The sequence below is a fragment of the Bufo bufo genome, chromosome 2, assembly GCF_905171765.1.
Source record: "Bufo bufo chromosome 2, aBufBuf1.1, whole genome shotgun sequence".
Taxonomy (NCBI): domain Eukaryota; kingdom Metazoa; phylum Chordata; class Amphibia; order Anura; family Bufonidae; genus Bufo; species Bufo bufo.
This window is the reverse complement of record NC_053390.1, coordinates 581,444,941-581,517,029: the sequence shown is the minus strand read 5'-3', so window position 1 is coordinate 581,517,029 and position 72,089 is coordinate 581,444,941.

Here is a 72,089-nt window from a genome sequence, read left to right as displayed (position 1 = left end):
ACTATTTTACAGCCATTTTATGGAGTTTGTGTTCAGGGTTAAGTTCGGGTACCCAAACCAAACTTTGAACTGAAATTTGGCCGAACCGATTCAACGCAAGCATCCATGGAACCCATGGATGCTTGCGTTGAATCGGTTCGGCCAAATTTGGGTTTGCTCATCCCTACGCAAGATGGTAAATGAGAGGTGTAATAGATTAAGCCCTGCCACAACTGAATTCCACCAAGATCTTGTGAAGGAAGACCATTTGGTCACTGGGACCAATTGACCATGGCATCTTATGGGTTAAAAGTTAATGTTCAAAGTTGTCTCTGATCACAGACTGTCAAAAATGGCAACAGTGTTGCAAGAAGGACAAATGACACAAATATTGTTGCAAACTAGGACTTAGGCTAGCATTTATAACTTTTCTACACCAGAAAAAATGACATTTTGTACAAAGCAAAAATAGGATGACGAATTACCTTTATTAATGATTTTATTTTACTATTAGAGGTATAAAAAGTTGACCGGTATAAACATATAAGGCATTAATGGATTTTCAGTCAGTTAAGTGTTAGTGAAATGATCTTCAAGACTATAAATGTACTCTATAAACAGTAACACCATGACTGATTGCAATTTAATGTACTCATTTAGATGTGCTCTGTAACTGAGAGTTCCATTTTTATCTATATCATCAAAGCATATTTATGCCATCTGCTTCCTAAATTAATAGGATTTTATAACCAACTGTCATTGTCATGTATGTCACTTTTTCCAAATGAAAGTTGTCTGTGAAAATATATGCCCTGCATAAATAGAAGTGAGGATTTTATGTCACTTGCTAATCCTGATCATTGTTAAAATAGTCAGTATTATAGGATGTAGTTTATTAAACACAGTACTGTGTTTAATATCTTCAATTTTTCCATACTGGCAATACTGGTGCAGTCTGCAGCAGAATGTATGACTGGTACTAGATTCATCCAAAAATGGTTCCATCACAATAGTCGTGACTTTTAGACGGATGTCATTGCGCTAGTAGAAACAGAGATAAAAGCTCCCCGAGACAGATGGTACATATAATACAATGTCACTTCATCTTTTTCCCCTTACTTTTTATCTTGATGTTGCATAAATTCTTTTTTAATCTTATCATATTTTCTGTTACATAATGGGAAGACCCAGGGGCATAGCTAAAGGCTCATGGGCCCTGGTGCGAGAGTTCAGCTTGGGCCTCCCTTTCCTCAGAGCTTTGTGGCAAGGGGCAGGGGAGCACATAGCCTCTTCCCAAACCTGCAAAATTCTTGACCTAACCCCTTCACCCCTAACCCCTTTCATACTGTGAGGCCATGCAGTGTAATACATCAAACACTGTTAGAAAATAACTAAAAATACTGGGGGTTATTTATCAAACCGGTGTAAAGTAGAACTGGCTTAGTTGCCCATAGCAACCAATCAGATTCCACCTTTCATTTTGGACAGCTCCTTTGGAAAATGAAAGGAGGAATCTGATTGGTTGCTATGGCAACTACACCAGTTCTACTTTACACTAGTTTGATAAATGACCCCCAGTATTTTTAGTTATTTTCTAACAGTGTTTGATGTATTCCACTGCATGGCCTCACAGTGTGAAAATGGATGTTGATGTTTTATTAATAACAGTATGGAGCGAACCACATGTGCATAACTTGAGGGGAGCCATGATGACATGGCAACCTCCAAGTTATGGTATTCATTATAACATTTCTTACCTGATTATAAGCGTTTGGATTGATCCCAGGCACCAGCTTGATCTCGGGGTCTTCTTGACTGCTGATTGGTGATTCTCCCAACCGACATCCAGAACCTATAAAAGAAGGAAACATCGTCACTGGCGCATTCACGGAAGTAAAATATTCTGATAAGGACCTGCTCTGCTACTCATCATGGAGGATCTCCTTAAACAGCTGATTTTGAAGGCCGAACATCAAGGAGGTGAAGCCTGGCTACGTCGCTGTCTTCAACTTCCCCCTGGACATGAAGAAGTTATTCCTCCTACTCCTTCCTCTGATCTCGTCTGCCCAGGACGCAGCGCGAGCCCTCATCTAATCGATGTAATCTCCGTCACTGGTGCGAGCATGCGCAGGGAACCTGAGGTTACATCTCCAGTCAGGAAGCGCAATAGGAAGGAAAAGAGGGCATATTCTCCATCCCAATATGCACCTCCTTCTATCAAGAAAGTCAACCTGCAGCCATCTTCCATTAACAAAGGGGCCAGTAAATCTCATCGTAGACGCAATATCTCTTCAACTGCCACTCTACAGTCCGTGGTGCAGCACCTACCAACCGCCTACCTGATCAACAACTTAGTGGTGAGATACCTATTGATCTCTTGATAAGTGACTGCTCTCCGCAGGGCACTTTTTCTCAGGACAATTCTATTCCTGTCATTGACTCTTCTATAAAGCTTCAATTATTTAATGAATTTATTCAATTTTTAAGTAAGCAATCTGTTACACCTGGCAATGTTTGGTCTGAATACAGAGAGAAGGACGGCTCACCCCTGATTCAAGATGGCAAGGTGCACCAATCAGATGTCGTACCCCGACCACCAAAAGGACAATTGTAATATAAAAAGAATGGGCACTCTTATACCTGGACCACACAGTTGGTAAAGCGACACTAATTTATTGATAACAATAATCACCATACATAAAAGTTCATAGCAATGAATAAACAATGATCACCATACAAAAAGTTCACCATACAGAAAGTTATATGCCCTATCTAAAATTTGACTCCTACAATAATAAAATTTATAATTGACAATACAATATAATCATCAATCCGCTGATATAGCTGATGAAATAAGAAGGTCAGGAGGCCTATTATCCCGGCCAAAATAGAGAAGAAAATGTGGAACCTAGGTCTGTTCCAACTGCCTACGTATACTCAATCAGCTGCAACAATGGTTGATACCGAGTATATCCCCAAGAGAAAATAAATAGATATATAAACTGTGATAAAAAAGAGAATACATTTTTTAAATATAGAATACACTCCAAAGAGTATATACAACAGTGCACCAATCAAAATATAAATACCAAGTGCTGGCAAATAAATATGGCAAAGAAATAGTAGTGAAATAACAATCAATAATGGTCCCAATATAGAAATCCAGTGCAAATGTGTGCAAATAGCTGAAAATGTAAAAATAAGGAGTATTTGAAGACTAACAGCATTCAAATCTTCAGACACCCGTGTAAAATCAAAAGTGTCTCTGGAGACTCTGTAATAGCAGTAGGCAGTCCGTCTCCCTGATTAGTAATGTCTCTAGAGCTCAGACTTTCTTCTATACTAGAGCACCTTTCTTAGAGGGCATTTAGGAATTTTAGTATTAGGTCCACACAGTTCCTAGAAGTGCGTGAAATACCATAGGGTTATAGTCCAACAGGTTTCAACGGAGACTGTGCAGTATCAATGCGGTAAGGTGGTTTGTCAGTACAAATATAGCAGTATTAATTGTAGATTCTTACTTACATTCAATCCTGCTGTCCACCGTGGCGTCCCACATGGTGTAGGTTTTAGGGTAAGTGAGCCTTACTGCCAAATGGAAAGACTGTATGATCCAGTCTTATTATCTTTAAGACTTCAGCTATGGATCCAAGCGCTGGCTCTATTGCGCTGTGAATGCACTCTGAGTTACCTTGATTAGAGTGGGTGTTCCACCTGTGATTCAGTCACACCCGTAGGTAGCTGCACAATATCCAAAGGCCGCGGTTCCTTTTTCTTTTCCTTATAAGCGCTTACTTGGTCCAGACAAAAATAGCAGGTTAATGTAATTTAAAGTTGTCCGGTTTTAGTCAGCTCCAATTTCTCCACGCCAGACGTTTTTCGAAGGTTATCCTCCTTCTTCCTTGGTCTGAGCCTGCAACTTTTAGCCAGTCCAACATTGACATTAATGTAACAGATGTCAATCCAGTTTTACCTATCTCTCCTGCTGTTAACTCATCTGAGCTCTTTGTCCCGGAGCTAGAACACAGTTCTGGGATCAGAGAGACAGTAGTAAAAGAAGTTATGGCTTGTCAAGTTTCCCCTTTAGGTTTTCACCTCTCTCAATCTGTTAAGGAAAAAATTTGGAGGAGAGATTATATCGAAATTTTTTCCTTATTACCTTCTTCCAATGAAATTGTTAAAAACGAAGCTCCTAAAGACAAAAAATTTGAGTCTGATGATAAGAAGAAACCGCTTCAAAAAACATTTCTTAATTGGATTCAGGCATTTTGTATTTATGCCGCTGTTTTAGGGGAAAAGCACCCCTCTTTGTGTACCGGTCTCTTCTATCACATTGACATTGACTGTAGAGTCAATGTGATAGAAGAGATCGGAACACAAAGAGTCATTTCCGACATATTAATTGTAAAGAGCAATTTAAACTATTCATTAAAATATCAAAGACTGATCAAATGGGAAAAGGTGTTTGGCTTACTCTGAATAAATTTCCTTCTACGTCTATCTGTCCCTTTGAACATATGTCAAAGTGGATAAATATAAGAGAGAAAAAAAAATCGGCTTTATTCACTCATGCCGGTGGTTCCTATTTAACAAAATATAAATTGAACTTTGTTCTTCGTAATGGTCTACAAAGGTTAGGTTATATAAACCAAAAAATTTCTGCGCATTCTTTTCGTATATGCGCAGCAACATTTGCAGCAATAATAGGTTTAGATAATTCTATTATAAAACGCTTAGGTAGATGGAAGTCCAATTGTTTCAAATTGTATATTAGACCTAACCTTCTTATTCATTAATTTCCGGAACAAAACGGAGCATATGGATTTTAGGTGACGACCTCATTAGATGTGTAATGGAAAGATCCAATATCAGGAAATCCACAAAAAATTTCTGTTTTTCCGAGGAATTTTCTATTGAGTGGAGAGCAATTTCTAACCTCAGAATCTCCAATATTCATTGTGAAGTTGATTTTTTGTTTTCTAAATTTCACATTCCTGATTTAGTCATTCTGCACAATGGGTCTTACGATGTAGGAAAAATAAAAACTAATTTGTTGGTCTACGAACTCCAGGAATTGAGACACTTACTCCATAACTCTGTTCTTGTATTTTCGGACATTGTTCCCAAATTTGCATGGTCCCGTTCGGAATTGTCCTTCTTGGAAAAAATAAGAAAAAGAATCAATAAGAACATGGAACTTTTTATGCAAAACATTGGTCATTTTTCTTACAGGCACATTGAACTTGAAAGTTTCTTAAGGGGGCTTTATCGTCCTGAGCTCAACCAACTCTCTGAAATAGGATGTGATATTTTTATTTCTGATCTTCAAAATATGATTGAGAGATATGTTACTTAATTGGTTGCGATGCTTTGTTGGCTACTTCGCTCGCGATTTGGCGCTTTGGGGGTTAAGTCACTCTCTGAGTGGACTGACGGTTATTGTTTTGATTAATTTGGTCGGTAAAAGGTTATTGTTTATTTGTTTGGTTAATACCTCAATAATTAATTTAAAATCGTAATAAGCATCGCGGCAATTTAAGTACCAAAAATAAATAAAGTTAAATTGGTTTATTCTAGCTATGTGTGATGGTCTTCTTATATTGATTAATGGTTGCTTATGACATCATTTATATGCATTTATATTTTCGTGTATATACAGTGTGTGTGTGTGTGTGTGTATATATACACTCACCTAAAGAATTATTAGGAACACCATACTAATACGGTGTTGGACCCCCTTTTGCCTTCAGAACTGCCTTAATTCTACGTGGCATTGATTCAACAAGGTGCTGATAGCATTCTTTAGAAATGTTGGCCCATATTGATAGGATAGCATCTTGCAGTTGATGGAGATTTGAGGGATGCACATCCAGGGCACGAAGCTCCCGTTCCACCACATCCCAAAGATGCTCTATTGGGTTGAGATCTGGTGACTGTGGGGGCCATTTTAGTACAGTGAACTCATTGTCATGTTCAAGAAACCAATTTGAAATGATTCGAGCTTTGTGACATGGTGCATTATCCTGCTGGAAGTAGCCATCAAAGGATGGATACATGTTCTCATTCTGTTTACGCCAAATTCGGACTCTACCATTTGAATGTCTCAACAGAAATCGAGACTCATCAGACCAGGCAACATTTTTCCAGTCTTCAACAGTCCAATTTTGGTGAGCTTGTGCAAATTGTAGCCTCTTTTTCCTATTTGTAGTGGAGATGAGTGGTACCCGGTGGGGTCTTCTGCTGTTGTAGCCCATCCGCCTCAAGGTTGTGCGTGTTGTGGCTTCACAAATGCTTTGCTGCATACCTCGGTTGTAACGAGTGGTTATTTCAGTCAACGTTGCTCTTCTATCAGCTTGAATCAGTTGGCCCATTCTCCTCTGACCTCTAGCATCCACAAGGCATTTTTGCTCATAGGACTGCCGCATACTGGATGTTTTTCCCTTTTCACACCATTCTTTGTAAACCCTAGAAATGGTTGTGCGTGAAAATCCCAGTAACTGAGCAGATTGTGAAATACTCAGACCGGCCCGTCTGGCACCAACAACCATGCCACTCTCAAAATTGCTTAAATCACCTTTCTTTCCCATTCTGACATTCAGTTTGGAGTTCAGGAGATTGTCTTGACCAGGACCACACCCCTAAATGCATTGAAGCAACTGCCATGTGATTGGTTGACTAGATAATTGCATTAATGAGAAATAGAACAGGTGTTCCTAATAATTCTTTAGGTGAGTGTATATATATTTTACACACACATTGTCTATACACACATTAATATATTCACACACGTGTGTATATCATATACATATATATACACACAAATAAATATATAGTGGGAATTAGCTCTGGTAGAGGCAGGATTGACCGGCTTGCGGACAGTTAGAGACAGTGACACACAGGATGAAGTCCAAACAAAGTTCCGCTTTATTGTGGTTTTAACAGCAAAAATAAAGGGCCTTTACTTCAGGCAAAACACAAAACAAATCCTGCTCGTCTGAGCACTACCTAAACAGTGTTTCACTAACTATCCTATACACGGTACTGTCAGCCCTAAAGTTCTTCTCACAGCAAGTTACTCACAAGCACCAGCATATCGGTCCCAGCTCTTTTCCAGCTCTCAGCCCAGACTCTTTTATGAAAGTACTGCAGTTGTAATCAGAGACAGCAGGCTAGAACTCTTGCCAGAAATGGACTGCAGATTGGGGAACCCACCCAACTCTTCCGCAATCCAAAACTCCAGGCCCTATGTTGGCTTTTTACAAAGCCACCTCAGGGAAGCTTGGGTTTTCCACTACATACTGGGCACTTCCTGTAGCTTAAGCTGGATATGACAGGATTCTGGGGGAAAAATACCTGCCATCAATCACTCTACCTGTCACTGTCTCACATACCCTCCCCCTCTGTTCAAACCTGTGGGGTCGGACACTTTTATCTATCAGACAATGTGTCCTAGACAGAGCATCTGCATCTTCTTGCAGCTTCCCTGCTCTGTGCTCAACAAAAAAATTAACATTTTGTAAAGTGAGAAACCACCTTGTCACTCGTGCATTTCTCTCTTTTTGCTGGCACATCCACGTAAGTGGAGAGTGGTCAGCGACCAACCTAAAGTGGTGTCCCAACAGGTAGTACTTAAGTGATTCCAGGGCCCACCTAATTGCTAAGTAGTGTTGATATAGCACCATAGTGCTTGGGTGCTCAGGCCGAACACATCGGTATACTCGGGTGCTCTACTGAGCACCTGAGCACAATGGAAGTCAATGGGAGAACCCGAGCATTAAACCAGGCACCCCCTGCTCTGAAGGGGGGAGGGTCCCTGGTTCATAGGAAAAGGTCAGAAATTCATGGAAACATCACCGAAATGGTTCTGAGGCTTTGTTGACTCTAGAGAACTTCTGGCTGATCGCACGTCCCCGTGACATTGATGATCCATTTAGATGTCTGCCCTACCAACTTTTGATGGTACTTTCTGCGCCTACCATGGTGACCACGGGTAACAGGGAATCAGGGTTTGATTCCGGAGAGGGAGCCTGAGAAACGGCTACCACATCCAAGGAAGGCAGCAGGCGCGCCAATTACCCACTCCGGACTCGGGGAGAAACTGACGATAAATAACAATACAGGACTCTTAAGAGGCCCTGTTATTGGAATGAGTACCCTATTAAATCCTTTAACAGTGTTGGTCAGGGCACAAGTGATGTTATGGAACAGATTTTGGTGTAAGGCGGGCACACATTACATTGGAGATGTGGCACTGGTAATGTCACAGTCAGAAGCAGACACCGTCTATTGAAAAAGTACACTGTATGTAACAGATACATTTGTTAAACGCACACGTTACACTTTAGATGTGGCTCTGGTAATGTCACTGTCAGAAGCGGACACCTTCTTTTGAAAGAGTACACTGTATGTCACAGATAAATTTTTTAAACGCACATGTTACACTTTAGATGTGGCCCTGGTAATGTCACTGTCAGAAGCGGACACCGTCTATTCAAAAAGTACACTGGATGTCACTGATATTTTAGGGATCCGCACACTTTAAACAGGAGATGTGGCGTGGATAATTTAACTGTCCACAGCGGACACCGTCTATGGAAAAAGTGCACTGGATGTCACAGATATTTTAGAGATGCACACACTTTAAACAGGAGATGTGGTGCGGATAATTTAACTGTCCGAAGCGGACACCGTCTACAGAAAAAATGCACTGGATGTCCCTGATATTTTAGGGATGCGCACACTTTAAACAGGAGAAGTGACGCGGGTAATTTAACTGTCCGCAGTGGACACCGTCTGACACTGATATTTTAGAGAAGCGCACACTTTAAACAGTAGACGTGGCGCAGATAATTTAACTGTCTACAGCGGCCTATTACACGGTATTTAGCACAGGATGCGCTAAAAATATACAGTCATGGCCAAAAGTTTTGAGAATTACATAAATATTGGAAATTGGAAAAGTTGCTGCTTAAGTTTTTATAATAGCAATTTGCATATACTCCAGAATGTTATGAAGAGTGATCAGATGAATTGCATAGTCCTTCTTTGCCATGAAAATTTACTTAATCCCAAAAAAACTTTCCACTGCATTTCATTGCTGTCATTAAAGGACCTGCTGAGATCATTTCAGTAATCGTCTTGTTAACTCAGGTGAGAATGTTGACGAGCACAAGGCTGGAGATCATTATGTCAGGCTGATTGGGTTAAAATGGCAGACTTGACATGTTAAAAGGAGGGTGATGCTTGAAATCATTTTGTAATGACCGGCGTCACACACAGGGAGGGAAAAGGGAAAACCCTGCCCAAGGGAGAGGGTAAGGTGGTGACCCCTGACTCACCTCTTGCGGCTGGCACCTGACTGCCCTGATGTCCCTAGACGGGTTCCTCACCCGTGCGGCGATCACGTGCCTTCACCCTGGCTTTCCCTAAAATGAGCCCTAGATAGTGAACGGGCCGGTGGGATCGCTAGTCCGCACCACTGACACTAAGAGGGAAACACCAGGGAGAGGACAGACAATACAGACAAACACATACACCCAGGTGGGCGACCACAGCAGACCACAAAGGTCCAACAGGGATCCGGAGGGTAGCGTTCTGGACCAACAACCAGAGAACGCAGCAACACAGCTCCAGAGGGTCAGAATAGATGTCCAGGCAGGAAGCTCTATATCTGGCAACCAGAGAAGTGTGAGAGGGGAATATAAGGAGGTTGGGAGTGCTGGACAAGGAACAGCTGAGGAGAAGGAGCTACGGATCCCTGAGTGAGCCAAAAGGGTTTGCAAAGCAAACCCAGAAAGCTACCATAAGGAAACAGCCCTATCTTACATAGAGCGCGCAGCCAACCGCTGCGACTTCCTGACCCGGGGTATAACGGAGTCAGGCGTGGTTCTTGACACCATCGTGACAGGACCCCCCTCTCTACGAGGGGCCTCCGGACACTCAGGACCAGGTCTCTCAGGATGAGAGGCATGAAAAACCCGACGTGAATTAACAATTTTGGATATCTGAAATTCTAGATTACCATCCACAACAACAGGAGGGGGTGGCAGCGGTGACGGTTCTAGAGGTGGAACATATTTTTTGAGTAATGACTTATGAAAGACATTACGGATTTTAAAAGTCTGTGGTAACTCCAGGCGAAAAGCCACGGGGTTGATGATGGCTACAATTTTGTAAGGACCAATAAACCTAGGACCCAGTTTCCAAGAGGGAACCTTCAATTTAATATTCCTAGTAGACAACCACACATAGTCATTCACTCCTAGGTCCGGACCTGGAGACCGTCTCTTATCAGCCATGCATTTGTATTTACCTCCCATATTTTTCAAGTTAGCTTGCACCTTCTGCCATACCGATGAAAGAGATGACGAAAACCGTTCCTCTTCGGGAACCCCAGAAGACCCCCCCTCTTTGAAAGTACAGAATTGGGGATGAAAACCATATGCACCAAGAAATGGTGACTTGCCAGTGGATTCCTGACGACGATTATTTATGGCAAACTCAGCTAACGGTAAATATGATGACCACAACTCTTGGTTTTCAGACACAAAACATCTTAGATATGTCTCCAGGTTTTGGTTGGTACGCTCAGTCTGTCCATTCGACTGAGGATGGAAAGCTGAAGAAAAGGACAATTGTACCCCCAAACGGGAACAAAAAGCTTTCCAAAATTTAGAAATAAACTGGGTACCCCGATCCGAAACAACATCGGAGGGGACCCCGTGAAGCTTCACGATTTCACATAACGAATACCTGAGCAAGAGTCTTAGCATTAGGTAGTGCGGGTTAACGCAATGAAGTGTACCATTTTGCCCTAAACCTGTCCACTATTACAAAATATACTGTTTTACCTGCAGACAAAGGTAAGTCAGTGATAAAATCCATTGACAGATGTGTCCATGGTATATTGGGAATGACGAGTGGTAATACAGACCCTGCAGGACGTTGTATGTGAAACTTTTTGCGTAGCGCCACAGGTAGAACAAGAAGACACAAAATCCAATACATCCTGACGCAACCTTGGCCACCCAAAACGACGAGCAAATAGCTCCAAGGTTGCTTTACTATCCCGGGTGCCCAGCAAGTGCCCGAATTATGATGTTCCTTTAATAATTCAAAACGTAGGTTCAACGGTACAAACAATTTCTCTGAGGGGCACAAGAGACCGGGGCGTCCCCCCTGGGCCTCTAACACCTTCCCCTCCAGAACAGAGTGTACCGCAGACAGATAACAACCACTCCTCTTTGAAGATTGGGCACCCGGATCACTTACATTACCCCTCCAGGGAAACAACGAGATAGTGCATCAGCCCTTGGTATTCTTTGCCCCCAGGACGATAGGTAATCACAAAGTTAACCTGGTAAAAAAAATAGCGACCACATAGCCTGTCTAGGGGTGAGACGCTTAGCTGATTCGAGGTACAGAAGATTTTTGTGGTCCGTAATCACAGTTGACGGGTGGACTGCCCCCCTCTAAAAAGTGACCGTCACTCCCTCAAACGCAAGTATTAATAGCTAATAGTTCCATATTGCCAATATCGTAGTTCTTTTCTGCTGACAGATAGTTTTTTAGAAAAGAAAGCACAAGGACGCTATTTGCCAGGAGACGGACCCTGAGACAGCACCGCCCCCCCACTCCACTCCCACCTCTGACGCATCAACTTCAACAATAAAAGGGCTGAGAGACATTCAGGTTGGACTAGTACAGGTGCTGAGCGTAAACCTCTCTTTTAGAGAGGAAAAAGCAACTTTAGCGGCGTTCAGACCATTTAGAAAAAATCAGTCCCCTTCCTAGTTATGTCAGTGAGGGGTTTTACAATAAGTGAATAATTTTTTGATGAAATTTCCTATAGAAATTTGCGAAGCCCAAGAACCGTTGTAGTGCTTTGAGGTTCTCAGGAAGATCCCTATCTAAAATTGCCCTGGACCTTCTAGGAGCCATACGGAAACATGAAGCAGATAAAAATAACCTAGGAATTGTATCTCCTGAACGGCGAAGACACATTTTTCAATTTTAGCATATCATTTATTCGTCCGTAGGACCTGCAGTACTTGTCTGACATGCACCTCATGTGTTCTCAGATCCGACCGAAATAATTAAAATATCATCTAGGTATATTACCACAAACCTGCGATTTGATGACTAAAAATGTCATTAACGAAATGTTGAAAGACGGCAGGAGCATTGGTCAGACCGAAAGGCATAACTAGATTTTCATAATGCCCCCTCAGGGGTGTTAAAAGCTGTCTTCCACTCATCCCCCTCCTTGATACGAATCAGATTGTAGGCCCCCCTAAGATCAAGTTGGTTAAACAGGTCAGGAATGAGAGGAAGAGGGTATGGGTCTCGGATGGTTATCCGATATAATTTGTGAAAGTCTAGGCAAGGACGCAGGCCCCCATCTTTCTTTTTAACGAAGAAAAACCCTGCAGCCACGGGTGAAGAAGAGGGTCTGATGTGTCCCTTAGCCAAGCTCTCGGAGATATAATCTTTCATGGCTTGTCTCTCTGGACCTGAAAGATTATATAACCTGGTCTTGGGTAATTTTGCTCAGGAATAAGGTTAACCGGGCAATCATAAGGACGATGAGGTGGTAAACTTCTGACAACCCTTTTCAGAAAAACGTCCTCAAAATCCGAAATAAATGTAGGTAGGGTAGTTATGGAGGCGACTAAGCAATTGCTATTTAAGCAATTTTCTCTACACTGCTCACTCACTCCAATATCTCCCTGGCCTGCCAATCCACCACTGGAATTGTGCGCTACCAACCAGGGAAGACCCCAGCACTACCGGAGTGGGAAGCCCCTCCAGAACATAACATGAAAGTATCTCATTATGGTGGTCCCCTACCCGCAGGGTAAATTATGAACAATGTGGATGAGGTTTCTCTGAGACAGAGGAGCAGTATCAATAGCGAATATGGGAATAGGTCTCTGTAGCGTACAGAGAGACAAACCCATAGTGCGGGCAAAATGGGCATCTATCAAATTTACCCCTGCTCCACTGTTTAGAAAGAAAGAAATAGTCTCCGTCTTATCACCAAAAACAATAACCGCTGGCAACATAAATTGCGATGTACGTCATGGAGGAAACGTATACCCCCCCGGCTGACATCCTCCACACAGCCAGGGGTTAGTAGTTTTCCGACGGTCTTTTGTTTCTGAGGAAAGAAGCACAGACATTAATGAAATGACCCCTCTCCCCACAAAAAAAACAAACCCCACGCCTACGGCGAGCCTCAGGAGGACGGGCCCCCTGACGAGTAGTTCCTCCTAGCTGCATAGGCTCGTCTAAGTCCCGTACAGACTAACTGCCTGCTTGGGAGGGGTTACCCAGAGCAGAACTGACTCCTGAGAGCCGGGTCGTTCCATTGGGTATCCGTAGCCCACCTACGGAAGTCAGAGCAATATTCCTCTACCGGCCCCGCTCTCCTTGTAGGAGTCTCCGTAATCTTGATTCAGCCAGTGCGACTCGGTCAGGGTCGTCATATATGAGACCCAAGGCCCCGAAAAAACTCATCCACTGACCGAAGAGCCTGGGAATCAGTAGGTTAAGAGAACGCCCAGGACTGCGGGTCCCCTGCAGCAGGAAAATAACAACCCCCACCCGCTGTTCTTCATTACCAGAGAAGTAAGGGCGCAGTTTAAAGTATAATTTACAGGCCTCACGGAATGTCAAAAACTTATCCCTTCCCCAGAAAATCTGTCAGGGAGAGGGACCTTGGGTTCCGCAACAACCTGGTTACCAGTAGCAACCGCTGGGCTTGCGGTCTGTTGTAATTGCTGCTGTTGCTGGAGGACCGACGCCTTCAATCCTGCCACCTCCAAAGACAGGCCATGAAATTGTTTTGGACAGAGCAGCAATTTGATCCATACTGGATTCTAAGTAGGTAAAAAAAATTTTTTTTTTTTTTTTTTTACCTACACAAAATAAGGGCCAGATATCATGTAATGACCGGCGTCACGCACAGGGAGGAAAAAGGGAAACCCTGCCCAAGGGAGAGGGTAAGGTGGTGACCCCTGACTCACCTTGCCGCTGGCACCTGACTGCCTGACGTCCCTAGACGGGTTCCTCACCATGCGGCGATCACGTGCCTAAACCCTGGCTTTCCCTAAAATGAGCCCTAGATAGTGAACGGGCCGGTGGGATCGCTAGTCCGCACCACTGACACTAAGAGGGAAACACCAGGGAGAGGACAGACAATACAGACAAACATATACACCCAGGTGGGCGACCACAGCAGACCACAAAGGCTCCAACAGGGATAAGGAGGGTAGCGTTCTGGACCAACAACCAGAGAACGCAGCAACACAGCTCCAGAGGGTCAGAATAGATGTCCAGGCAGGAAGCTCTATATCTGGCAACCAGAGAAGTGTGAGAGGGGAATATAAGGAGGTTGGAGTGCTGGACAAGGAACAGCTGAGGAGAAGGAGCTACGGATCCCTGAGTGAGCCAAAAGGGTTTGCAAAGCAAACCCAGAAAGCTACCATAAGGAAACAGCCCTATCTTACATAGAGCGCGCAGCCAACCGCTGCGACTTCCTGACCCCGGGTATAATGGAGTCAGGCGTGGTTCTTGACACCCTCGTGACACATTGTTCTTCCATTGTTAACCATGGTGACCTGCAAAGAATGAAACGCGTGAAGCCATCATTGCGTTGCATAAAAATGGCTTCACAGGCAAGGATATTGTGGCTACTAAGATTGCACCCTCAATCAACAATTTATATGATCATCAAAGAACTTCAAGGAAAGAGGTTCAATCTTGTTAAGAAGGCTTCAGGGCATCCAAGAAGTCCAGCAAGCGCCAGGATCGTCTCCTTAAAGAGGATTCAGCTGCGGGGATCGGAGTGCCACCAGTGCAGAGCTTGTTCAGGAATGGCAGCAGGCAGGTGTGAGCGCATCTTCAAGCACAGTGAGGCGAAAGACTTTTGGAAGATGGCCCTGGTGTCAAGAAGGGCAGCCAAAGATGCCACTTCTCTCTAAAAAAAAACATCAGGGACAGATTGATCTTCTGCAGAAAGTATGGTGATGGATTTCTTGAGGACTGGGGCAAAGTAATATTCTCCGATGAAGCCTCTTTCCGATTGTTTGGGACATCTGGAAAATGGCTTGTCCGGCGAAGAAAGGTGAGCGCTACTATCAGTCCTGTGTCATGCCAACAGTAAAGCATCCTGAGACCATTCATGTGTGGGGTTGCTTCTCATCCAAAGGGAGAGGGCCTCACTCACAATTTTGCCCCAAAACTCAGCCATGAATAAAGAATGGTACCAAAACACCCTCCAACAGCAACTTCTTCCAACAATCCAACAACAGTTTGGTGAAGAACAATGCATTTTCCAGCACGATGGAGCCACGTTGCCATAAGGCAAAAGTGAAACCTAAGTGGCTCGGGACCAAAACGTTGACATTTTGGGTCCATGGCCTGGAAACTCCCCAGATCTTAATCCCATTGAGAACTTGTAGTCAATCCTCAAGAGGCGGGTGGACAAACAAAAACCCACTAATTCTGACAAACTCCAAGAAGTGATTATGAAAGAATGGTTGCTATCAGTCAGGAATTGGCCCAGAAGTTGATTGAGAGCATGCCCAGTCGAATTGCAGAGGTCCTGAAAAAGAAGGGCCAACACTGCAAATACTGACTCTTTGCATAAATGTCATGTACCCTCACCTAAAGAATTATAGGAACACCATACTAATACGGTAGTTGGACCCCCTTTTGCCTTCAGAACTGCCTTAATTCTACGTGGCATTGATTCAACAAGGTGCTGATAGCATTCTTTAGAAATGTTGGCCCATATTGATAGGATAGCATCTTGCAGTTGATGGAGATTTGAGGGATGCACATCCAGGGCACGAAGCTCCTGTTCCACCACATCCCAAAGATGCTCTATTGGGTTGAGATCTGGTGACTGTGGGGGCCATTTTAGTACAGTGAACTCATTGTCATGTTCAAGAAACCAATTTGAAATGATTCGAGCTTTATCCTGCTGGAAGTAGCCATCAGAGGATGGATATTTGTTTTTCATTCTGTTTACGCCAAATTCGGACTCTACCATTTGAATGTCTCAACAGAAATCGAGACCCATCAGACCAGGCAACATTTTTCCAGTCCAATTTTGGTGAGCTCGTGCAAATTGTAGCCTCTTTTTCCTATTTGTAGTGGAGATGAGTAGTACCCGGTGGGATCTTCTGCTGTTGTAGCCCATCCACCTTAAGGTTGTGCGTGTTGTGGCTTCACAAATGCTTTGCTGCATTCCTCGGTTGTAACAAGTGGTTATTTCAGTCAACGTTGCTCTTCTAATCAGCTTGAATCAGTCGGCCCAATTCCTCTGACCTCTAGCATCCACATAGCATTTTTGCCCACAGGACTGCCGCATAACTGGATGTTTTTCCCCTTTTCACACCATTGTTTGTAAACCCTAGAAATGGTTGTGCATGAAAATCCCAGTAACTGAGCAGATTGTGAAATACTCAGACCGGCCCGTCTGGCACCAACAACCATGCCACGCTAAAAATTGCTTAAATCACCTTTCTTTCCCATTCTGACATTCAGTTTGGAGTTCAGGAGATTGTCTTGACAAGGACCACCCCCCTAAATGCATTGAAGCAACTGCCATGTGATTGGTTGACTAGATAATTGCATTAATGAGAAATAGAACAGGTGTTCCTAGTAATTCTTTAGGTGAGTGTAATTGTCGATAAAAGACTTTGAAAGTATGAAGTGCGTGTAATTTATATTTCACTACATCACAGAAACAACTGAAACAAAGATCTAAAGCAGTTTTAGCAGCAAACTTTGTGAAAACTAATATTTATATCATTCTCAAAACTAGAGATGAGCGAACCCGAACTGTATAGTTCGGGTTCGTACCGAATTTTGGGGTGTCCGTGACACGGACCCGAACCCGAACATTTTCGTAAAAGTCCGGGTTCGGGTTCAGTGTTCGGCGCCTTTCTTGCCGCTTTTTGAAAGGCTGCAAAGCAGCAATCAATAAGCAATCATACTACTTGCCCCAAGAGGCCATCACAGCCTTGCCTTACTATTGGCATGGCTGTGATTGGGCCAGTGCAGCATGTGACCCAGCCTCTATATAAGCTTGGGTCACGTAGCGCTGCACGTCACTCTGCTGATACAAGCGTAGGGAGAGGTTGCAGCTGCGACGTTAGGGCGAGATTAGGCAGATTAACTCCTCCAAAAGACTTCATTCAGTGATCGATCTCACAGCTGTGGATCATTGAAGTGCTGATATTCAATTGCTCACTTTTTTTAGGCTGCCCAGAGCGTTTTTATATCACTTTTTTCTGGGGTGATCGGCGGCCATTTTGTGGCTTGTGGTGCGCAAGCACAAGCTACCACCAAGTGCATTTAACCATCAATAGTGTGGCTATTTTTTGCTATATCCTACATCAGGGTCAAGCTTTCATCAAGTGCATTTAACCATCAATAGTGTGGTTATTTTTTGGCCATATACTACATCAGGTGCAGGCTGAGCCTGTCCCCCAAGTGCATTTAACCATCAATAGTGTGGTTATTTTTTGCTATATCCTACATCAGGGTCAAGCTTTCATCAAGTGCATTTAACCATCAATAGTGTGGTTATTTTTTGCCCATATACTACATCAGGTGCAGGCTGAGCCTAGTGTCACCCAAGTGCATTTAACCATCAATAGTGTAGTTATTTTTTGCTATATCCTACATCAGGGTCAAGCTTTCATCAAGTGCATTTAACATCAATAGTGTGGTTATTTTTTGGCTATATCTACTAATCAGGTGCAGGCTGAGCCTGTGTCACCCAAGTGCATTTAACCATCATTAGTGTGGTTATTTTTTAGCCATATACTACATCAGGGGCAGTTGAGCCTGTCACCCAGCGCCTAAAAAATAGGCCTGACATTTATATTCCTCCAAATCAGTACGGTTTTAGCTGCGTCAAGTTATTTTTAGTGACCGTAAAGCACAGTTTTTTGTTCTGGGTTGAAAAAACAATTCCCAAATTGCCATTCTCAAAATTAGTGGTTTCTGCTGTATCAGGCCTACTTTAAATCTATCCCTAAAAGGGTATATTAGATTCAAGGTGCTGATAGTGTCATTCTGAAAAACTTGACACACACGCTACAGTGCAGATACAAGTCTAATTCTGTGATTAAACGTATACCTGTCACCCAGCGCCTAAAAAATAGGCCTGACATTTATATTCCTCCAATCAGTACTGTTTTAGCTGGTCAAGTTATTTTTAGTGACCGTAAAAGCACAGTTTTTGTTTGGGTTGAAAAACAATTCCCAAATTTGCCATTACTCAAAATGAGTGGTTTTCTGCTGTATCAGGCCTAATTTAAATCTATCCCTAAAAGGGTATATTAGATTCAAGGTGCTGATAGGATAATCTGAAAAACTTGACACACACGCTACAGTGCAGATACAAGTCTAATTCTGTGATTAAACGTATACCTGTCACACAGCGCCTAAAAAATAGGCCTCTCATTTATATTCCTCCAAATCAGTACTGTTTTAGCTGGTCAAGTTATTTTTAGTGACCCGTAAAAGCACAGTTTTTGTTCTGGGTTGAAAAACAATTCCCAATTTGCCATTCTCTAAAATGAGTGGTTTCTGCTGTATCAGGCCTAATTTAAATCTATCCCTAAAAAGGGTATATTGATTCAAGGTGTGATAGGGTCATCTGAAAACTTGACACACACGCTAACAGTGCACGATACAAGTCTAATTCTGTGATTAAACGTATACCTGTCACCCAGCGCCTAAAAAAAGGCCTCACATTTTTATTCTCCAAATCTGTACTGTTTTAGCTGGTCAAGTTATTTTTAGTGACCGTAAAAGCACAGTTTTTGTTCTGGGTTGAAAAACAATTCCCAATTTGCCGTCTCAAAATTAGTCGTTTCTGCTGTATCAGTCCTAATTTAAATCTATCCCTAAAAGGGTATATTAGATTCAAGGTGCTGATAGAGGTCATTCTGAAAACTTAACACACACGCTACAGTGCAGATACAAGTCTAATCTGTGATTAAACGTATACCTGGTCACACAGCGCCTAAAAAATAGGCCTCACATTTATATTCAGCTAAATCTGTCATTACTGGTGTGCCTGTATTAGAGTAATACGGTACCTAATAGATAGGCCAGACAGTGTTAGGTGTCTGTAACAAAAGGCCTGAATTTTAATTCAATACATTGGCCCGAATAATATTGTTCTTATTGTGCGTGAACGGTAACAATGAGGAAAACATCTAGTAAGGGACACGGTCGCGGACATGGTCGTGGTGGTGTTAGTGGACCCTCTGGTGCTGGGAGAGGACGTGGCCAGTTCTGCCACTGCCACACGTCCGTAGTGTACCAACTACCTCAGGTCCCAGTAGCATCCAGAATTTACACGGATATTTGGTGGGGCCCAATGCCGTTCTAAGGATGGTAAGGCCTGAGCAGGTACAGGCATTAGTCAATTGGGTGGCCGACAGTGCATCCAGCACGTTCACATTATCTCCCACCCAGTCTTCTGCAGAAAGCGCACAGATGGCGCATGAAAACCAAGCCCATCAGTCTGTCACATCACCCCCATGCATATCAGGGAAACTGTCTGAGCCTCAAGTTATGCAGCAGTCTCTTATGCTGTTTGAAGACTCTGCTGCCAGGGTTTCCCAAGGGCATCCACCTAGCCCTTCCCCAGGGGTGGAAGAGATAGAATGCACTAACGCACAACACTTATGTTTAATAATGATGAGGACATGGGAATACCACCTCAGCACGTCTCTGATGATGACGAAACACAGGTGCCAACTGCTGCGTCTTTCTGCAGTGTGCAGACTGAACAGGAGGTCAGGGATCAAGACTGGGTGGAAGACGATGCAGGGGAGATGAGGTCCTAGACCCCACATGGAATGAAGGTCGTGCCACTGACTTTCACAGTTCGGAGGGAAGAGGCAGTGGTGAGATCGGAGCCCAATAGCGTAGCAAAAGACAAAGAGGAGCAGTGGGCAAAATCAGAACACCCCGCCACCAAGAGACTCGCCTGCTACTGACCGCCTCCATCTGGGACCGAGCACCCCAAAGGCAGCTTCAAGGAGTTCCCTGGCATGGCACTTCTTCAACAAATGTGCTGACGACAAGACCGAGTAGTTTGCACACTGTGCCATCAGAGCCTGAAGCGAGGCATTAACGTTCTGAAACCTTAGCACAACCTGCATGACAGGCACCTGCATGCAAAGCATGAACTGCAGTGGAGTAAACATCTTAAAAACAAGGAAGTCACTCAGGCTCCCCCTGCTACCTCTTCTGCTGCTGCCACCTCGGCCTCTTCTGCTGCTGCCGCCGCCTCGGCCTCTTCCTCCGCCTCTGGAGGGACGTTGGCACTTGCTGCCCAGCAAACATGGGATGTACCACCAACACCACCACCTGCGTCACCAAGCATCTCAACCATGTCACACGGCAGCGTTCAGCTCTCCATCTCACAAACATTTGAGAGAAAGTGTAAATTCCCACCTAGCCACCCTCGATCCCTGGCCCTCAATGCCAGCATTTCTAAACTACTGGCCTATGAAATGCTGTAATTTAGGCTGGTGGAGACAGACAGCTTCAAACAGCTCATGTCGCTTGCTGTCCCACAGTATGTTGTTCCCAGCCAGCACTACTTCTCCAAGAGAGCCGTGCTTCCCTGCACAACCAAGTATCCGATAAAATCAAGTGTGCACTGCGCAACGCCATCTGTGGCAAGGTCCACCTAACCACAGATACGTGGACCAGTAAGCACGGCCAGGGACGATATATCTCCATAACTGCACACTGGGAAAATGTAGTGGCGGCTGGGCCCCAGGTGGAGAGCTGTTTGGCGCACGTCCTTCCGCCGCCAAGGATCGCAGGGCAACATTCTTTGCCTCCTGTCTCCTCCTCCTCCTACTCAGCTTCCTCCTCCTCTTCTTCCACCTGCTCATCCAGTCAGCCACACACCTTCACCACCAACTTCAGCACAGCCCGGGGTAAACGTCAGCAGGCCGTTCTGAAACTCATATGTTTGGGGGACAGGCCCCACACCGCACAGGAGTTGTGGCGGGGTATAGAACAACAGACCGACGAGTGGTTGCTGCCGGTGAGCCTCAAGCCCGGCCTGGTGGTGTGCGATAATGGGCGAAATCTCGTTGCAGCTCTGGGACTAGACGGTTTGACGCACATCCCTTGCCTGGCGCATGTGCTGAATTTGGTGGTGCAGAAGTTCATTCGCAACTACCCCGACATGTCAGAACTGCTGCATAAAGTGCGGGCCGTCTGTTCGCGCTTTCGGCGGTTCACTCCCTGCCGTTGCTCGCTGTCTGCGCTTACAGCGTAACTTCGGCCTTCCCGCTCACCGCCCTCATATGCGACGTGGCCCACCAGGTGGACTCCACCTTGCACATGCTGGACAAACTGTGCGAGCAGCAGCAGGCCATAGTGGAGTTTCAGCTGCAGCATGCACGGGTCAGTCTCACTGCGGAACAGCACCACTTCACACCAATGACTGGGCCTCCATGCGAGACCTGTGTGCCCCTGTTGCGCTGTTTCGAGTACTCCACCAACATGGCCAGTGGCGATGACGCGTTATCAGCGTTACAATACCACTTCTATGTCTCCTTGAGAAAACACTTAGGGCGATGATGGAAGAGGAGGTGGCCAGGAGGAGGAGAAGGAAGAGGGGTAATTCATTAGTACTTTCAGGCCAGTCTCTTAGAAGTGACTCAGAGGGAGGTTTTTTGCAACAGCAGAGGCCAGGTACAAATGTGGCCAGACAGGGCCCACTACTGGAGGACGGGGACGAGGAGGAGGTGGAGGAAGATGAGGATGATGCATGTTCACAGCGGCGGGTGGCACCCAACGCAGCTGGGGCCCATCACTGGTGCGTGGCTGGGGGGAAAACACAGGACGATGACGATACGCCTCCCACAGAGGACAGCTTGTCCTTACCTCTGGGCAGCCTGGCACAATGAGCGACTACATGCTGCAGTGCCTGCGCAACGACAGCAGAGTTGCCCACATTTTTAACGTGTGCGGACTACTGGGTTGCCACCCTGCTGGATCCACGGTACAAAGACAATGTGCCCACCTTACTTCCTACACTGGAGCGTGATAGGAAGCTGTGCGAGTACAAGCGCACGTTGGTAGACGCGCTACTGAGAGCATTCCCAAATGTCACAGGGGAACCAGTGGAAGCCCAAAGGCGAAGGCAGAGGAGGAGCAAGAGGTCGCCCAACGCAGCTGTGTCACGGCCAGCTCCTCTGAGGGCAGGGTTAGCATGGCAGAGATGTGGAAAAGTTTTGTCACCACGCCACAGCTAACTGCACCCACCACCTGATACGGATTTGTGTTAGCAGGAGGCAACATTTCAATAACATGGTGGAACAGTACCTGTGCACACCCCTCCACGTACTGACTGATGGTTCGGCCCCATTCAACTTCTGGGTCTCCAAATTGTCCACGTGGCCAGAGCTAGCCTTTTATGCATTGGAGTGCTGGCCTGTCCGGCGGCCAGCGTTTTGTCTGAACGTGTATTCAGCACGGCAGGGGGCGTCATTACAGACAAACGCAGCTGCCTGTCTACAGCTAATGTGGACAAGCTGACGTCATAAAAATGAACCAGGCCATGGATCCCACAGGACCTGTCCATCCTTGTGCAGATTAGACATTAACTACCTCCCTTAACATATTTTATTGTACTCCAGGGCACTTCCTATTCAATCCTATTTTTATTTTCATTTTACCATTATATTGCGGGGGCAACCCAAAGTTGAATGAACCTCTCCCTCTGCCTGGGTGCCTGGGCCTAATATGTGACAGTGGCATGTTCCAGTGGTGGGTGACGTGAAGCCTGATTCTCGCTATGACATGAAGACTGATTCTCTGCTGACATGAAGCCAGATTCTCTGTTACGGGACCTCTCTCCTCTGTCTGGGTGCCGGGGCCTAAATATGTGACAGTGGCCTGTTCAAGTTGGTGGGTGACGTGAAGCCTGATTCTCTGCTATGACATGAAGACTGTATTCTCTGCTGACATGAAGCCAGATTCTCTGTTACGGGGCCTCTCTCCTCTGCCTGGGTGCCTGGGCCTAAATATGTGACAGTGGCCTGTTCCAGTGGTGGGTGACGGTGAAGCCTGATTTCTCTGCTATGACATGAAGACTGATTCTGTGCTGACATGAAGCCAGATTCTCTGTTACGGGACCTCTCTCCTCTGTCTGGGTGCCGGGGCCTAAATGTGTGACAGTGGCCTGTTCCAGTGGGTGGGTGACGTGAAGCCTGATTCTCTGCTATGACATGAAGACTGATTCTCTGCTGACATGAAGCCAGATTCTCTGCTATGCATGAAAGAGACTGATTCTCTGCTGACGTGCAGCCAGATTCTCTGCTATGGGACCTCTGTACAATGATATTTGGTTAATTTTTATTTTTTTTATTTTTATTTTTATTAATTTCCCTATCCACATTGTTTGCAGGGGATTTACCTACATGTTGCTGCCTTTTGCAGACCTCTAGCTCTTTCCTGGGCTGTTTTACAGCCTTTTTTAGTGCCGAAAAGTTCGGGTCCCCATTGACTTCAAGGGGGTTCGGGTTCGGGACGAAGTTCTGGTCGGTTCGGATCCCGAACACGAACATTTCCGGGAAGTTCGGCCGAACTTCTCGATCACCGAACATCCAAGGTGTTCGCATCAACTCTACTCAAAACTTTTTGCCACGACGGTATATTGCTGCTTTCACACACAATAGTCCTTAAAAGTACTTTTGGGTCTCTGAAAAGTTTTTTGTATAAAAATGTTCCTATTACACTCCCTACACTGTCTGTCCCTTCCTATGCACAGCTCTCCCGAACACTGAGAGCAATTTAGCACAGGTTGCGCTACAAACATATACATTCAGGTCTCCTCTATACACCACCACTATGGATTTGAAATGAACACAAACAAGATGTGCTTTAATTGCAGACCTGTCAGCTTTAATTGAGGGTATTACATCCAAATTCACGTGAACGGTGTAGGAATTACCAACAGTTTGCATATGGCCTCCCACTTGTTAAGGAACCCAAAGTAATGGGACAATTGGCTTCTCAGCTGTTCCATGGCCAGGTATGTGTTATTTCCTCATTATCTCAATTACAATGAGCAGATAAAAGGTCCAGAGTCCACAAGTGTGCTATTTGCATTTGGATCTGTTGCTGTTAACTCTCAAGATGAGATCCAAAGAGCTGTCACTATCAGTGAAGAAAGCCATTATTAGGCTGAAAAAAACAAAATAAACACCATCAGGAGACATAGCAAAAAACATTAGTGTGGCCTAAAACAACTGTTTGGAACATTCTTAAAAGGAAGGAACGCGCTGATGAGCTCAGCAACACCAAAAGACCCAGAAGACCACGGAAAACAACTGTGGTGGATAACCGAAGAATTATTTTCCCCTGGTGAAGAAAACACCCTTCACAACAGTTTGGCCAGATCAAGAACACTCTCCAGGAGGTAGGTGTATGTGTAGTCAAAGTTCAACAATCAAGAGAAGACTTCACCAGAGTGAATACAGAGGGTTCACCACAAGATGTAAACCATTGGTGAGCCCTCAAAAAACAGGAAGGCCAGATTAGAGTTTGCCAAACGACATCTAAAAAAAGCCTTCACAGTTCTGGAACACATCCTATGGACAGATGAGACCAAGATCAACTAGTACCAGAGTGATGGGAAGATAAGAGTGTGGAGAACGAAAGGAACTGCTCCATGATCCTAAGCATACCACCTCATCAGTTAAAGCATGGTGGTGGTAGTGTTATGGCGTGGGCATGTATGGCTGCCAATGGAACTGGTTCTCTTGTATTTATTGATGATGTGACTGCTGACAAAAGCAGCAGGATGAATTCTGAAGTTTTTCGGGCAAAATTATCTGCTCATATTCAGCCAAATGCTTCAGAACTCATTGGACGGCGCTTCACAGTGCAGATGGACAATGATCAAAAGCATACTGCAAAAGCAACCAAAGAGTTTTTTAAGGGGAAAGAAGTGGAAATGTTATGCAATTGGCCAAGTCAATCACCTGACCTGAATCCGATTGAGCATGCATTTCACCTTGCTGAAGACAAAACTGAAGGGAAAATGCCCCAAGAACAAAAAGGAAACTTAAGACAGTTGCAGTAGAGGCCTGGCAGAACATCACCAGGGATGAAACCCAGAGTCCTGGTGATGTCTATGTGTTCCAGACTTCACGCGGTAATTGACTGCAAAGGATTTGAAACCAAGTATTAATATGTGAAAGTTTGATTTATGATTATTATTATGTCCCATTACATTTGGTTCCTTAACAAGTGGGAGGCACATATACAAACTGTTGTAATTCCTACACCATTCACCTGATTTGGATGTAAATACCCACAAATTTAAAGGCCGACATTCTGCAGTTAAACGCACATCTTGTTCGTTTCATCTCAAATCCATTGTGGTGGTGTCTAGAGCAAAAATGTTTAGAACTGTGACGATGCTCCCAATTTTATGGACCTGACTGTATTGACTGCTCTGTCACACATAATAATCCTTACAAGGACTTTTGGGTCTCTGAAACGTTTTCGGTCCCAAAAAAATATTTAATTTCCACTCCCTACACCTCCTCGGTCCCTTCCTCATGCTCAGCTCTTCCTGACTACGAATGAAGCGAACATGAGTCATCGGGTGCTATATAGACCCATGACGCGTGCCAGCCAAGCCATCACTGTAATACGCACAGTAGCCAACATGGCTACTGGCATTACAGTGAGGGCAGTACTAACCTGCATGTTTATTGGCTGCAATAGAACGTTCAGTGTTCGGCCGAGCCATGCTCGATCATCCTAACTAATTTTGCTAAGCCATTCCCGTTCAACAAATGCTCTAATTTTTCTCAGCGGGAGTAAGCTTCCTGCTCAGATATGTCACAGGATGTCCACCCCGTCCACCTCCTGTGCCAACCACTGCACCTAGCCGTGCATCGACGCATCAGTCTGGATGTCAACTGCTTTCTGAATTCTGGTGTGACTAGGATCGGCTGTTGTACATAGAGCCACTTTAAAATTCTTGGAATGCCTCTTCAGCTTCGGAATTCCACTTGACCATGACAGACTTACTTCCCTTGGTAAGGTCTGTTATTGGGGCTGCTGTAGTAAGAAAGTGAGGAATAAACCTGCGGTAGTACCCCACAATTCCTAAAAAAAGCTTTCACCTACTTTTTGGTGACAGGATGTGGCCACTGTTGGATAGCTTCAACTTTATTTATTTGAGGCTTTACCACTCCCCTGCCAATTATGTACCCCAGGTAACGTGCTTCCTCCAGGCCAAAAGTACACTTTTTGGGGTTGGCTGTTAAGGCTGGGTTCACACGGGTGTTGTGGAGGCGTTGCGGGAAAAGATGCTGGTGCGTTGAAAGAACATGCGCAAGTTTTCCCCCGCAAGTGCAAAGCGTTTTAATGCGTTTTGTGCGCGTGTGAGAAAAATCGGCATGTTTGGTACCCAGACCTGAACCCGGACTTCTTTACAGAAGTTCGGGTTTGGGTTCGGTATTCTGTAAATTGTTTTATTTTCCCCTTATACATGGTTATAAGGGGAAATAATATAAATTTTTTAACACAGAATGCTTAGTAGAAGGTCAATTGTGGGTTAAAAAAAAAAAAAAAATATTAACTCACCTCCTCCAATTGATCGCGTAGCAGCCGATCTCCTGTTCTTTCTCAGGACCTGTCAAAAGGATCTGTGGTGACGTCACTGAGCTCATCACATGGTCCATCACCATGGTGATAGATCATGTAATGTATCATGTGATGAGTACAGTGATGTCACCACAGGTCCTTTGACAGGTCCTGAAAAAAGAACAGGAGACTGGCAGCTACCCGATCAATTGGAGGAGGTGAGTTAATAAAAAAATAATAATTTAACCCTCAATTGACCTTCTACTAAGCATTCTGTATTAAAGAATGCTATTATTTCCCTTATAACCATGTTATAAGGGAAAATAATACAGTGAATAGACTTTCATCTTAGCAACCATGCGTGAAAATCGCACCGCATCCGCACTTGCTTGCTGATGCTTGCGATTTTCACGCAGCCCGATTCACTTCTATTGGGCCTGAAAAACGCACAATATAGAGCATGCTGCTATTTTCACGCAACGCACAAGTAATGCGTGAAAATCCCCGCTCATGTGCACAGCCCCATAGAAATAAATGGGTCCAGATTTAGTGCGGGTGCAATGCGTTCACCTCACGCATTACACCCGCGCGTAAAACTCGCCCATGTGAAAGGGGCCTAACCCTGCCGCTCTGAATGAATCTACTACAGCTTGTAGTTTTGGTAAGTGACTCTCCCAATTGTCACTAAAAATAATGATGTCATCCAAATAAGCTGAAGCCGACTATGGGGTTTGAGGACAATGTCCATTAATATTTGAAAAGTTGCTGGAGACCCATGTAACCCAAAGGGTAAGCAGACATATTGGAAGAGCCCATCTGGGGTAACAAACACAGTTTTTTCTTTTGTGTTGTCAGTAAGAGGAACTGGCCAGTAGCCTTTGAAAGACTCTCCATCAATGGCTGGTGCATGCTATGATTGAAAAAGCTCTGTTTTTCCATCAAGATTCATTCATTCGAGTTAGTGGAAATGTAAGAAAAACAGATAGGCCACTGACATCATCTGTGAGTGGTCTGTATAACAATGCGTCTACATTAACAAGCCAGAACACAAACTAGTTTAACCTCACTTATCAGAACGAGCCCTTATTCTTGCTAGGTGTATAGCCACCTTTAACCCCTTAGTGACCAGCCTGTTTTAGGACTTACTGACCAAGCGTTTTTCTTCCTTTTTTCATCGTCGCGTTCCAAGAGCTATAACTTTTTTATATTTCCGTCTATATAGCTTTGTGAGGGCTTGTTTTTTGCGGGGCAAGTTGTAGTTTTTAATGGCGCCATTTTAGGGTACACATAGCTTTCTGATTAACTTTTATTAACTCTTTCTGGGAGGGATATGGGAAAAACAGCATTACTGCTACAGCTTTTTTACGTTATAAATTTTATGGCATTCATTTTTCAGTATAAATATTATAATATATTTATCCTATGGGTCAGTACGATTATAATGATACCAAATACATATTTTTTTTTTTACATTTTTACCACTTTTTTGCAATAAAACCCTTTTTTTTTAATGAAAAAAAAGTATTTGCATTGCCGCATTCCAAGACCCATAACTTTTTATTTTTATTTCTATGGAGTTGTGTGAGGGCTTGATTTTTGCGGGATGACTTGTATTTTTCATTGGTATCATTTTGGAGTAAATGGCGCTTTTTGAACGCTTGTAATTAAGTTTTTTTCGGTGACAACTAAGAATAAATAAGCCATTATGTCTTATTTTTTTATTTTTTGTTTACGGCATTCACCGTAGGGGATAATTTACATGATATTTATGTAGCCTGGGTCATTATAGACATGGAAATACCAAACATATGGGGAAGATTTTTTTTTGCAATTTTTTTCATTGAAAAGCGTATTTTCAATGGATAAATAAAGCTTAATTTTTTAATGGAATTTTTTCTATTGAATAAATTAGTTTTTTTTACCACTTAATAGTCCCACAAGGGGACTATAACAGACAGCTTTTTGATTGCTTTTAAAATGCAATGCACTATTCCTATAGTGCATTGCATTTTAATGGCAATGCTATTCTAACATTGACCAGCAGGCTGCGCCAGAGACCCGTGCAGCGCTTAGACAGGGGCCGCTGTAAAAAAGTGGCGGCCCCAGTCTAAGGCCCCTTAGTGACCACCATAAAAACACGTATGGGTGGTCACTAAGGGGTTAAACTGTGGCCACTGTTTGTATGCATAGGGGATGTCCATGCAACTGGAATATGTGCTCTACAAATAATTTAGCAAGTTTTGCGACTGAGAGCAATCCAGATAAAGGAAAAACACAGAAAATAATGCACAATGGATGCAATTATAATATATAGACTAAGTCCTCATTCAGATATGATAACATTTGAGATTCTTAGCCAATATGTTTTTGACAAAACACATCTGTGCCCGCCTACCAGCGACACTGTGATCTCAGTCAGGCGGGGCCTACTCTAAACCTATTTATGCCGTTGGGCATCTACATTCAGGAAAGCAGACCTTGCACATATATTGTTACATAGTAACATAGTATATAAGGTCGAAAAAAGACATTTGTCCATCCAGTTCGGCCTGTTATCCTGCAAGTTGATCCAGAGGAAGGCAAAAAAATACTGTGAGGTACAAGCCAATTTTCCCCACTTCAGAGGAAAAAACTTCCTACCCGACTCCAATAAGGCAATCAGAATAACTCCCTGGATCAACGACCCATCTCTAGCAGCTATAGCCTATAATATTATTACACTCCAGAAATTCATCCAAGCCCCTCTTGAATTATTTTATTGTACTCACCATCACCACCTCCTCAGGCAGAGAGTTCCATGGTCTCACTGCTCTTACTGTAAAGAATCCTTTTCTATGTTTGTGTACAAACCTTCTTTCATCCAGGCACAGAGGGTGTCCCCTCATCACCGTCACAGTCCTGGGGATAAATAGATGATGGGAGATATCTCTGTACTGACCCCTGAAATATTTATACATAGCAATTGTTCTGCTACTTGTTGCCTCTGTGTGCGGTCAAGCATTCAATGAGAGGAGTAGCCCACACAGCTGCACAGCTATGTGTACCACCTAATAAAAGTCGCCTGTGAAATAGACGGGGCAAAAGTGCGCAAAAATGGTACTCCCAAGTTGTAATAGGAGCGTTTTTAGACTTGAAGGTGCCACTCCTTCCAGTATATACTACTGACATTGTTTAGTAGTACTCTATATGTTCTCTATATTCTATACAGTAATTCCTCTCGGCTGCAGGTAAACATCTTGCCCTTGGAACCTTTTGTAATAAAACAGCACCGGCTCCTATGGAGAAAGCATAGGAACCAGAGCCAAGGAGGTGGCCAGGGAGGACAGTTGTAGTGTCCCACTACGTTCAGGTGGGCACTACTAAAGGTCAATTGGGTCATGTTGTTTCCCACCTCCTGTGGGAGATTGCTTATGGTATTTTGTATTGTATGACTGCATATTTCCATGTTATTTCCTGTGTACCAGGCCTGCTAGGGGGTGTAGTTTTCCCTCCTGAGCTGTAGAGGGAGCTAGGGAACCCCCTAGTATATATAGTTAGGCCCAGACAGGAAAGGGGAGTTCAGTCTAGTCCAGGAGGCTAAGCAGTTCAGTCTAGCCTGCCTGAAGTCCTGAGTTAGTGAAGCTCAGTGGTTAATCCAGGAGAGGAGTTTCCTCCGGAGTTATCCTGCACCTGCAGAGTACAGAGCAGTGCTAATCCTATACAGCCAAGGTGGAAAGCTGAAGGGCAGAAGTTTATTGTCGGCAAGAGAATTGATACCAGAGGAGGTTTCCCTACCCAAAGATAAAGCCAGCTATTATGCATACGGGCCTTGGAGAAAGCCAGACAGGATTCTGCAGAAAGTACAGCCTGATCTGTGAGTTTAATCCCCCCTGAGTTATCTTGCTAGGATTCTACCTGCCACCTGGGTAAAGCTTGCCTGCTACTAAATATTCTTCATATGGAACTGTTTGGAAATTGTACATAGTTTGAACTGTTCAGTAAAGAAGAATTCTAGTTCACTGCAATCGTGTGTACCTCCATTATTCCTCCTAACAATCGGTGTGCCACTGTTACTGGCACTGGCGTCACGAACTGTAAGGGATCTTGCCACAGGCACGCTAAACCTTCAACACCCAGGGCACCTCACCTATCACCTGGCCTGGTCCCTATATCTAGAGAGTGCCCCAGAGGATCTACGTGCCAGCCTCTTCATCACTGACTGTACGCCTGCCCAGGGTATACTACAAACTGTGAGTACTAAGAGTAACCCTCGGTCTATTAATTGACCCCTGTGTCCCCACACTCGCTCACCCTGAAGGACTGGCGTACTGCACAGTGCTTGCCTGAACATGGAGCCCGAGACCGTGGCAGTAAGTAGGGGAACATCAGCATTCAGCTACAGCTGTTACATAATAACTGGAATGGGTGGTGTACCGTACCCAGAAAGATTGTCAAAATTAGGGGTGTTCAGTTTAGAAAAAAGACTACTAAGGGAAGATCTAATAACATGTATATATATATCAAGGTTCAGTACAGAGATCTCTCCTAAGATCTATTTATACTCAGGACTGTGACAAGGGGACATTCTCTGCGTCTAGACGAAAGAAGGTTTCTACACAAACATAAAAGAGGATTCTTTACTGTAAAAGCATGACGACTATGAAACTCTTTGCTGGCAGAGGTAGTGATGGTGAACTCTCTAAAATAGTTCAATAAGGGTTTGGATTCATATAAGTGTTATAATATTACAGGTTATAGTTAATAAGATTTCTGGAGATGTTGTTGATCTGAGTAGTTATTCTGACTGCCTGATTAGAGTTGGTAAGCATTTTATTTATTTTTTAACAAAAAAATTGGCTTCCACCTCATGGGTTTTCTTGCCTCTGGATCAACTTGCAGGATAACAAGCTGAACTGGATAGATGTATGTCTTTTTTCAGTCTTATAAACTATTTTACTATGTAAAAAGCCCTCCCTGCTTTGTACTGTCATGTGGCGGAAAATGTGAGCCACTCTTTGCAATGCTCGTTGTGGGACAAGGTAGATACCTAGAGCATCTTTTACAGTGCAGGGAGATTACATGTCTTTCATGGCCCACAGGGTCAATGTTTTTTCAAAGTAAAGCAGCACTGCAGCAACAAGGTCAGGTTCCATTGATATCTTCACGATTGTGCTGGTCTGGTTCCCACACCAGGCACGTATCTACCTCTTCCACATCCTCCTCCATGGACATTCTCCCACCACCAATAGCAGCAGGGCAGAGGGTCGCTCCCACTTCCCCTTCCTCCTATTATATGTGTAAAGTGAAGCATTGCCATACGTTGTTACAGCTGTTCAGCCTGGGCGAGAGTAGCCACACAGCTAATGACTTGTGAAAATGCATCAAGCAACACAAACATCCCACTGGCTGCATCTCCCGGCCAATTCCAACAGGGCAAGGTGTTCAGTAGCAGTGGACAGAACATTGTTGCCATGCTGAATTTTAGAGAAATAAAACATTCTCCTTGCATGGCTCAAGTGATCAATTTAGTCATGCAAAACTTTTTTTTTTTTAAAGTACACAGGCTTGCAGAGGGTGCTGGCCCTGTCATCTCAGCCATTCTTACTTGCATTGACAGAATAGTGTGTGATTACACCACTTGATCCGCAGCATTCTAACTCACTGGAATTCCACCTTGCATATGCTAGACTATCTGCACAATGTAACTGCGGCTGCTGTGCGCCGCTGTTCATCTGCTTACCGTCGCAGTCCTCTGCTACCAGTGTGTCCTTTCAGCCCTAGCCACACGCTTGCTGCTTGTTTCCTGCAGTATTTCCTTAAGGGCCGGAGCACATCACTTCCTGTGTTTTATAGGTTGGATCATGTGACCTCACCAACCAATCCTAGCCCTGCTGCACATATATAAGTGGCTCAGCACCCTTCCCAGATGCCTCAGTGTCAAGGTCCTTGTGTTCCTGACTCATACTTGGTTCCTGGACTCTGCTACCTGTTTGATCCCTGCCTGCTTGCCTTGACTATCCTGTTGCCAAGCCAGATTGCCTGACCTGTACCTGTGCCGCCTTCCCTGACCTATTGCCTGCCTGACTTTGCCTCTGCCTCGTCCTTCAGTCCTGCACTGTGGCTCCTGGTAACGTCTCAGTCTGCTGACAACGCCTGTACCTCTGATAACATTCTCAGGTACCTTCTAGTCCGCCTGAACCAGCTGTCTCGTGTGCCTATCCTCCTCAAGAGGTAGCGACCTGGTGTTCCCCTTGGAGGAAAGTCTATCCCCACCATCAAGGCTATTGTGAAGATCGAGGGGTTCACTTAGGCACCACCCTTAGAGGAGGTAGGACACGTGGCACAGTGTGTTTACACCCACTGGTTCGTGACACACGAGCAGCATAAAGTGGTGAATGATTTTGTTCTGTACCAGACCCCCTCAACAGGTGGCATGTGTTGTTTTGGGGTCAGGCAGTTGAAGCTCATAAGAGATGCCTGTTGCGTACTCAGGTCCTCCAAATAGGTTGCCAGGTTTTTCAGTAGGGACAACTGCGGCATTGTAGTTGTTGGGGACCCACACAGAGAAGTTCCCATGGAGAAGGAAATGGAGGATGGGTATGAAGAGCTACCACTGAAGGAGGAAGAGTAGGAGGAGGTACAGTATCACTTGTGCAGGAGGACAAGACTGATGATGATGATAATGACGACACCACCCATGGTGACCAATCATTTTAGTGGGGGGGGGGGGGCATTAAAGAGCTGGGTACTCGGGCACTCTGGTTAAAATGGCAAGCTGTATGGTTGCTTGCTTACATAATGATAGGCATATCTTTACCATCAATCATATCAGTTTTAGGAGACCTCAGAGTTTCATATACTAATTTTCTGGCCAAATGGATCGCTTTCATTTAGGTAGAATCGATTTGGAAACAAATCACATTTTTTGAAAAATTTGATGAATCAGACACAAAACATATTACAAGAAATTCATTCATCTCTACTTAAAAGTCTTTAGCCATATGAGATTATTTGAACCAAGTCTTTTACACCAATGGATAAAGTACTTGAGCATACATTTAGAAATGGATGCTAGATACTATAATGTAGTTTAATGTTTTTCCTATTATAACTTATAGAAATCATAATTATTGATGGCCACATTTTTGAAAAATTTGATTAGGCAACTTCGCCAAAGTTAGCCAAGACATTCGGCTTGTTACCAATTAATTTGTCATGAATTGATATTAATTAGGTATACCCAGCCCACTGCCTTAGGGTATGGCCACAGAGAGTGGCCGTGGTGCGGGCAGGTTGTGGCCATGCTGCATATTATTGCTGTTCTTGCTTGCAATCCTACAGGTTATTTGACAGTAAACACGGAACAATAATCAGCTTGGGCATACCCACTTCTCCAACCCCAGCCCTCTCCTGCCATACAGGTGGAAGCCCTTCTTCTGCTATCTGCTTTTTCTTCTTTTCCACATCATCTATTATCGATGAGAATATGTCATCAGGAACATCGCATTTCTCCCCTCTTTGCATCTTGCTGACTTTTCTAGGACATGGAGACTTTGAAAGATTATTTGGAAGAAGTAAAGCCAGCAAAAGATAAGGATGGTCATCATTAAGACTGCCCCTCCCTAAGGGGTGCAGACTGGATGGTATTGTTTGGCATACTGTCACCAGAATAATAAAGACTTCTATCTTATTGGTATTGAATTACATTTACGGCTAAGGTAGGAATAAGTAAATGTAGGAATAAATAAATAAAACTGACACAAAATGTCTCCCTGCACTCTCCCTCTCCAATATTCTTCTATTAATCATTTTCAGCAACACTGTCCCTAGCACATGAGAGCTTGCCACGTCTCTCTCTATGCTTAGCTCACTGGACTATAGCGGAGATTGCGAGGAATGAGGGTTTTATAGGGCTTTAACACTACAGGGGATGGCTAGCTGCTGATTGGCTGGCTGTGCGGCAGTATGGGTGATCTTGCGGTCCCGGGCTTCTTACTTTCACTTTGTAACATGTGCAGCTGCCATTTTAGGAAAAACTGATTATTAACACTACTCATAATATTAATAATAATATAATAATACAACATTAACCCCTTCCCGACACATGACGTAATAGTACGTCATGGCAGCAAGTGACCTCCTGCATTTGGACATACTATAAAGTCATGGTGATCAGGCGGGCACCTGAGCGGTTCGCGTCCGATCACTGCAGGGGCCCTACAGTACCTAATAGGCGGGCTCCTGCTGTATCCACCGGCATCGCTGTAGAAGCCCCTTTCCTCAGATTTTATAATAAAAAATTGAAATCAACTGGCTCTATAGATATATCACATGATTCACCTCGTCCGATAAATACCGTAAAAAAACAAACAAAAAAAACGGTGTCAAAAAAGCAATTTTTGTCACCTTATATTACAGTGCATCAGGGGGGCTTCAAATGGGACATGGTATCTAAAAACCAGTCCAGCAAAATCTGCCTTCCAAAAACCATACGGTGTTCCTTTTCTTCTGCGCAATGCCGCGTGCCCTTTACATCAGTTTACAACCACATATGGGGTGTTTCTGTAAACTGCAGAATCGGGGTAATAAATATTGAGTTTTGTTTGGCTGTTAACCCTCGATGTGTTAAAAATGGATTGCCAAAAAAGTGAAATTTAGAAATTTCATCTCCATTTTCCATTAATTCTTGTGGAACACCTAAAGGGTTAGCAAAGTTTGTAAAATCAGTTTTGAGTAACTTCAGGGGTGTAGTTTCTACAGTGGGGTCATTTATGGGGGGAGGGGTTCTACAATTTAAGCCCCACAAATTTACTTCAGAACTGAACTGGTCCTTAAAAAGTGGGTTTTTGAAATTTTCGTAAAAATTTTAAGAATTGCTTCTAAAATTCTAAGCCTTCTACGGTAACATTCTAAAAAAATAAATGACACTTACAAAATGATGCTAACATAAAGTAGACATATGGGGAATGCTAAGTAATAAATATTTTATGAGGTATCATTTTCTGTTTTAAAAGCAAAGAAATATAAATTTAGAAAATTGAGAATTTTTCAGAAATAAATGGGAAATATATTGACTCAAATTTATGACTGTCATGAAGTAAAATGTGTCATGAGAATACAATCTCAGAATGGCTTGGATAAATAAGTGTTACAAAGTTATTACCACATAAAGAGACACATGTCAGATTTGCAAAAAAAATGGACTGGGCAGGAGGGTAAAAACTGGCCCGGGGTAGAAGGAGTTAAATATAATATATAGAAAATACCTCGTTACAGACTGCATTTCAAATAATAAAAAAAAAAAAACTCTAATTTCGAGCCCACACAAATAAGTATTCCTGTAATTTATTGCAAAGAAAATGTGATAAAGGTTTCTTAAAAATCATCATTATCCCACATATTTGTGCCAGGAGATAAACTGCACTGTACTGCTGTTTTATATAAAAGGAAAACAGTATTTAACTACATCTTAGAAAAGTATTACTCATATTGCCATGCACAGTATAATAGTAAATATTGCAAAAAAAAAAGTGAAAATAGCCTTTTCATAAACTGAAAAGCCATAGTAAAATTACTTCAATGTGGGCGCTTTACATGTGCAATAATACACCAGCAGGTTTCTTTGTTGTATAAAAATTTCAATTCCTGTCTATTTCCTTTTTAAGAACTGATTTTATTTTCACATCAGGTCATCAAGAACATGTTTTCTGGTAAAATACTGAAAATTACCATATTTTTTTGCCCCATAAGACGCACTTTTTCTCCCCCCAAAATGGGGTGAAAATGCCCCTGCGTCTTATGGGGCGAATGCTTGCAGTTTTACATCGCAAGCTGCGATGTACGAGCGAGCGGGGACTCGGGGAGGGACTGGGAGGAGGAGCTGGGGCCGGCAATAGTGGCGGGGCGGTGCAGTCAGTGTAGTATAGCCCCGCCGCTCCGGTATACTAATATAAAATGTCTTATTCAATTAATAGTTATTAAACATGCCCCCCAACTCCTAATAGTACCTTACATCCTAACAGCTTCTGTAGAATGCAGGCAGGCAGGCCGGGCGGCAGCGTAACTCCCTGATGTCACGTGCCTGCGCCGCCTACTTTATGAATGAAACAGGGAGCGCAGGCAAGTGACGTCAGTGAGGGACGCGCCGGCTGCCCGCCCTGCCTGCCGGCATTGTACAGAAGCTGTTCGGATGTAAGGTACAATTAGGAGTTGGGGGGCATGTTTAATAACTATTAATTGAATAAGACATCTTATATTAGTATACCGGAGGGGGGGGGATCTGTGGATGACATTTCTATGGGGGACATCTGTGGATGGCACAGTTATGGGCTGGGGGGGTCTGTGGATGGCACAGTTATGGGCTGGGGGGTCTGTGGATGGCACAGTTATGGGCTGGGGGGTCTGTGGATGGCACAGTTATGGGCTGGGGGGGTCTGTGGATGGCACTGTTATGGGGTGGGGGGGTCTGTGGATGGCACATATATAACAGTGCCACCCACAGATCCCCCCTGTAACAGTGCCATCCACAGATACCCCCTTTACCAGTGCCATCCACAGATCCCCCCTGTAACAGTGCCATCCACAGATCCCCCTGTAACAGTGTCAGTCATCCACAGATCCCCCCATAACAGTGTCCGTCATCCACAGATCCCCTCATAACAGTGTCCGTCATCCACAGACCCCCCATAACAGTGTCCGTCATCCACAGATCTCCAGTAATAGTGCCATCCACAGACCACTATTAGTTCCAAACCCACAAAAACACACAGCACACCTTTTCGTTAAAAATATTTTTTTTCTTATTTTCCTCCCCAAAAACCTAGGTGCGTCTTATGGGCTAGTGCATCTTATAGGGCGAAAAATACTGTACTAGAAAAACAAAAAGGTGATTTGGAAATGTGTATTAAAACATTAGCCATTTACTATTTTATTATTTTAGAAGTAGTAGGGCTACAGTGCTATAAAATAGTGATGAGCGGCAGGGGCAATATTCGAATTTGCGATATTTAGCCAATTTTGGCCACTTGACACTCCTCACCCGTAAGGGAATCGCTGCTAGGTTCCCAAACACAGTTTGCTGCTTGGACTGGTGAAATCTGAACACATGTATATAAAAGGAGTCTGGTTTCTGAAACAACCAGAGTGGGAACCTGCGCTGATTAGTCAAGGGTTTAGAGATACAAATAAAAAGTTGTATGGATTGGTACCTTATAGGAGAGCAATCTATGCGTGGAAGATCCTCCTTGTTATAGCAGGGAAGCTAGTGTCCGGATGGCTATTGGTTTAAACTTCTAGCGTGAGTGATGCTCCGGCCGGCAGCAAATCACTCGTGCGAGGGAACCACCAGTTTGAAGTCCGGGAATTTCGGCGTGTGACGTCACCGCACTCTGTATGGATGCCTTCAGGGGACAAAAACTAACCGACGCGCTTCTAAACCAGCGGATAAGGGAGGAGCTTTGGTTGTCATGGACAAACACAAATACATAGACGAAATTAATCGTCAACTCAATGATCAATCTGTATACGCTAAACTACCCAAAGATCCGACTAAATCGGTGACAGAGAAAGTACAATCAGTACTACAACATTACTTTGGATTCGGGGTAATTGACGAATCGGTGGTCACTTTTTATCTAAATCTAACCCCACTATGCCTGTCATCTATATACACTGCTCAAAAAAATAAAGGGAACACTTAAACAACACAATGTAACTCCAAGTCAATCACACTTCTGTGAAATCAAACTGTCCACTTAGGAAGCAACACTGAGTGACAATCAATTTCACATGCTGTTGTGCAAATGGGATAGACAACAGGTGGAAATTATAGGCAATTAGCAAGACACCCCCAATAAAGGAGTGGTTCTGCAGGTGGTAACCACAGACCACTTCTCAATTCCTATGCTTCCTGGCTGATGTTTTGGTCACTTTTGAATGCTGGCGGTGCTTTCACTCTAGTGGTAGCATGAGACGGAGTCTACAACCCACACAAGTGGCTCAGGTAGTGCAGCTTATCCAGGATGGCACATCAATGCGAGCTGTGGCAAGAAGGTTTGCTGTGTCTGTCAGCGTAGTGTCCAGAGCATGGAGGAGCTACCAGGAGACAGGCCGGTACATCAGGAGACGTGGAGGAGGCCGTAGGAGGGCAACAACCCAGCAGCAGGACCGCTACCTCCACCTTTGTGCAAGGAGGAACAGGAGGAGCACTGCCAGAGCCCTGCAAAATGACCTCCAGCAGGCCACAAATGTGCATGTGTCTGCTCAAACGGTCAGAAACAGACTCCATGAGGGTGATATGAGGGCTCGACGTCCACAGGTGGGGGTTGTGCTTACAGCCCAACACCGTGCAGGATGTTTGGCATTTGCCAGAGAACACCAAGATTGGCAAATTCGCCACTGGCGCCCTGTGCTCTTCACAGATAAAAGCAGGTTCACACTGAGCACATGTGACAGATGTGACAGAGTCTGGAGACGCCGTGGAGAACATTCTGCTGCCTGCAACATCCTCTAGCATGACCGGTTTGGCATTGGGTCAGTAATGGTGTAGGGTGGCATTTCTTTGGAGGGCCGCAAAGCCCTCCATGTGCTCGCCAGAGGTAGCCTGACTGCCATTAGGTACCGAGATGAGATCCTCAGACCCCTTGTGAGACCATATGCTGGTGCGGTTGGCCCTGGGTTCCTCCTAATGCAAGACAATGCTAGACCTCATGTGGCTGGAGTGTGTCAGCAGTTCCTGCAAGACGAAGGCATTGATGCTATGGACTAGCCCGCCCGTTCCCCAGACCTGAATCCAATTGAGCACATCTGGGACATCATGTCTCGCTCTATCCACCAACGTCACGTTGCACCACAGACTGTCCAGGAGTTGGCAGATGCTTTAGTCCAGGTCTGGGAGGAGATCCCTCAGGAGACCGTCCGCCACCTCATCAGGAGCATGCACAGGCGTTGTAGGGAGGTCATACAGGCACGTGGAGGCCACACACACTACTGAGCCTCATTCTGACTTGTTTTAAGGACATTACATCAAAGTTGGATCAGCCTGTAGTGTGTTTTTCCACTTTAATTTTGAGTGTGACTCCAAATCCAGACCTCCATGGGTTAAAAAATTTGATTTCCATTTTTTTATTTTTGTGTGATTTTGTTGTCAGCACATTCAACTATGTAAAGAACAAAGTATTTCAGAAAAATATTTAATTAATTCAGATCTAGGATGTGTTATTTTTGTGTTCCCTTTATTTTTTTGAGCAGTGTACTACTCAAAGTACACAAGGATCTTTTGAATCCTCCAGGCCAACTGGTGGTGGCCTCCACTGATTCTGTCCTTTCACCTTTATCCATTCTGCTGGAAAAAGTCCTGACTCCCATAATTCAAGGCACTAAATCGTTTTTACTTGACACATCCTCTTTCCTAACTCTACTTGATGATCTACCCCCACTATCCGCTAATACCTTTTTAGTAACATGGGACGTAGTAAGTCTATACACGTCAATCCAACACTCGAAAGGCCTACACGTAGCTCACAAACTACTTTCCTCACAGGACATACAACCCAGCTTAGTTGACTTTTACATGGATTTACTTGAGCTTGTTCTACTGAACAATTTTTTCCTTTTCCATGATAACTATTACCTACAACAACAGGGTACCGCTATGGGGTCCAATGTGGCGCCTCCCTATGCAAATTCATATATGGAAGACTTTGAAGAGACCCACGTTTATCCACACTCACTATTTCGTACACAAGTACTTACATGGAAGCGTTATATTGACGATATCTTTTGCATATGGGAGGGCCCACTGGACTCCCTGCTTGAATTCCACACATTCCTCAATTCCATTTACCCAGAACTGCAGTTCACCATCCATTACCACTCTGATTCAATCAACTTCCTAGACACCATGGTTACTAAACTGCCTACCGGTTCCATCACTACAGATCTATACAGAAAGTCAACAGATCGTAACAGCCTACTTCACTTTTCCAGTTTTCACTCCTTAAATACTAAAAAATCACTCCCATATTCTCAATTTGAATGGATACGCCGCATAGTTAAAACAGTCCCACTTCAACAAACCAGAATAACAGAAATGAAACAGCGATTCCTAGCGCGAGGCTATCCACAACACTTTCTCCATGAAACAGCTAAACCCAGACCAGTTAAACAGACAGGAGTAGCTAACAGGATACCTTTTGTCCATACCTTTCACCCAAGTGTCAACAAGATAATTAATAGTATTAGGACCCACCTGCCCCTCTTACAAAAGGCCTACCCAGATATTGCTGAGTTTAAAAACCCCATATTATCTTGTACACGCCGTCCCAAGAATCTACGGGACCTAATCGTGAAGGCATAGGCCCGTCTAAGACCACCCTGAGACAGACATTTATGCACAAACAAAAGACAGGAACATTTCCCTGCATACATTGCCTCCAATGCTCAAATGTATTGAAAGGACCCCAATTCTATCACCCACAGTCAAGTAAAAGCTTTCCGATTCGCAGCTTCCTTTTAGATGAATTAATTACACTGCCCTTCACATCCTGGGGTCATCCATAGTATCCTTTTCACGTTATGGTATGTTACATGTATATGTCTTATATCCGTATGTCCGTCGTATGCCTATATTATTTATGTTCTTCTATTATTGATGTTCATGTATTTTATGTCCATATACTCTACTTTCCCTCTATATTCCTTCCTATGTATGCCCTGTCTTTCGTCCACTTATATCCTTTAAACCTTCACTTTCCTTCTATACTAAGTACTGGGACTATGTGCGCTTTAGATATTTCTTATAATCATAACGGTGCCCAGAGCGAGGCTTGACACGCACCAGTACTGTCTGTGCGTGCGCAACACTGTCATCCCAAGCGAGGCTTGGAGTGCATCGATATGACACATACCGGATCTCATCCTCAACAGAATTGAGGCTAACTTTCAATAAAAACAAAATGTTACAAAGAAGTGAGGCTTGACACGCACTGGAACCTATTGCGCATGCGCAATACCTCTTACTACCGGACGCACTCCCTTAAATAAGGGCGCGCGTCCTGAGCTACACAGGCACTTCCCAGATAGTGAAATTGCACGTTTTCCCTGACGCCAACATCCTGGATATCCACTCCAAAGCGGCAGAAGGTAGGATATTTTCCAACTCTATAGTAATAGCTAGGTATACCTGTTTTCTAGGCTGGTGATTGCAACACAATCTTCCCTGCGTACTAGGTACATATGATGATAAGCCAAACTATATATCATGTTATCATTATCACCCCATTTCCTCCCTGCCCTCTCCCTCTCTCCCCCCCCCTCCCAATCCCTCTCATTTACCCATGGATCCACCTCCAGCTGTTCCATATAACTGTGACTGAACCATATTATCATGACAATACGTGTATTACACTCCTGTAATGCTGCTGATGCTCACAGATGATCTAAGTACACAATGGACTTTTTTCATATGGACATTATTGTAACGGGGTTCCGAAGGTGCACTCGGTCCCCCATTACCCGCAGACCTGTTGCTTAGCTTTAGGAATGAGGATCTGTGTTTGACCTCATTCCCAGGGCGGCTTTACTGCTGGGTGGCTCCCTGCTCCTAAGTCTGCCTTGAGCGCCGAGCTGATCACTCGGTGCTCAACTGGTTGGTCTGTCGGTCATGTGACGCTGGCCAAGTCACATGACCCTCACTCCCCACTATAAATACAGGCAGCCTGCTAGCCACAGGTTGCCTGTTAATTTCTAAATCGGTGACAGAGAAAGTACAATCAGTACTACAACATTACTTTGGACTCTGGGTAATTGACGAATCGGTGGTCACTTTTTTATCTAAATCTAACCCCACTATGCCTGTCATCTATATACACTGCTCAAAAAAATAAAGGGAACACTTAAACAACACAATGTAACTCCCCCCCCCTCCCAATCCCTCTCATTTACCCATGGATCCACCTCCAGCTGTTCCATATAACTGTGACTGAACCATATTATCATGACAATACGTGTATTACACTCCTGTAATGCTGCTAATGCTCACAGATGATCTAAGTACACAATGGACTTTTTTCATATGGACATTATTGTAACGGGGTTCCGAAGGTGCACTCGGTCCTCCATTACCCGCAGACCTGTTGATTAGCTTTAGGAATGAGGATCTGTGTTTGACCTCATTCCCAGGGCGGCTTTACTGCTAGGTGGCTCCCTGCTCCTAAGTCTGCCTTGAGCGCCGAGCTGATCACTCGGTGCTCAACTGGTTGGTCTGTCGGTCATGTGACGCTGGCCAAGTCACATGACCCTCACTCCCCACTATAAATACAGGCAGCCTGCTAGCCACAGGTTGCCTGTTAATTTCTAGGTTCCTGGCTATTTGTTGGACTACTGAATACTCACCTGATTCCGTTCCCTGACGATCCTTTGCCTGCTCCTCCTGTACTGTGCCTCTGTCCTGGTATTGTGACCTCGGCTCCCACCTGACTACTCTCTTTGGACTCCTCTTGTACTTCTCTACTCTCCTGGTATTTGACCCCGGCTTCTCCTGACCATTCTTTGCTTAACCCTTTGTACTGCGTTGCTCTCTTGGTTCTGACCCGGTCCGTTCATGTTCCGTATTTTGTCTTGTCTGTCTTCCCTGCACGTATCCTAAGTTAGGGACTGTCGTCCAGTTGTCCCCTGTCATCAGGACTCGTGAGGCAAGTAGGCAGGGCCAGGGGTGAGGGTGGAGCGCAGTGGTCACTATCCTTCCCCCTGTGTGTGTGTGGACGTGACCGTTACAATTATACTCCTTAATATGTTCTCAATTGAGATAACCTCACTATGGGACCCAAACATAGTACCTGCCTCACTATGGGACCCGACCACAGTACCTACACCAAGGACGTCTGTCTGACTTTGGACGGATATACGGATATGCCCGGCTACTGACTGACAGGAGGACAAGATTACAGAACCTTCTGGACTTTAATGATTGCTTTATACCTGTGTCTTATATACCTGTGTCTTATTCCATGTTACTTGCCATGGTACATTATGCAATTATTAATATGTAAGATGTGATTACATTGCTCATTTTATTTTTATCTTTTCCTTTCCTTTTGCTGTAGTCTGATGAAGGCCAATGTGTGGCCGAAACGTCACTTATTGTACACAGCCGCAAATGTCTATTAAAGAATTTCTTCTTTGCAATGCTATTGCTGGAGTTTTCATATTCTTACTGAAACGGGGTGGGAACCCGACTTCCAGCAGCAAACGAACGGCAGAGTGCCACGAAGTTTTGCCTATATAGCGTTTCTGAGCCAGTCTGGCTCCTTCGTCAGGGATGGTGAGATTTGTCAGTCCTGAGAATAAATAGGCACTCGTTCCCATGACAACCACTGGTTTATTATAACAAGGAGTGTTTAACCCCGTTCGGTTTATGGGTTAGTATTATGCATTAATCAAAGGCAAATAGTTCAATCTCCTGATTTAAGCCATATGGGGCTAAACTGTTTACTTTAAAAATCCATTTACTTTCTTTCCGTGACATTTCCTTAATATAATTGCAACCTCTTTTGTCATACACAAGTGAGGTGATCGCAAAAAGGAATATCCAATAGGAGAAGATCAAATGCAAAAATAAATGTAAATACTACTAAGGAAAATAAAGTAGTCAAGAAAACTGTGAATAAGGATTTTTTTCAAACAAGGGCAACGGCAAAAAGAAAAAAAAACAAAGAGGGAGAAGAGGAAAAGGACTGACAAGAAAAGCACAATTACAGGAGCCAAGAGGCCAGAGTATTTTTAATCTAAGTTCCTATACATTAAACACGGATGAAATTAGACTGTTAGAAAAAGGTCTAAAATTTGCCCCGTCCTCTAAATTTTGCCCTTTTGATGCTTTTATTGGTGTAAGAAAATTTATCCGGAAATTAGCCCTAAAAAAATACTTTCTGAAAATAGATGGAATCCTAAAAGAGAGAAATATTACAAATAAAATAAAAAAGGCTAACAATAATATGGAAATAATAACATCAAAAAATAAGAAAAATGTAGAAAAAGAAAAGAAGACCAATGACAATGACAAAGACTTTGACAAGGACTATGATAACGATAATGATATCTATAATGATAATCATAATGATAACCCAATAACAAAGGAGGGTGGTCAATTCATCCATACGGGACTGAAACAAAAATCCAACTTTAATCCCATGAATGAATATTCTGATGCCATCAGAACCTTTCAGACTTTAGTGACTCGAGATCTACGTAAAATTAACCCGTATAGAATGACAGGCCCAGGGAATCTACCTAAGGGCGAAATAAAGGCCATAAAAACACTACAGGTCAATAACGGGATCATAATCAGACCAGCTGATAAAGGGGGTGGTATAGTAGTGCTGGATCAGGAAACATATCGTACAGAATGCGTACGGTTATTATCGGATAGTAAAACCTATAGGAAACTCACGATGAATCCGACAGAATCCTATAAGAAAAAACTAAAAATACTGGTAAATAATGGAAAAATAAAAGGAATCATATCAACAGAGGAAGCATTTTATATTAACAACCAGAATCCAAGGATCCCAATATTTTACTACTTGCCCAAGATCCATAAATGTAAAACTAACCCCCCCCCCCCCCCCCCGGAAGACCTATAATCTCGGGAATTGACGGATTAACATCCAATCTATCAAAGTATATTGATGTATTACTACAGCCATATGTACAAAAGCTACCCGCATATCTCAAAGACACAAAAACACATTTTACAGATATTAAAAGAGATAGATTGGAAGGATAATTACATTCTAGGTACCCTAGATGTAGCATCACTTTACACTGTTATTGAATATGAAAAAGGAAGAGAAGCCACAGAATATTTTTTAAAGAAAGATGGCGTGATGCCAGAGGAACAGATCCATTTTATTGGAGAATGTATTACGTTCATTTTGAAACATAACTATTTTAAACATGGATCCGATTTTTACTTACAGACGTGGGGGACCGCGATGGGGACCAGATTCGCACCGAGTTTCGCAAACCTGTATATGGGTCGATGGGAGGAGCTTACCTACCGCACCTCGGGCGAGATTGGTGAGAATCTGGTCCTTTGGAAAAGTTTCATTGACGACATGATTTTTATATGGAAGGGAGATAAACTTTTATTGGAAGAATTTTTAATTGGCTTAAATAAAAAAGATTTTTATCTTAATTTTAGCCCTACTTGGAGTAAAAAACAGATACATTTTTTAGACGTAATGATTTCGATTGTAGATGGGTCCATCCATACGAAGACGTACCACAAACCCACGGACACCAATAGTTTTATACCCCTCAATAGCTGCCACCTACCAATTTGGTTAAATAACATCCCACGTAGCCAATATATATGAGCAAGGAGAAACTGCACCAATGATAGGGATTACAGAGAAGAATCCCAAAAATGTAATAAAAAATTCATGGAAAAGGGATACGATATAAAAAATCTGGTACCAATCGCAGATCAAGTTATTAGACTTGATCAATCAGTGTTACTACAGAAAGACACAAGACAAGATAAAGTAAAATTACCAAAAGATGACAAACACGTAGGACCACAAACCATTTAAATCCCTATCATCAGCAGATATAGTGAAGGCTCCTCAATTTTCAAAAAAACTGTAAGACGGCATTGGGAAATATTAAAACAGGACAAGCAAGTTGGTGAAATGATCACAGAATATCCAAAATTCATATTTAAGAAGGCCCCAAACCTTTCTAACCTGGTGGCACCTTCTATCACAATCAATAAACCACCCATACATAAACAAACTATGAAGAAGGGTTTTTATCCCTGTAAATTATGTGCCAACTGTAAACTGACCAAAAAAAATCATAAAAGGACCAATAATGGAAATAAAAGAAAAACACTCAGTTTTTAAAATCAACCATTACATGACATGCAATACCACAGGAGTCATATACTATATAAGATGTCCCTGCCAAAAAATATACGTGGGGAGAACAAAAAGACAGCTAAAAACCAGAATCAGAAAGCACATCAATAATATACACAAAAAATTTGAGGGACACCCACTATCCCGCCATTATGCCCAAAATCATGCGGGCAACTTTGCGGGATCCACATTTGGAGGCATTGAAACGGTGCCCACCAACAAAAGAGGTGGCAATTATATTAAGCAAATGTCACGGAAAGAAAGTAAATGGATTTTTAAATTAAACAGTTTAGCCCCATATGGCTTAAATCAGGAGATCGAACTATTTGCCTTTGATTAATGCATAATACTAACCCATAAACCGAACGGGGTTAAACACTCCTTGTAATAATAAACCAGTGGTTGTCATGGGAATGAGTGCCTATTTATTCTCAGGACTGACAAATCTCACCATCCCTGACGAAGGAGCCCGACTGGCTCAAAAATGCGTCGGTTAGTTTTTGTCCCCTGAAGGCATGCATACAGAGTGCGGTGACGTCACACGCCGAAATTCCCGGACTTCAAACTGGTGGTTCCCTCGCACGAGTGATTTGCTGCCGGCCGGAGCATCACTCACGCTAGAAGGTTGAACCAGAAGCCATCCGGACACCAGCTTCCCTTCAATAACAAGGAGGATCTTCCACGCATAGATCGCTTTCCTATAAGGTACCAATCCATACAACCTTTTATTTGTGTCTCTAAACCCTTGACTACACCGTAATCAGCACAGGTTCCCACTCTGGTTGTTTCAGAAACCAGACTTCTTGAATATTCACCATAAATTCGAGAATTCATGATCTCCAGTAATTATTTTCTTGATTCTGCGAATCGTCAATCCGAAAATTCGCAATAAAAATTTGCGATAAAAAAATTTGCGATACGATAATTCGCAATCAACACTATCCTGAAAGTCAAATATATTGCAGCCTTCTCATTGACCCACAAGCAAGAAACAGTGAGGGATCATGGGTACCTATTGAAAAAAAAATCTAGAATATTCGCGATTCCAAATATATAGCACTATATTCTAGATATTCGCAGTTTTTCAAAGTGCCAATATTCGCGATAAAAATTCGCGATTAGAATATTCGTGGTCAACACTACTATAAAATGGTAATAACCATGTGTCAGCAGTACTGTCCATAAGAAAAATTGACTTCAGAACTGAACTAGTCCTTAAAAAGTGGGTTTTTTAAATTTTTCTAAAATTCTAAGCCTTCTTACATCCTAAAGTTTTATTTTCAGACAGTCTCTGGGCAAAGCTGTGAAATGCAATTACTATAAGAGGAAAGTGTAGACTGTTTAAATGAAACATTCCACCAGTACTGGAAGATAAAGACTAAGGCTGCGTTCACACGGGCGAGTAATTCCGCGCGGGTGCAATGCGGTAGGTGACCGTATTGCACCCGCACTGAATCCCGACCCATTAATTTCAATGGGGCTGTTAAGATGAGCGGTGATTTTCACGCATCACTTGTGCGTTGCGTGAAAATCGCAGCATGCTCTATATTCTGCGTTTTTCACGCAACGCAGGCCCCATAGAAGTGAATGGGGTTGCGTGAAAATCTCAAGCATCCGCAAGCAAGTGAGGATGCGGTGCGATTTTCACGCATGGTTGCTAGATGACAGTCTATTCACTGTATTATTTTCCCTTATAGCATGGTTATAAGGGAAAATAATAGCATTCTGAAAACAAAATGCTTAGTAGGTGATCAATTGAGGGTTAAAAAAAAAATAAAAATTAACTCACCTTCTCCTCTTGATCGTGTAGTTACCGGTCTCTTCTTTACTTCTTTAATGATGAGCTGTGGGCTAAAGGACCTGTGGTGACGTCAGATCACATGCTCCAATCACATGGTCCATCACCGTGGTGATGGACCATGTGATAGGAGCATGTGATCTGACGTCACCAGAGGTCCTTTAGCCCACAGCTCATCATTAAAGAAGTAAAGAAGAGACCGGTAACTACGCGATCAAGAGGAGAAGGTGAGTTAATTATTATTATTTTTTTAACCCTCAATTGATCACCTACTAAGCATTCTGTTTTCAGAATGCTATTATTTTCCCTTATAACCATTTTAAAAGGGAAAATAATAACATCTACACAACACCTAACCCAAACCTGAACTTCTGTGAAGAAGTTCGGGTCTGGGTACCACAGTCGGTTTTTTATCACGCGCGTGCAAAACACATTGCACCCGCCCGATAAAAACTGAACATCGGAACGCAATCGCAGTCAAAACTGACTGCAATTGCGTTCCTACTCGCGCGGGTTTGCCGTAATACACCGGGACGCATCCGGACCTAATCCGGACACGCTCGTGTGAACCCAGCCTAAGGCCTCTTGCACACGACCGTATGGCTTTTTCTGTATTTTGCGGTCCGTTTTTAACAGATCAGTTTTCCGGGTTTTTGTTTCAGTAGTGGTTCCGTTTCCATTCCGTTTTGCCGTTCCGTTTTGCCGTTCCATTTTTCCACTTGGTTTCCGTTTGTGATCCGTTTTTTGCAAACGGAAACGGAAGCATACAATAATGTTTAAACAGTAAGTACATAAAAAAATTGGGCTGGGCATACAATTTTCGATAGAAGGTTCCGCAAAAAACGGAATGGATACGGAAGAGATGCATTCCGTATGCATTCCGTTTTTTTTTTTGCGGAACCATTGACTTGAATGGAGCCACGGAACGTGATTTGCGGGCAATAATAGGACATGTTCTATCTTTGAACGGAACGGAAATATGGAAACGGAATGCATATGGATTACTTTCCATTGTTTTTGTGGAACCATTGAAGTGAATGGTTTTGCATACGGAAAGCAAACGGAACACAAAAAAACGGAACAAAAACGGAAAAAAGAAAGAGGCCTAAGACTTTTTTCACACCAGCATTTTTGCTGGATCCGGCAGGGTTCAGCAAAAACACTTCTGTTACTGATAATACAACCATCTGCATCCGTTATGAACGGATCCGGTTGTATTATCTTTAACATAGCCAAGATGGATCCGTCATGAACTCCATTGAAAGTCAATGGGGGACGGATCCTTTTTCTATTGTGTCAGATTGTGTAACAGAAATACGGATCCGTCCCCATTGACTTGCATTGTGGGTCATGACAGATCCATTTTGCTCCGCATCCCAGGACGGAAAGCAAACCGCAGCATGCTACGGTTTGCTCTCCGGTATGAGAACGAAATGGAATGCATTTTGGAACATTCCGTTATGTTCACTTACGTTTTTTCCCCATTGACAATGAATGGGGGCAAAAACGCTTCTGTTACTGATAATACAACCATCTGCATCCATTATGAACTGATCCGGTTGTATTATCTTTAACATACCCAAGATGGATCCGTCATGAACTCCAGTGAAAGTCAATGGGGGACGGATCCTTTTTCTATTGTGTCAGATTGTGTCACAGAAATATGGATCCATCCCCATTGACTTGCATTGTGGGTCATGACGGATCTATTTTGCTCCGCATCCCAGGACGGTTGCTACGGTTTGCATGCTACGGTTTGCTCTCCGGTATGAGAACGAAATGGAATGCATTTTGGAACAATCCGTTATGTTCACTTACGTTTTATCCCCATTGACAATGAATGGGGACAAAACTGAAACGTTTTTTTTCCAGTATTGAGACCCTATGACGGATCTAAATACCGGAAAATAGAAACGCTAGTGTGAAGGTAGCCTAACTTGGCTAAATACTAAAAAATCAACATAATAAAATAGTTTGTGGTTGGTCAATTTATATGGTTAGCTACAAAGGCCAAAATCTAAAAATTCTATAATGTATTCTCAGACAGTTCACTTGATTACTAACATTTGCAGAACAACATTTATACCTCTAATATTCAAATTGTAGGTACACGGTGATGTGTACAGTATAAGTGCTGAGAGGCATGTATATCCCATCCAGATACCTGAGCTGGGTGTGATAACTGAAATCCAGAAATCTGCGGTGGTGTCAGCAAAGTGAAGTTTGCTGAGACAGTTTTGTCTAGATTTTATGTCATAGGCCGCTGTAAGCAGTTAAATTATTTGCGCCACATCTCCTGTGTAAAGTGTGTGCATCCCTAAAATATCAGTAAAATCCAGTGTACTTTTTCCGTAGACGGTGTCCGCTGCAGACAGTTAAATTATCCGCGCCACATCTCCTGTTTAAAGTGTGCGCATCCCTAAAATATCAGTTTCATCCAGTGTACTTTTTCCGTAGACGGTGTCCGCTGCAGACAGCTAAATTATCCGCGCCACATCTCCTGTTTAAAGTGTGCGCATCCCTAAAATATCAGTGACATCCAATGTACTTTTTCCATTGACGGTGTCCGCTGCGGACAGTTAAATTATCCGTGCCAGATCTCTTGTTTAAAGTGTGTGCATCCCTAAAATATCAGTGAGATCCAGTGTACTTTTTCCGTAGACGGTGTCCGCTGCGGACAGTTAAATTATCCGCGCCACATCTCCTGTTGAAAGTGTTTGCATCCCTAAAATATCAGTGACATCCAGTGTACTTTTTCCGAAGGCGGTGTCCGCTGGGGACAGTTAAATTATCCACGCCACATCTCCTGTTTAAAGTGTGCGCATCCCTAAAATATCAGTTACATCCAGTGCACTTTTTCCGAAGACGGAGTCTGCTGCGGACAGTTCAATTATCCGCACCACATCTACTGTGTAAAGTGTGCGCATCCCTAAAATATCTGTGACATCCAGTGTACTTTTTCTGTAGACTGTGTCTGCTGTGGACAGTTAAATTATCCACGCCACATCTCCTGTTTAAAGTGTGCACATCCCTAATATATCGGTTACATCCAGTGCACTTTTTCCGTAGATGGTGTCCGCTGCGGACAGTTAAATTATTCGCCCCAAATCCCCTGTCTAAAGTGTGTGCATGCCTAAATTATCAGTGACATCCAGTGTACTTTTTTCGTAGATGATGTCCACTGCGGACAGTTAAAATATCCGCGCCACTTCTCCTGTTTAAAGTGTGCGCATCCCTAAAATATCTGTTTCATCCAGTGTACTTTTTCCGTAGAATATGTCCTTTGCAGACAGCTAAATTATCCGCGCCACATCTCCTGTTTAAAGTGTGCGCATCCCTAAAATATCAGTGACATCCAGTGTACTTTTTTCCGTAGACACTGCGAACAGTGACATTACCTGTGGTACCTGTCCTGTATAACGTTTCCTAATCACAAATACCTTTGTAATTTTTTTGCGCATACACAATCCTACGCTACTGTATGTGTGACATACTTTCAAGCCTATATCTAAATGAGGAAGGCGAGCAGTAAGGGGCGGGGAAGTGGCCGTGATGCTAATGGTGCACTCAGAGGCTGTGGCCCTGGGCGCGGAGAAACAGCGGCTGCTGCCAGAGCACAAGAAAAACAATCATCCACGATACCTAGCTTCATGTCCCAGTTTGGAGGGCGGCGCAGGACACCACTCTTGAAGTCAGACCAGTGCGAACAGGTGGTCGGTTGGATTGCAGCAGATAATGCTTCCAGCATCACCCTGTCTTCCACCAAGTCCAGTCTCAGTAGCCAGCAGTCTGGTCAACACAATCCTCACCGTGATCCTCCTTTGTCCTACCATGTACAGTCTGGCTAAACAAGTGATCCCACACTCGGATATTCCGAGAACCTCTTTTCATCGCTATTGCTTGATTTGGCCCTCTCGCCAAGCACGCTTGAAGAGGGACATGAGATCTTGTGCCCTGATTCCCAACCTCTTGAGCATCCACATTCACAAGAACATGACGGTGGGGAATCGCAATTAGTGTTTAATGAGGTGGATGATGATGAGACACAGTTGTCAATGAGTCAACCGCAATTACTGACTTAAGAGGTTGATGAAGACAATGAGACACAGTTGTCAATCACTGAGGTTGCAGTTAGGTCAACAAATCAGGAGGATGATCAGAGTGAGGAAGTGGAAGAGGAGGTGGTGGACGATGAGGTCCCTGACCCAACCTGGGAAGGTGGAAAGCCGAGCGAGGACAGCAGTACAGAGGGGGACGGATCTGCAGCACCGCAACAGGCTGGAACAGGCAGTGGGGTGCCAAAAGGGAGAAGGCAGGCCACACCAAACAGGCCTGCAACTGTTCCACGGAGGAAACCCTTGCGGAAATCTCCCTTGCCAAGGGGTAGATGTTCCGCAATATGGCGCTTTTTTGAGGAAAGTGCGGACAAAAATAGAATAGTAGTTTGCAAACTGCACTATACGAAAATGAGCAGGGGCGTGAACACTCACAACCTCACCACCACCAGCATGATCCACCACATGGCATCCAAGCACCGTAATAAGTGGGACGAACGCCTGGGTCCACAATCTGTGTCTGTGGGTCACACCACTACCTCCTCTTCCTCTATGTTACGTGCTGGCCAATTTCCTGTCGAAGGCGCATGCTCGGATGCCTCCCACCCTGCCCCTGGACCTTCGCAAGCACCATCAGTGACTACATCCTCTTCCGTGTCCCATCGCAGCTTCCAAATGTCCTTATCGAAAGGCCTTTGATCGCGTGCGAAAATACCCAGCCAACCACCCACAGGCCATAGCACTAAATGAGCAGCTTTCCAAATTACTGGCCCTGGAGATGTTGCCATTTAGGCTTGTGGACACTGAGTCCTTTCGCAGCCTGATGTCGGCAGCCGTCCAGCGTTATGCAGTCCCCAGCCACCACTATTTTTCAAGGTGTGCCGAGCCTGCCTTACACCAACATGTGTCCCGTAACATCACATGTGCCCTGACCAACGCAGTTACTGGGAAGGTTCACTTAACCACAGACACATGGACAAGTGCATTCGGCCAGGGACGCTACATTTCCACTGGGTGAATGTTGTGGAGGCAGGGAGCGAGTTGTACCCTGGGATGACACAGGTGCTACCGACGACAAGGATTGCAGGCCGTACGTCAATCAGGGTTTCCGCCAGTACCTACTTTAGTGGCTCCAAATCCCACTTTTCCTCCTCCGCCTCCTCCTCTAGTTCCACCTCCGATTCATCCACGTGCAGCACCAGTCAGTAATTAGAGATATCGCAATCATAAAATTTTCCGTTCGCGAACGGCGAACGCAAGTGGCGAACGCGAATTTTCGCAAATGTTCGCGAACGGGCGAACCGCCATAGACTTCAATAGGCAGGTGAATTTTTAAACCCACAGGGACTCTTTCTGGCCACAATAGTAAAGGAAAAGTTGTTTCAAGGGGACTAACACCTGGACTGTGGCATGCCGGAGGGGGATCCATGGCAAAACTCTCATGGAAAATTACATAGTTGACGCAGAGTCTGGTTTTAATCCATAAAGGGCATAAATCACCTAACATTTCTAAATTGTTTGGAATAACGTGCTTTAAAACATCAGGTATGATGTTGTATCGATCAGGTAGTGTAAGGGTTACGCCCGCTTCACAGTGACAGACCAAACTCCCCGTTCAACGCACCGCAAACAACTGCAAACAGTCCATTTGCACAACCGCAAACTTCCCATTTGCACAAGGTTGGGTACCAAGCTAGCCATGTCCCATTCCTTGTCCTCATTGAAGTCATTGAAGGTCTCTTCCTCCACCCAGCCACGTACAACACCAAGGGTCCCCGAAAGGTGACAACAAGCCCCCTGGGACGCCTGCTGTGGTTGGTCTTCCACCTCCTCAAAGCCACCTTCCTCCTCTGACTCCTCTTCTTCAGACTCCTCTCTCTGCGTTGCCTCTCTCTGCGTTAGGTGTGTTAAGTAGTAATATTCCTATCAGTTTAATCCCTGTTACGTCCCCTATCAGGGGACGTGTATATGGAATTGATTTTAGGAACCGGGAGATGGAAAAAGATGCTTGGTCGGTCCTCCTACTTCCAATTTGGGGCACTGCGCGTGCAATCTACTGTGCCACCAGATAGGAGTGGTGTGTTAAGTAGTACTATTCCTATCAGTTTAATCCCTGTTATGTCCCCTATCAGGGGACGTGTATATGGAATCGATTTTAGGAACCAGGAGATGGAAAAAGATGCTTGGTCGGTCCTCCTACGTCCAATTTGGGGCACTGCGCGTGCAATCTACTGTGCCACCAGATAGGAGCGGTGTGTTAAGTAGTTCTATTCCTATCAGTTTAATCCCTGTTACGTCCACAAGTATTATTATTATTATTATTATTATTATTATTATAAGGTGTGTTAAGTAGTACTATTCCTATCAGGGGACGTGTATGGAATAGATTTTAGACAACCGCAAAGAGTTGTCAATATAGTTGACACACTCATGACATCAATTTTATACCTCTATGTATCAATCTTGGTGTAGTGATGACTGTGCTCGTGCGCACGTTTGGGAGATTGCAGGCGATGAGGGTTTTTCAAAGCCTATGGTCGTGCTGAGGTAGTTCAGTGACAGTTAAGTGACCCAGAAAACAATGATTCTGCAGTGTGGGCCCATTGTTGGCCTAGTAGGCTTTAATGATCACCTTAGATGATCACAAAGAAAATTAATGTTTTTTCTATGCAAAATTATCCAGCCGATCGCTTTTGGTCTGTTCACAATGACGCAACGACCTTATCATCTGGGGTGTGCCAACATTGCCAACACACTCATAGAGGTGATCGCTTCATTGTGATACGCAAGCCCCTTCACCACAACAAGGTAACGATCACGAAGGGGAATTTACACATGTATGTGCCTTTATTTTTGCTTGGTTTTTGAAACCACAGTGCAGCACCAGAGGCCAGAAAAATTAGGCATTGAACCCTAGTTGGTGGCGGATAAGTCACGCAAGTCATCCGGCATTCAGAGATAAAATACAGCAGCGTGTGGACCATTTTTAGCCCAAGGCAGCTCATCTCATCAGGCCTTTTTTAGTCGAATGTATTGCTGTCACGAGGGTGTCAAGACCCGGGGTCAGGAAGTCACAGCGGTTGGCTGCGCGCTCTATGTAAGATAGGGCTGTTTCCTTATGGTAGCTTTCTGGGTTTGCTTTGCAACCCTTTTTGGCTCACTCAGGGATCCGTAGCTCCTCCTCCTCAGCTGTTCCTTGTCCAGCACTCCCAACCTCCTTATATTCCCCTCTCACACTTCTCTGGTTGCCAGATATAGAGCTTCCTGCCTGGACTTCTATACTGACCCTCTGGAGCTGTGTTGCTGCGTTCTCTGGTAGTTGGTCCAGAACGTTACCCTCGGATCCCTGTTGGACCTTTGTGGTCTGCTGTGGTCGCCCACCTGGGTGTATGTGTTTGTCTGTATTGTCTGTCCTCTCCCTGGTGTTTCCCTCTTAGTGTCAGTGGTGCGGACTAGCGATCCCACCGGCCCGTTCACTATCTAGGGCTCATTCTAGGGAAAGCCAGGGTTTAGGCACGTGATCGCCGCACGGGTGAGGAACCCGTATAGGGACGTCAGGGCAGTCAGGTGCCAGCCGCAAGGTGAGTCAAGGTGAGTCAGGGGTCACCACCTTTCCCTCTCCCTTGGGCAGGACTTTCCCTTTTTCCTCCCTGTGCGTGACGCCGGTCATTACATTATATCTGGCCCTTATTTTGTGTAGGTAAGAAAAAATAAAAAAATAAATTTTTACCTACTTAGAATCCAGTATGGATCCAATTGCTGCTCTGTCCAAACACTTTCATGGCCTGTCTTTGGAGGTGGCAGGATTGAAGGCGTCGGTCCTCCAGCAACAGCAGCAATTACAACTGACCGCAAGCCCAGCGGTTGCTACTGGTAACCAGGTTGTTGCGGAACCCAAGGTCCCTTTCCCTGACAGATTTTCTGGGGGAAGGGACAAGTTTTTGACATTCCGTGAGGCCTGTAAATTATATTTGAAACTGCGCCCTTACTCCTCTGGTAATGAAGAACAGCGGGTGGGGGTTGTTATTTCCCTGCTGCAGGGGGACCCGCAGTCCTGAGCATTCTCTTTACCCTCTGATTCCCAGGCTCTTCGGTCAGTGAATGAGTTTTTCGGGGGCCTTGGGTCTCATATGACGACCCTGACCGAGTCGCACTGGCTGAATCAAGTTTACGGAGACTCCTACAAGGAGAGCGGCCGGTAGAGGAGTATTGCTCTGACTTCCGTAGGTGGGCTATGGATACCCAATGGAACGACCCGGCTCTCAGGAGTCAGTTCTGCTCTGGGTTATCCGAAAGGGTTAAGGATGCGCTTACATTATATGAGACCCCCTTTTCCCTTGATGCGGTTATGTCCCTTTCTATCCGAATAGATAGACGCCTTAGGGACAGGTTGAAAAAACCGGAGCAATTGGTAACCCCTCCCAAGCAGCAGTTAGTCTGTACAGACTTAGACGAGCCTATGCAGCTAGGAGGAACTACTCGTCAGGTCCGTCCTCCTGAGGCTCGCCGTAGGCGTGGGGTTTGTTTTTTTTTGTGGGGAGAGGGGTCATTTCATTAATGTCTGTCTTTCTTTCCTCAGATACAAAAGACCGTCGGAAAACTACTAACCCCAGGCTGTGTGGAGGATGTCAGCCGGGGGGTATATGTTTCCTCCATACGTACATCGCAATTTGTGTTGCCAGCAGTTATTGTTTTTGGTGTTAAGACGGAGACTATTTCTTTCTTTCTAGACAGTGGAGCAGGGGTAAATTTGATAGATGCCCATTTTGCCCGCACTATGGGTTTGTCTCTCTGTACGCTACAGAGACCTATTCCCATATTTGCTATTGATTCTGCTCCTCTGTCTCAGAGAAACCTCACCCACATTGTTCATAATTTACACCTTCGGGTAGGGGACCACCATAACGAGATGCTTTCATGTTATGTTCTGGAGGGGCTTCCCACTCCGGTAGTGCTGGGTCTTCCCTGGTTGGTAGCGCACAATCCAGTGGTGGATTGGCAGGCCAGGGAGATATCGGAGTGGAGTGAGCATTGCAGAGAAAATTGCTTAAATAGCAATTGCTTAGTCGCCTCCATAACTACCCTACCTACATTTATTTCGGACTTTAAGGACGTTTTTTCTGAAAAAGGTTGTCAGAAGTTACCACCTCACCGTCCTTATGATTGCCCGGTTAACCTTATTCCCGGCGCAAAATTACCCAAGACCAGGTTATATAATCTTTCGGATCCAGAAAGACAAGCCATGAAGGATTATATCTCCGAGAGCTTGGCTAAAGGACACATCAGACCCTCTTCTTCACCCGTGGCTGCAGAGTTTTTCTTCGTTAAAAAGAAAGATGGGGGCCTGCGTCCTTGCCTAGATTTTCGCGAATTAAATCGGATAACCATCCGAGACCCATACCCTCTTCCTCTCATTCCTGACCTGTTTAACCAGATTGCGGGTGCTAGGTGGTTCTCCAAACTTGATCTTAGGGGGGCCTACAATCTGATTCGTATCAAGGAGGGGGATGAGTGGAAGACAGCTTTTAACACCCCTGAGGGGCATTATGAAAATCTAGTTATGCCTTTCGGTCTGACCAATGTTCCTGACGTTTTTCAACATTTCGTTATCGACATTTTTAGTCATCTAATCGGCAGGTTTGTGGTAATATACCTAGATGATATTTTAATTTATTCGTCTGATCTGAGAACACATGAGGTGCATGTCAGACAAGTACTGCAGGTCCTACGGACGAATTAATTATATGCTAAAATTGAAAAATGTGTCTTCGCCGTTCAGGAGATACAATTCCTAGGTTATTTTTTATCTGCGTCAGGTTTCCGTATGGATCCTAGGAAGGTCCAGGCAATTTTAGATTGGGATCTTCCTGAGAACCTCAAAGCTCTCCAACGGTTCTTGGGCTTCGCGAATTTCTATAGGAAATTCATTAAAAATTATTCACTTATTGTAAAACCCCTTACTGACATGACTAGGAAGGGGACAGATTTTTCTAAATGGTCTGACGCCGCTAAAGTTGCTTTTTCCTCTCTAAAAGAGAGGTTTACCTTGGCACCTGTACTAGTCCAACCTGATGTCTCTCAGCCTTTTATTGTTGAAGTCGATGCATCAGTGGTGGGAGTGGGGGCGGTGCTGTCTCAGGGTCCGTCTCCCTGCAAATCGCGTCCTTGTGCTTTCTTTTCTAAAAAACTATCTACAGCAGAAAAGAACTACAATATTGGCAATAGGGAACTATTAGCTATTAAACTAGCGTTTGAAGAATGGCGTCACTTTTTAGAGGGGGCAGTCCACCCCGTCACTGTGATTACGGACCACAAAAATCTTCTGTACCTCGAATCAGCTAAGCGTCTCACCCCTAGACAGGCTAGGTGGTCGCTATTTTTTACCAGGTTTAACTTTGTTATTACCTATCGTCCTGGGGCAAAGAATACCAAGGCTGATGCACTATCTCGTTGTTTCCCTGGAGGGGGTAATGTGAGTGATCCGGTAACCCATTCTTCAAAGAGGAGTGGTTGTTTCTACGTTACACTCTGCTCTGGAGGGGACGGAGTTAGAGGCCCAGGGGGACACCCCGGTCTCTTGCCCCTCAGAGAAATTGTTTGTACCGTTGAACCTGCGTTTCGAACTATTAAAGGAACATCATAATTCGGCACTTGCTGGGCACCCGGGTAGTAAAGCAACCTTGGAGCTATTGTCTCGTCGTTTTTGGTGGCCAAGGTTGCGTCAGGATGTATTGGATTTTGTGTCTTCTTGTTCTACCTGAGCGCGCGCAAAAGTTTCACATACACGTCCTGCAGGGTCTCTATTACCACTCATCATTCCCAATAGACCATGGACACATCTGTCAATGGATTTTATCACTGACTTACCTTTGTCTGCGGGTAAAACAGTTATTTTGGTACAAGTGGACAGGTTTAGCAAAATGGTACACTTCATTGCGTTACCCGCACTACCTAATGCTAAGACTCTTGCTCAGGTATTCGTCAGTGAAATCGTGAAGCTTCACGGGGTCCCTTCCGATGTTGTTTCGGATCTGGGTACCCAGTTTATTTCTAAATTTTGGAAAGCTTTTTGTTCCCGTTTGGGGGTACACTTGTCCTTTTCCTCAGCTTTCCATCCTCAGTCGAATGGACAGACTGAGCATACCAACCAAAACCTGGAGACATATCTAAGATGTTTTGTGTCTGAAAACCAAGAGTTGTGGTCATCATATTTACTGTTAGCTGAGTTTGCCATAAATAATCGTCGTCAGGAATCTACTGGCAAGTCACCATTTCTTGGTGCATATGGTTTTCATCCCCAATTCTGTACTTTCAAAGAGGGGGGGTCTTCTGGGGTTCCCGAAGAGGAACGGTTTTCGTCATCTCTTTCATCGGTATGGCAGAAGGTGCAAGCTAACTTGAAAAATATGGGAGGTAAATACCAATGCATGGCTGATAAGAGACGGTCGCCAGGTCCGGACCTAGGAGTGAATGACTATGTGTGGTTGTCTACTAGGAATATTAAATTAAAGGTTCACTCTTGGAAACTGGGTCCTAGGTTCATTGGCCCTTACAAAATTGTAGCCATCATCAACCCCGTGGCTTTTCGCCTGGAGCTACCTCAGACTTTTAAAATCCATAACGTCTTTCATAAGTCGTTACTCAAAAAATATGTTCCACCTCTAGAACCGTCACCGCTGCCACCCCCTCCTGTTGTTGTGGATGGTAATCTAGAATTTCAGATATTCAAAATTGTTAATTCTCGTCGGGTCCACCGCTCTCTTCAATATCTGGTGCATTGGAGAGGTTACGGTCCCGAGGAAAGAATGTGGGTTCCTGCGTCTGAGGTAAACGCCGACAGGCCAGTTCGGGCTTTTCATGCCTCTCATCCTGAGAGACCTAGTCCTGAGTGTCCGGAGGCCCCTCGTAGAGAGGGGGGTACTGTCACGAGGGTGTCAAGACCCACGCCTGACTCCGTTATACCCGGGGTCAGGAAGTCACACCGGTTGGCTGCGCGCTCTATGTAAGATAGGTCTGTTTCCTTATGGTAGCTTTCTGGGTTTGCTTTGCAACCCTTTTTGGCTCACTCAGGGATCTGTAGCTCCTTCTCCTCAGCTGTTCATTGTCCAGCACTCCCAACCTCCTTATATTCCCCTCTCACACTTCTCTGGTTGCCAGATATAGAGCTTCCTGCCTGGACTTCTATACTGACCCTCTGGAGCTGTGTTGCTGCATTCTCTGGTAGTTGGTCCAGAACGTTACCCTCCGGATCCCTGTTGGACCTTTGTGGTCTGCTGTGGTCGCCCACCTGGGTGTATGTGTTTGTCTGTATTGTCTGTCCTCTCCCTGGTGTTTCCCTCTTAGTGTCAGTGGTGCGGACTAGCGATCCCACCGGCCCGTTCACTATCTAGGGCTCATTTTAGGGAAAGCCAGGGTTTAGGCACGTGATCGCCGCACGGGTGAGGAACCCGTCTAGGGATGTCAGGGCAGTCAGGTGCCAGACGCAAGGTGAGTCAGGGGTCACCACCTTTCCCTCTCCCTTGGGCAGGGCTTTCCCTTTTCCCTCCCTGTGCGTGACGCCGGTCATTACAATCGCCCACTGTCAGTCCCTTCGGGATCCATCCCTCATTTATCTTAATAAAGGTGAGGTAATCTAGACTTTTTTGACCTAGGCGACTTCTCTTCTCAGTGACAATACCTCCTGCTGCACTGAAGGTCCTTTCTGACAGCACACTTGAAGCGGGGCAGGCCAGAAGTTCTATCGCAAATTGGGATAGCTCAGGCCACAGGTCAAGCCTGCACACCCAGTAGTCAAGGGGTTCATCGCTCCTCAGAGTGTCAATATCTGCAGGCTGGACCCCGAAGGGCTGTGGCGATGCGTAGGACTTAACCGCCTCCAGGCTGCCTAACGCAGGATTGTGTTCCGGAGGCGGTCGATTCATTCCTCCTAGACGCACTGGCGCGTCATCTCTCGAGACACGAGATTTCCTGTGAACGCGCGCACACAGGAGCGCGCGTTCACAGGAACTGCAGGTAAACGAGCTGATCTACAGCCTGCCAGCGGCGATCATTCGCTGGCAGGCTGTAGATCCGATTTTTTTTAACCCCTGAAAGGTATATTAGACGCTGTTTTGTTAACAGCGTCTAATATACCTGCTACCTGGTCCTCTGGTGGTCCCTTTTGCTTTAATCGACCACCAGAGGACATAGGCAGCTCTGTAAAGTAGCACCAAACACCACTACACTACACCCCCCTGTCACTTATTAACCGCTTATTAACCCCTGATCACCCCATATTAGACTCCCTGATCACCCCCCTGTCATTGATCACCCCCCTTTCATTGATCACCCCCTGTAAGGCTCCATTCAGACGTCCGTATGTGTTTTGCGGATCCGCAAAACACATACGGACGTCTGAATGGAGCCTTAAAGGGGGGTGATCACCCCATATAGACTTCCTGATCACCCCCCTGTCAGGCTCCATTCAGACGCCCATATGTGTTTTGCGGATCCACTTTCCGCATTTTGCGGATCCGCACATTGCCAGAACTATATAGAAAATGCCTTTTCTTGTCCGCAATTGCGGACAAGAATAGGACATGTTCTATAGGCTCTACAAAAAACACAGTGTTCGCCCGATCAGGCCTGATCTTGTGCGCACACGCGTTCAGTCCGCCCCACCGCAGTTCTTAGAAATTATTTTTTTCTGATCACTGCAAAAACACCGTAAAATCGCTGCGGCATGGGGCATGGCAAGTTCATAGAAGATTTTTTATTTTTTTTGTCACAAGTTAGCGGAAATAGATTTTTTAAAATTGTTTTTCTTACAAAGTCTCATATTCCACTAACTTGTGACAAAAAATAAAATCTCACATGAACTCACCATACCCCTCACGGAATCCAAATGCGTAAATTTTTTTAGACATTTATATTCCAGACTTCTTCTCACGCTTTAGGGCCCCTAAAATGCCAGGGCAGTATAAATACCCCACATGTGACCCCATTTTGGAAAGTAGACACCCCAAGGTATTTCGTGAGGGGCATGGCGAGTTCATGTAAAATTTTATTTTTTGTCACAAGTTAGTGGAATATGAGACTTTGTCTTCTTTCCAAAATGGGGTCACTTGTGGGGTATTTATACTGCCCTGGTATTTTAGGGGACCTAAAGCGTGAGAAGTAGTTTGGAATCCAAATGCGTAAAAAATGCCCTGTGAAATCGTAAAGATTCTCATTGGAATTTGGGCCCCTTTGGGCACCTAGGCTGCAAAAAAGTGTCACACATGTGGTATCTCCATACTCAGGAGAAGTAGGGCAATGTGTTTTGGGGTGTATTTTTTCATATACCCATGCAGGGTGAGAGAAATATCTCTGTAAATGACAACTTTAAAAAAAAAATCTATACAAAGTTATCAATTTACAGAGATATTCCTCTCACCCAGCATGGGTATATGTAAAAAGACACCCCAAAACACATTGCCCAACTTCTCCTGAGTACAGCGATACCACATGTGTGACACTTTTTTGCAGCCTAGGTGCGTAAAGGGGCCCAAATTCTAAAGAGCACCTTTGGGATTTCACAGGGCATTTTTTAGGCATTTGGATTCCAGACTTCTTCTCACGCTTTAGGTCCCCTAAAATGCCAGGGAAGTATAAATACCCCACAAGTGACCCCATTTTGGAAAGAAGACACCCCAAGGTATTCCGTGAGGGGCATGGTGAGTTCCTAGAATTATTTTTTTTTTGGCACAAGTTAGTGGAAAATGATGATTTTCTTTTTTTTTTTTTCTTACAAAGTCTCATATTCCACTAACTTGTGACCAAAAAAAAAAGCTAGGGGAGCTGAGGTGGTTAAAAAGCTCTGCAGGTCCTCCATCAACAACATGTCTGTAAAGCGTCCTGTCCTTGCCGGCGTGGTCGTGGTAGGAGGAGGATTACTTTCACCTCTTCCCCTGTTAGATTCCCGTTGTGCTGTGACATCACCCTTATACGCTGTGTAAAGCATACTTTTTAATTTATTTTGGAACTGCTGCATCCTTTCCGACTTCTGGAAATTCGGTAACATTACAGGCACTTTCTGCTTATACTGGGGGTCTAGTAGCGTAACCACCCAGTACAGGTCGTTCTCCTTCAGCCTTTTTATACGAGGGTCCCCCAACAGGAACAACAGCATGAAAGACCCCATTTGCACAAGGTTGGATGACGAGCTACTCATGTCCCGTTCCTCCTCTGACTCCTCTTCCTCACACTCCTCTTCCAGCGTTGCCGCAGGTCCAGCAAGCGATACTGATAAGGCTGTTTCTGGTGGTGATGGTGACCACAACTCTTCCTCTTCACGCTCATCTACGGCCTGATCCAGCACTCTTCACAGGGCACGCTCCAGGAAGAAAACAAATGGGATGATGTCGCTGATGGTGCCTTCGGTGCGACTGACTAGATTTGTCACCTCCTCAAAAGGACGCATGAGCCTACAGGTATTGCGCATGAGTGTCCAGTAACGTGGCAAAAAAAATTCCAGCTCCGCAGAGGCTGTCCTAGCACCCCGGTCATACAAATACTCGTTTACGGCTTTTTCTTGTTGGAGCAGGCGGTCAAACATTAGGAGTTTTGAATTCCAACGTGTCGGGCTGTCGCTAATCAAGCGCCTCACTGGCATGTTGTTTTGCCGCTGGATATCTGAAAAGTGCGCCATGGCCGTGTAGGAACGCCTGAAATGGCCACACACCTTCCTGGCCTGCTTGAGGACGTCCTGTAAGCCTGGGTACTTATGCACAAAGTGTTGTACGATCAGATTACACACATGTGCCATGCACGGCACATGTGTGAACTTGCCCAAATTCAATGCCGCCAACAAATTGCTTCCGTTGTCACACACCACTTTGCCGATCTCCAGTTGGTGCGGAGTCAGCCACTGATCCACCTGTGCGTTCAGGGCAGACAGGAGTGCTGGTCCGGTGTGACTCTCTGCTTTTAGGCAAGTCAACCCCAAGACGGCGTGACACTGTCGTATCCGGGATGTGGAATAGCCCCTGGGGAGCTGGGGGGGTGCCGTTGATGTGGAGCAAGACGCAGCAGCAGAAGAGGACTCAGCCGAGGAGGTTATGGAAGAGGGTGGAGTAGGAGGAGTAGAGGAAGTGGCAGCAGGCCTGCCTGCAAGTCGTGGCGGTGTCACCAAATCCTCTGCAGAGCCACGCATTCCATGCTTGGCAGCCGTCAGCAGGTTTACCCAATGCGCAGTGTAGGTGATATACCTGCCCTGACTGTGCTTTGCAGACCAGGTATCAGTGGTCAGATGGACCCTTGCCCCAACACTGTGTGCCAGACATGCCATTACTTCCTTTTGCACAATCGAGTACAGGTTGGGGATTGCCTTTTGTGCAAAGAAATTTCGGCGGGGTATCTTCCACTGCGGTGTCCCAATAGCTAAAAAATTTTGGAAGACCTCAGAATCCACCAGCTTGTATGGTAAAAGCTGGCGGGCTAAGAGTTCAGACAAGCCAGCTGTCAGACGCCAGGCAAGGGGGTGACTTTGTGACATTGGCTTCTTACGCTCAAACATGTTTTTGACAGACACCTGACTGTGGGCAGATGAGCAGGAACTGCTCAAGGCGAGAGACGGAGTGGCGGATAGTTGAGAGGGGGCAAGGAGGACAGCAGTGGTTGACGTGGCTGAAGATGCTGGACCAGGAGGAGGATGGTGGCTTTGAGTTTGTGTGCTGCTTGTACTCATGTGTTGATCCCATAGGCGTTTGTGATGTGCGATCATATGCCTTCGCAAAGCAGTTGTACCTAGGTGGGTGTTGGACTTCCCACGACTCAGTTTCTTTTGGCACAGGTTGCAAATGGCATCGCTGTTGTCAGAGACAGACACACAAAATAATTCCACACTGCTGAGCTCTGCAATGACGGCATTCTGGTGGTGGCAACAGCATGCGTTGATTGGCGTGCTGTCTGGCTGACCCCGGGTGCCGATGCATGCTGTCTGACTGTGCCACTAGCTCCTTGCGACGACCTCCCCCTGCTTCCAACTTGTCTCCTCCTCCTCTCTGTCTCCCCATCTGAACTTTCCCCCTGTTCTTCTTCTCTTCGAGCGGGCACCCACGTGACATCCACGGACACATCGTCATCATCAACCGCTTCACTTGTATCTGACAACTCAGCAAAGGAAGCAGCAGCGGGTACAACATCATTATCATCACACCGTTCATCCATGTGTGTAATGCTGCCTGACTGAGACATATCCCTGTTATCTACATCCTCTGGCAATAATGGTTGCGCATTACTCATTTCTTCCAACTGATGTGTAAATAACTCCTCTGACAAATCAAGTGAAGCGGCTGTGGTGCTAGTGTTGGTGGTAACTTGAGAGGTGCCCGAAGCTGAGCTGGAGGAGGATGGTGCGTCAAGGTTCCGAGCGGAAGCTGTAGAAGATTGGGTGTCCTGTGTTAGCCAGTCAACTATGTCCTCAGAACTTTTCGAGTTCAGGGTACGTGGCCTCTGAACACTGGGCAATATTCTAGGGCCAAAGGGAATCACAGCACCACGACCACGACGGCCCCTGCGGGGTGGCCTGCCTCTGCCTGTCATTTTTTTTTTATTAGTTAAGTTGTACTATGCGTGCAAGCTACTGTAACACCAGAAATAAGTTGCGCTGAAGTGACACTATGGACTTGCAGCTGGGCCTTAAACACACGAACACGTGTGTGCAACTGACTGCTATTTATTCACAGTCAAAATTGTTGTTTTTCTTTAAATGTAATTGAATGTGACTCCAGAAATGAATGGCGCTGAAGTGACACTATGGACTTTCAGCTGGGCCTTAAACACACAAACACGTGTGTGCAACTGACTGCAATTTATTCACAGTCAAAATAGTTGTTTTTCTTTAAATGTAATCGAATGTGACACCAGATATGAGTTGCGCTGGTGACACTATGCACTTGCAGCTGGGCCTTAAACACACAAACATGTGCAGGCAACTGACTGCTATTTATTCACAGTCAAAATTGTTGTTTTTCTTTAAATGCAATCGAATGTGACACCAGAAATGAATGGCGCTGAAGTGACACTATGGACTTTCAGCTAGGGCTTAAACACACAAACACGTGTGTGCAACTGACTGCTATTTATTCACAGTTAGGGATGAGCGAACACGAACATTTAGGGATGAGCGAACCCGAACATTTTCGTAAAAGTCAGGGTTCGGGTTCGGTGTTCGGCGCTTTCTTGGCGCTTTTTGAAAGGCTGCAAAGCAGCCAATCAACAAGCGTCATACTACTTGCCCCAAGAGGCCATCACAGCCATGCCTACTATTGGCATGGCTGTGATTGGCCAGTGCAGCATGTGACCCAGCCTCTATTTAAGCGGGAGTCACGTAGCGCCGCACGTCACTCTGCTCTGATCAGTGTAGGAATAGGATGCAGCTGCTGCTGTTAGGGCAAGATTAGGCAGGGATTTATTTACTGAAGTGATCGATATACAGCTGTGTATCATACAACCTCTGCTATTCAATTGCTCACTGTTTTAAGGCTGCCCAGAGCATTTTTCAGTCACTTTTTTCTGGCGTGATCGGCAGCCATTTTGTGTCTTGTGGTACGCCAGCACAAGCTGCCACCAAGTCCATTTTTAACCATCAATAGTGTGGTGTTTTTTTTTGCTATATACTACATCAGGGGCTTGGCTGTGCTTGCTATTTTATTGAGGAGTAAAATACAATTGCCAAAATAGCAGTACCCTAAATCTGGTGTTTCAGCTGTGGCTAGCCAGTTGTAATACTGTCTGCTGTCTGCCGAAGCACAGTTTTTGTTCTGGGTTGAATACAATTCCCAACTTAGCAATTCCCTAAATTAGTGGTTTCTGTTCTATCAGGCCAAGTTAAATCTATCCATAAAAGGGTATATTAGATTGAAGGTGCGGATATGGTCATCCTCAATAACTTCACACGCTACCGTGCATTTCCAAGTCTAATTCTGTCCGTAAAAGGGATACCTGTCATCCAGCGCCTAAATAATAGGCCTACAATTTATATTCAGCTAAATCTGTTGTTACTGCTGTGGCTGGTCAATCTATTTAGTGTCCGCCAAAGCACAGTTTTTGTTCTGGGTTGAAATACAATTCCCAACTTAGCAATTCCCTAAATTAGTGGTTTCTGCTCTATCAGGCCAAGGTTAAATCTATCCATAAAAGGGTATATTAGATTGAAGGTGCGGATAGGATCATCCTCAATAACCTCACACGCTACCGTGCATTTCCAAGTCTAATTCTGTCCGTAAAAGGGATACCTGTCATCCAGCGCCTAAATACTAGGCCTACAATTTATATTCAGCTAAATCTGTCGTTACTGCTGTGCCTGTATTAGTGTAATACGGTACGTAAATAGATAGCCAGATAGTGTTAGGTGCCTGTAAAAAAAGGCCTGAATTTGAATTCAATACATTGGGCCAAATAATTTTTTTCTTATTGTGGTGTACGGTAACAATGAGGAAAACATCTAGTAAGGGACGCGGACATGGTCGTGCTGGTGTTAGTGGACCCTCTGTGCTGGGAGAGGACGTGGCCGTTCTGCCACAGCCACACGTCCTAGTGAACCAACTACCTCAGGTCCCAGTAGCCACCAGAATTTACAGCGATATTTGGTGGGGCCCAATGCCGTTCTAAGGATGGTAAGGCCTGAGCAGGTACAGGCATTAGTCAATTGGGTGGCCGACAGTGGATCCAGCACGTTCACATTATCTCCCACACAGTTTTCTGCAGAAAGCGCACAGATGGCGCATGAAAACCAAGCCCATCAGTCTGTCACATCACCCCCATGCATATCAGGGAAACTGTCTGAGCCTCAAGTTATGCAGCAGTCTCTTATGCTGTTTGAAGACTCTGCTGGCAGGGTTTCCCAAGGGCATCCACCTAGCCCTTCCCCAGGGGTGGAAGAGATAGAATGCACTAACGCACAACCACTTATGTTTCTTGATGAGGACATGGGAATACCACCTCAACACGTCTCTGATGATGACGAAACACAGGTGCCAACTGCTGCGTCTTTCTGCAGTGTGCAGACTGAACAGGAGGTCAGGGAGGAAGACTGGGTGGAAGTTGATGCAGGGGATGATGAGGTCCTAGACCCCACATGGAATGAAGGTTGTGCCACTGACTTTCAGAATTCGGAGGAAGAGGCAGTGGTGAGACCGAGCCAACAGCGTAGCAAAAGAGGGAGCAGTGGGCAAAAGCAGAACACCCGCTGCCAAGAGAGTCCGTCTGCTACTGGCCACCGCCATCTGGGACCGAGCACCCCAAAGGCAGCTTCAAGGAGTTCCCTGGCGTGGCAGTTCTTCAAACAATATGCTGACGACAAGACCCGAGTGGTTTGCACGCTGTGCCTTCAGAGCCTGAAGCGAGGCATTAACGTTCTGAACCTTAGCACAACCTGCATGACCAGGCACCTGCATGCAAAGCATGAACTGCAGTGGAGTAAACACCTTAAAAACAAGGAACTCACTCAGGCTCCCCCTGCTACCTCTTCTGCTGCTGCCGCCGCTTTGGCCTCTTTCGCCGCCTCTGGAGGAACGTTGGCACTTGCTGCCCAGCAAACAGAGAATGTACCACCAACACCACCACCTCCGTCACCAAGCATCTCAACCATGTCACACGGCAGCGTTCAGCTCTCCATCTCACAAACATTTGAGAGAAAGCGTAAATTCCCACCTAGCCACCCTCGATCCCTGGCCCTGAATGCCAGCATTTCTAAACTACTGGCCTATGAAATGCTGTCATTCAGGCTGGTGGACACAGACAGATTCAAACAGCTCATGTCGCTTGCTGTCCCACAGTTTGTTGTTCCCAGCCGCCACTACTTCTCCAAGAGAGCCGTGCCTTCCCTGCACAACCAAGTATCCGATAATATCAAGTGTGCACTGCGCAACGCCATCTGTGGCAAGGTCCACCTAACCACAGATACGTGGACCAGTAAGCATGGCCAGGGAAGCTATATTTCCCTAACTGCACACTGAGTAAATGTAGTGGCAGCTGGGCCCCAGGCAAAGAGCTGTTTGGCGCACGTCCTTACGCCGCCAAGGATCGCAGGGCAACATTCTTTGCCTCCTGCTGCCTCCTCCTCCTACTCGGCTTCTTCCTCCTCTTCTTCCACCTGCTCATCCAGTCAGCCACACAGCTTCACCACCAACTTCAGCACAGCCTGGGGTAAACGTCAACAGGCCATTCTGAAACTCATATGTTTGGGGGACAGGCCCCACACCGCACAGGAGTTGTGGCGGGGTATAGAACAACAGACCGACGAGTGGTTGCTGCCGGTGAGCCTCAATCCCGGCCTGGTGGTGTGCGATAATGGTCGAAATCTCGTTGCAGCTCTGGGACTAGCCGGTTTGACGCACATCCCTTGCCTGGCACATGTGCTGAATTTGGTGGTGCAGAAGTTCATTCACAACTACCCCGACATGTCAGAGCTGCTGCATAAAGTGCGGGCTGTCTGTGCGCACTTCCGCCGTTCGCATCCTGCCGCTGCTCGCCTGTCTGCGCTACAGCGTAACTTCGGCCTTCCCGCTCACCACCTCATATGCGACGTGCCCACCAGGTGGAACTCCACCTTGCACATGCTGGACAGACTGTGCGAGCAGCAGCAGGCCATAGTGGAGTTTCAGCTGCAGCACGCACGGGTCAGTCGCACTGCGGAACAGCACCACTTCACCACCAATGACTGGGCCTCCATGCGAGACCTGTGTGGCCTGTTGCGCTGTTTCGAGTACTCCACCAACATGGCCAGTGGCGATGACGCCGTTATCAGCGTTACAATACCACTTTTATGTCTCCTTGAGAAAACACTTAGGGCGATGATGGAAGAGGAGGTGGCCCAGGAGGAGGAGGAGGAAGAGGGGTCATTTTTAGCACTTTCAGGCCAGTCTCTTCGAAGTGACTCAGAGGGAGTTTTTTTGCAGCAGCAGAGGCCAGGTACAAATGTGGCCAGACAGGGCCCACTACTGGAGGACGAGGAGGACGATGATGAGGAGGAGGTGGAGGAGGATGAGGATGAAACATGTTCACAGCGGGGTGGCACCCAACGCAGCTCGGGCCCATCACTGGTGCGTGGCTGGGGGGAAACGCAGGATGATGACGATACGCCTCCCACAGAGGACAGCTTGTCCTTACCTCTGGGCAACCTGGCACACATGAGCGACTACATGCTGCAGTGCCTGCGCAACGACAGCAGAGTTGCCCACATTTTAACGTGTGCGGACTACTGGGTTGCCACCCTGCTGGATCCCCGGTGCAAAGACAATGTGGGACCTCTCTCCTCTGTCTGGGTGCCGGGGCCTAAAAATATCTGACAGTGGCCTGTTCCAGTGTTGGGTGACATGAAGCATGATTCCCTGCTATGACATGAAGCCTGATTCTCTGCTATGGGACCTCTTTCCTCTGTCTGGGTGCCGGGGCCTAAAAATATCTGACAATGGCCTGTTCCAGTGTTGGGTGACATGAAGCCTGATTGTCTGCTATGACTTGAAGCCTGATTCTCTGCTATGCCATGAAGCCTGAATCTCTACTATGGGACCTCTCTCCTCTGTCTGGGTGCCGGGGCCTAAATATCTGACAATGGCCTGTTCCAGTGGTGGGTGACGTGAAGCCTGATTCTCTTCTATGACATGAAGCCTCATTCTCTGCTATGACTTGAAGCCTGATTCTCTGCTATGACATGAAGCCTAATTCTCTGCTATGGGACCTCTCTCCTCTGTCTGGGTGCCGGGGCCTAAAAATATCTGACAGTGGCCTGTTCCAGTGGTGGGTGACGTGAAGCCTGATTCTCTGCTATGCCATGAAGCCTGATTGTCTGCTATGGGACCTCTCTCCTCTGTCTGGGTGCCGGGGCCTAAATATCTGACAATGGCCTGTTCCAGTGGTGGGTGACGTGAAGCCTGATTCTCTGCTATGACATGAAGCCTGATTCTCTGCTATGACTTGAAGCCTGATTCTCTGCTATGACATGAAGCCTGATTCTCTGCTATGGGACCTCTCTCCTCTGTCTGGGTGCCGGGGCCTAAAAATATCTGACAGTGGCCTGTTCCAGTGGTGGGTGACGTAAAGCCTGATTCTCTGCTATGCCATGAAGCCTGATTCTCTGCTATGGGACCTCTCTTCTCTGTCTGGGTGCCGGGGCCTAAATATCTGACAATGGCCTGTTCCAGTGGTGGGTGACGTGAAGCCTGATTCTCTGCTATGACATGAAGCCTGATTCTCTGCTATGACTTGAAGCCTGATTCTCTGCTATGACATGAAGCCTGATTCTCTGCTATGGGACCTCTCTCCTCTGTCTGCGTGCCGGGGCCTAAATATCTGACAATGGCCTGTTCCAGTGGTGTGTGACGTGAAGCCTGATTCTCTGCTATGACATGAAGCCTGATTCTCTGCCATGAGACCTCTCTCCAATTGATATTGGTTAATTTTAATTTATTTTATTTTTATTTTAATTCATTTCCCTATCTACATTTGTTTGCAGGGAATTTACCAACATTTTGCTGCCTTTTGCAGCCCTCCAGCCCTTTCCTGGGCTATTTTACAGCTTTTTTTAGTGCCGAAAAGTTCGGGTCCCCATTGACTTCAATGGGGTTCGGGTTCGGGGCGAAGTTCGGGTCGAGTTCGGATCCCGAACCCGAACATTTCCGGGAAGTTCGGCCGAACTTCTCGAACCCGAACATCCAGGTGTTCGCTCAA